General features: G+C 46.3%; 1 pseudogene; it reads right to left on the bottom strand.

Annotated features, from left to right (window-relative positions):
• Positions 1–11,840: 11,840 nt before the first annotated feature.
• LOC134346526 (zinc-binding protein A33-like) lies at positions 11,841–43,957 on the bottom strand (annotated as a pseudogene).
• Between the last annotated feature and the right edge of the window lie 28,132 nt (positions 43,958–72,089).

A 72,089-nucleotide genomic window follows, 5' to 3' on the forward strand; every position in this document is an offset into this window, starting at 1 on the left:
GAGACAGCACCGAGCAGCTCGTAAGTTGCTATGGTGACCGAAGGCAGTGTTATTTAATGGACACTCGATGTTATGATTTTCAGCAGGTTGTTGATATTTCTTCAAGGACTTGTTGGCTGCTTGTTCACTTCTTTGCAGACGAAGGAAGGAGGGACTCTTTGAATGTCAGTTGATGCTCAGCCCGGTGAAATGGGAGGTCAGATGATAGAGACCTCAGACACATGATCTGGACACTGAATGAGCATTGTTGTGCCCGCAGAGAAAGAGGGTTTTGGAGGATCGATCAGGTGGATCGATTCCAAACTGCTATTCCAGCGGTGGAAAAGGGGTTGACTGGTGGGGAGTTGTCTATGTGTCCACCCTTGCCGGGGTGATAACTCCACCACAGGAAAACCGGCCCCCCCGGTTAAAGTCACAGTCAGTGACTTGTAAAGGATTTCGGAGGACGACGAGCAGATCCGCGGCATCAGCTCACCTGAAGACTCTTCTCTCCCCCTCTCTCCCCCGAACTTTACTCAACATCGTAAGACTGTATATTTTTACCACTAGAATTCAAGAAGCTTGGTTTTCATACATATATATTCCACACTTACTTTTATTTATATATATATAATTGCTAACGTGTGTGATTTATTTACATTGATAGAAACATAGAAAATAGGTGCAGGAGTAGGCCATTCGGCCCTTCGAGCTTGCACCGCCATTCAGTATGATCATGACTGATCATCCAACTCAGAACCCTGTACCAGCCTTCCCTCCATACCCCCTGATCCCCGTAGCCAGAAGGGCCATATCTAACTCCCTCTTAAATATAGCCAGTGAACTGGCCTCAACTGTTTCCTGTGGCAGAGAATTCCACAGACTCACCACTCTCTGTGAAGAAGTTTTTCCTCATCTCGGTCCTAAAAGGCTTCCCCTTTATCCGCAAACTGTGACCCCTTGTTCTGGACTTCCCCAACATCGGGAACAATCTTCCTGCATCTAGCCTGTCCAATCCCTTTAGGATTTTACATGTTTCAATAAGATTCCCCCTCAATCGTCTAAATTCCAACGAGTATAAGCCTAGTCGATCCAGTCTTTCATCATATGAAAGTCCTGTCATCCCAGGAATCAATCTGGTGAACCTTCTTTGTACTCCCTCTATGGCAAAAATGTCTTTCCTCAAATTAGGGGACCAAAACTGCATACAGTACCCCAGGAGTGGTCTCACCAAGGCCTTGTACAACTGCAGTAGTACCTCCCTGCTCCTGTACTCGAGTCCTCTTGCTACGAATGCCAGCATACCATTCGCCTTTTTCACCGCCTGCTATACCTGAATGCCCACTTTCAATGACTGGTGTATAATGACACACAGGTCTCGTTGCACTTCCCCTTTTCCTAATCGGCCACCATTCAGATAATAATCTGTTTTCCTGTTTTTTGCCACCAAAGTGGATAACCTCACATTTATCCACATTAAATTGCATCTGCCATGAATCTGGCCACTCACCTAACCTATCCAAGTCACCCTGCATTCTCTTGGCATCCTCCTCACAGCTAACACTGCCGCCCAGCTTCGTGTCATCCGTAAACTTGGAGATGCTGCATTTATTTCCCTAATCTAGATCATTAATATATATTGTAAACAACTGGGGTCCCAGCACTCAGCCTTGCGGTATCCCACTAGTCACTGCCTGCCATTCTGAAAATGTCCTGTTTATTCCGACTCTTTGCTTCCTGTCTGCCAACCAATTCCCTATCCACATCAATACCTTACCCCCAATACCGTGTGCATTAAGTTTACACACTAATCTCCTGTGTGGGACCTTGTCAAAAGCCTTTTGAAAATCCAAATATAACACATCCACTGGTTCTCCCCTAGCCACTCTACTAGTTACATCCTCAAAAAATTCTGAGATTTGTCAGACATGATTTTCCTTTCACAAATCCATGCTGACTTAGTCTGATGATTTCACCGCTTTCCAAATGTGCTGTTATCACATCTTTGATAACTGACTCTAGCATTTTCCCCACCATCGATGTTAGGCTAACCGGTCTATAATTCCCCGGTTTCTCTCTCCTTCCTTTTTTAAAAAGTAGGGTTACATTAGCCACCCTCCAATCCTCAGGAACTAGTCCAGAATCTAAAGAGTTTTGAAAAATTATCACTAATGCATTCACTATTTCTTGGGCTACTTCCTTAAGCACTCTGAGATGCAGACCATCTGGCTCTGGGGATTTATCTGCCTTTAATCCCTTCAATTTACCTAACACCACTTCCCTACTGACATGTATTTCCTTCAGTTCCTCCATCTCACTAGACCCTCTGTCCCCCACTATTTCCGGAAGATTATTTATGTCCTCCATGGTGAAGACAGAACCAAAGTAATTATTCAATTGTTCTGCATGTCCTTGTTCCCCATAATCAATTCACCTGTTTCTGTCTGTAAGGGACCTGCATTTGTCTTAACCAATCTTTTTCTTTTCACATATCTGTAAAAGCTTTTACAGTCAGTTTTTATGTTCCCTGCCAGTTTTCTCTCATAATCTCTTTCCCTTTCCTAATTAAGCCCTTTGTCCTCCTTTGCTGGACTCTGAATTTCTCCCAGTCCTCAGGTGAGCCGCTTTTTCTGGCTAATTTATGTTTCTTCTTTGGAATTGATACTATCCCTAATTTCCCTTGTCAGCCACGGGTGCACTATCTTCCCTGATTTATTCTTTTGCCAGACTGGAATGAACAATTGTTGTAGTTCATCCATGTGATCTTTAAATGCTTGCCATTGCAAATCCACCTTTAAGTATCATTTGCCAGTCTATCTTGGCTAATTCACGTCTCATACCTTCAAAATTACCCTTCTTTAAGTTCAGAACCTTTGATTCTGAATTAACTATGTCACTCTCCATCCATGAAGAATTCCACCATATTATGGTCACTCTTACCCAAGGGGCCTCTCACAATAAGATTGCGAATTAACCCTTCCTCATTGCTCAATACCCAGTCTAGAATGGCCTGCTTTCTAGTTGGTTCCGCGACATATTGGTTCAAAAAACCATCCCATATTCATTCCAAGAAATCCTCTTCCTCAGCACCCTTACCAATTTGGTTCACCCAATCTATATGTAGATTGAAGTCACCCATTATAACTGCTGTTCCTTTATGGCACACATTTCTAATTTCCTGTTTAATGCCATCCCCAACCTCACTACTACTGTTAGGTGGCCTGTGCACCACTCCCACCAGCGTCTTCTGCCCCTTAGTGTTATGCAGCTCTACCCATATCGATTCCACATCCTCCTGGCTAATGTCCTTCCTTTCTATTGCGTTAATCTCCTCTCTAACCAGAAATGCTACCCCACCTCCTTTTCATTCATGTCTATCCCTCCTGAATATTGAATATCCCTGAATGTTGAGCTCCCATCCTTGGTCACCCTGGAGCCATGTCTCTGTGATCCCAACTATATCATATTCATTAATAACAATCTGGTCTTTTAATTTGTCCACCTTATTATGAATGCTCCTTGCATTGACACATAAAGCCTTCAGACTTGCTTTTACAACTCTCTTAGCCCTTATACAATTATGTTGAAAAGTGGCACTCTTTGATTTTTGCCCTGGATTTGCCGGCCTGCCACTTTTACTTTTCACCTTACTACTTTTTGCTTCTCTCCTCATTTTACACCCCTCTGTCTCTCTGCACTTGTTGCCATCCCCCTGTTGTGAACTAACCTCCTCTCTCCTAGTCTCTTTAATTTGATTCCCACCCCCCAACCATTCTAGTTTAACGTCACCTCAGTAGCCCTCGTAAATCTCCCCGCCAGGATATTGGTCCCCCTAGGATTCAAGTGTAACCCGTCGATTTTGTACAGGTCACACCTGCGCTAAAAGAGGTCCCAATGATCCAAAAACTTGAATCCCTGCCCCCTGCTCCAATCCCTCAGCCACGCATTTATCCTCCACCTCATCGCATTCCTACTCTCACTGGCGCGTGGCACAGGCAGTAATCCTGAGATTACTACCTTTGCGGTCCTTTTTCTCAACTCCCTTCCTAACTCCCTATATTCTCTTTTCAGGACCCCTTCCCTTTTCCGACCTATGTCATTGGTACCTATATGTACCACGACCTCTGGCTCATCACCCTCCCACTTCAGGATATCTTGGACGCAATCAGAAAATTCCCGGACCCTGGCACCAGGGAGGCAAACTACCATCCGGGTCTCTGGACTGCATCCACAGAATCGCCTATCTGACCCCCTTACTATCGAGTCCCCTATTACTACTGCCCTCCTCTTCCTTTCCCTACCCTTCTGAGCTACAGGGCCGGACTCTGTGCCGGAGGCACGGCCACTGTCGCTTCCCCCGGGTAAGCTGTTCCCCCCAACAGTACTCAAACAGGAGTACCTGTTGTCAAGGGGCACAGCCACCGGGGTACTCTCTATTACCTGACTCCTCCCCTTCCCCCTCCTAACTGTGACCCACCTGTCTGCCTCCCGTGGCCCCTGCGTGACCACCTGCCTGCAACTCCTCTCTATCAACTCCTCACTCTCCCTGACCAGACAAAGGTCATTGAGCTGCAGCTCCAGTTCCCTAACGCGGTCCCTTAGGAGCTGTATCTCGGCGCACCTGGCACAGATGTGGTTGTCCGGGAGGCTTAGAGACTCCAGGGCCTCCCACATCCGGCACCAAGAACAACAAACTGCCCTCACACTCATACTGCCCATCTCCTCAAATAACAACAAAAAATGAATACAAAACTCTCTTCACCTGGCCTATTTCTGCCTAAGCCCGTTGAGCCGAAGCCCTTAAGCCTTCACTCTGCTCCTGGCTCACTTCGCCGCCCGCAAACTACGCTGCCCGCTGTATGAGGCTCTGTTCCTTTTAAATGTTCCGTGGTGCACTGCCCGACGTCACACGCCTGCGCAGTCCCGCCTCTGTATACGCTGATGAAAAAAATATCGAAAAATTCAAAAATGGCTTCCTCCGCACTCCCGCTCCGATTCTCAGACTTCCTTCTCCGAATTAAACCCGAAGCAGGATTTCTGTCCTTTTAAATCTTCCTCGCTTCACTGCCCGATGGTTATTATCTTTACCTTTTGTTCTGACAGGCAAACAGAAGCTTTATACTTCCAAAATTTCACTTTCAAAGACTTACCACTCACCAAGTACACCATTGCCAGAAAACAGTCTGTCCCAATCCACGCTTGCCCTATCCTTTCTGATAGCATCAAAATTGGTCTTTCACCAATTTAGAATCTCAATCCGAGGACCAGGCCTATATATTTCCATAAACAACAGGAATTCTGCAGATGCTGGAAATTCAAGCAACACACATCAAAGTTGCTGGTGAACGCAGCAGGCCAGGCAGCATCTCTAGGAAGAGGCGCAGTCGACGTTTCAGGCCGAGACCCTTCGTCAGGACTAACTGAAGGAAGAGTAAGTACTTTCAAATCTCTTACTCACTCTTCCTTCAGTTAGTCCTGACTAAGGGTCTCGGCCTGAAACGTCGACTTCACCTCTTCCTAGAGATGCTGCCTGGTCTGCTGCGTTCACCAGCAACTTTGATGTGTGTTGCTATATATTTCCATATTTACTTTGAATCTAATGGCATTATGATTCGTAGATGCAGAGTCTTCCCCTGCACAAAGACCCATCACTTCCCTGTCTCATTCCCAAATAGCAGATCCAGTATTGCACACTCTCTCATTGGGACTTCCGTTCTGATAAAGGAAACTTTCCTGAACACATTTGACAAACTCTATCCCACCTAGTCCTTTAACAGTATGGGAGCCACAGTCAATATGTGGAAAATTAAAATAATCTACTCTAACAACCTTATGTTTCCTGCAACAATCTGTGATCTTTCTTATTCCTCAGTTCCACTCGTAAAGCCTCACTCGAACAGTTCTCCAGTCTGTCCTGGCTGAGCACTGGCAGGACATTTCCCCTGACTAATAACACCACTCCTCCTCCTTCAATCCATCCTGCTCTGTCATGTGTAAAACAACGGAACCCCCGTATAGTGAGCTGTCAGTCCTGTCCCCACTGCAACCAAGTCTCACTAACGGCTATAAAATCGTAATTCCATGTGCTGATCCATGCCCTGAGCTCACCTGCCTTTGAAATATACACAGCTCAGGACATTGGACACACCATGCGCAACCTTTTGATTCCTGACTTTGCCTGAGGACTTAACAACACCAGTATCCACAATCTGGTTCCCATTCCCCTGCAACTCTAATTTAAACTACCCACCCACCCCACCCCGTGCAGCATGAGATATCTTCCCTACGAGGATATTAGTCCCCTTCTAGTTCAGGAGCAAAGCGGATCTTCTGTACAGTCCCACATACCCTGTATGAGTGCCCATTGATCAAAAAATCTGATGGCCTCCCTCCTGCACAAACTCCTTAGCCACATGTTAAACTGTACAATCTTCCTGACTGCCCTCTCTAGCCCATGGCACAGGTAGCATTCCTGGGATCACAACCCTGCAGTTCCTGCCCTTTAACTCCCTGAACTCACTTGGCAGAAGCTCGTCACTCCTTGTGCCAATGTCACTGGTACCTACATGGACCACGGCCTTTGGCTGCTCGCCCTCCCACTCAATCTGAGATGTTCCAGGCCCCGGCATCCAGGAGGCAACATATCACCTGGGAACCTTGTTCTCGTCCATAGACCTCTTTCTGTTCCCCTAACTAATGATTCCCTATTACCACAGTCTGCCTCTTCTCCCCCATTCCCTTCTGAGTCAGAGCCAGACTCTGTGCCAGAGACATGACCACTGTGACGTTTCTCTGCTAGGTAATCCCCCCACCTCCGAACGATATCCAAAGTGGATACGTTGGATGTCCACAGTGATACTCTTGAGGGAGATGGCCACGGTGATACTCTTGAGGGAGATGGTCATGGTGATACTGTTGAGGGGGATGACCACAGGTGTACTCTGCACTGGCTGGCCAACCCCTTCCCTCTTCCTGACGGTCACCCAGTTTCCTATATTCTACACCCTGGGTGTAACTATCTGTCTATATGTCCAATCTGTCACCCCCTCAGCCTCCTGAATGATCCGGTGTTCATTCAGTTCCAGGTTCAACTCCTTACAGTGGATTGCTGGAAGCTGCAGCTGGATGCACTTCTGGCAGGTGAAGTTGTCAGGGACACTAAAGATCTCCCTGCCTTCCCACAAACTACCAAGAAGAGCATTGCACTATCCTGCCCAGCAATGCTAAGTGAACATATATAAAGGAAAAACAATCAATAAACTGTAAAGGGAATGAAATCTACCTACAGCTTTTCACTTTCTCTGACTAAAGCCTCACGTCACTGAACGATTTCTCATGCTTCGGATCTCCGATTGGCCGTTGCTCAATCGTTCTTTATGTTTTGTGCTTTTTCTTAGCTGAATCGGATCCGGAGTAACAATAATTTCGTTCTCGTTTCCACTTGTGTACTGGAAATGATATTACTGTACATAGTTTTCATTAATGATGGATGTTTGGAGTTCAGTTCATTGCAGTGCCATATTCAACCACAGGGTGGCGGTGACGGGCGGCCAAGAGTCCTGCGCAGTTTCACGGAGCAGGATCCCCACCTGCTGGTGGGAACCGGTACAGCAGGAGGAGCGGAAAGAAAATGAGGCAACTCTCGGTGGCGGTGGGGAACAGGGGCAAGAATTTATTGTTTACGGAATGTGGGCTCCAACAGCAGGACCAACATTTACTGCCACCGAATGCCCTTGAAAAATGAGCGACTTAAGCTACTACATTCCGTGTGGTGTCATCCATATAAATCTGTTCTTAACAAGATTGTTAAACATTGTTTATTAAGGTTAGTATTCTATTAACATAGTGGTCGCCAACCTTTTTAAGCCCAAGATCCCCTACCTCGGCCTTATTGAAAGGCAAGATCGACTTCGACTCATGGATGCGCACCGGGCAGAAAAGACTGTAAGTAAAACCCCACAACCCTTTCTTCCTTTTCTTCTCCGTCTTGTTTTACGGCGGTTGGCACCCAGCTTAATGGTGCATTCCCGCCACCTCCTGCTCTGGAGTGTACAATAGACTTACATTCGAAATCCCTTCACCCAATCACACACACATATATACCCTCAACACACATCAAAGTTGCTGGTGAACGCAGCAGGCCAGGCAGCATCTCTCGGAAGAGATACAGTCGACGTTTCAGGCCGAGACCCTTCGTCAGGACTAACTGAAGGAAGAGTTAGTAAGAGATTTGAAAGTGGGAGGGGGAGATCCAAAATGATAGGAGAAGAATGGAGCCAAGAGCTGGACAGGTGATTGGCAAAGGGGATATGAGAGGATCATGGGACAGGAGGTCCAGGGAGAAAGAAAAGGGGGAGGGGGGTAAAAAACCCAGAGGATGGGTAAGGGGCATAGTCAGAGGGACAGAGGGAGAAAGAATGTGTGTATAAAAATAAATAACGGATGGGGTACGAGGGGGAGGTGGGGCATTAGCGGAAGTTAGAGAAGTCAATGTTGAACTTCCGCTAAGGATGACATGAACATTGACTTCTCTAATTTCCGCTAATGCCCCACCTCCCCCTCGTACCCCATCCGTTATTTATTTATATACACACATTCTTTCTCTCTCTCTCCTTTTTCTCCCTCTGTCCCTCGGACTAATCTCCTTACCCATCCTCTGGGTTTTTTACCTCCCCTCCCCCTTGTCTTTCTCCCCAGACCTCCTGCCCCATGATCCTCTCATATCCCCTTTGCCAATTACCTGTCCAGCTCTTGGCTCCATCCCTCCCCCTCCTGTCTTCTCCTATCATTTTGGATCACCCCCTCCCCCTCCCACTTTCAAATCTCTTACTTGCTCTTCTTTCAGTTAGTCCTGCCGACGGGTCTCGGCCTGAACTGTCGACGGTACCTCTTCCTAGAGATGCTGCCTGGCCTGCTGCGTTCACCAGCGACTTTGATGTGTGTTGCTTGAATTTCCAGCATCTGCAGATTTCCTGTTGTTTGCACATATATACCCTGACCTCCACTTTATCCTCCCATCTTTGGCCTTCCTAGTACCCTATTCCTGCTTATCCATCATACCCTATATAAAAAAAACCGTGTCCCTTAAAAACACGAAAAATACCCTGACCTGTGCTCTCTCACCCATGCCCAGCAACCCTTTTAATGTGAATTCCTGCATCCTCAATTCCCTAAGATTAATTCTCCTCATCTCTCTCTGTATCCCATACTTCCTGCAACTCAGAACTACATGTTCTACTGACTCCTCTTCCTGACATTCCTCACACAATCCTGTCTGGTGTTTCCCTATCATCTTCAATGTTTTGTTTAATGCCCAGTGCCCCAGCCTTAACCTAGTCCACACAGTTTCCTGTCTTCTGTAACCACCCGCAACCCCGGAAACAACCTCTCTTTACAAACAGCTTTCTGTAGCAGGAGTATTGTTATATGACCATTATCCTAATTAGTATTACCTATTTTTATAATGCTCACATAACAACACCTTTAATTCAATGTTTCATTATTTAATTTTATTTCAACACGAAAAATAAAGGAATAAAAATTGACTGTTGCACTCAGTGTGATTTCTGGGGCTGAATACTTTCTGCTAGTTCCCTGAAATTTGGCTCATAACTACAGACCGCCAGTCTGAGACAGTCTGTGAGGTGTCTGTCAGTAAGACAGCTCCATACTTACAAATAGAAGATTTAATAATTTTCATCTGTTGCAGCACAGCGCCCTCGCAAACCTCCGGACAGACTGAATATTTGAATAGACAGTTTCCTTTGTTAGACTGAATGTTGAATCTGCCACATTTTTCAGGTGTTTTGTATTGGTAAACTGTTACTGAAACACCAGTATAAGTTTCAGGGATACGCAAGCTAATGACACCACTGCTTTTTGTTTCCCAGTTCTTTTACATTTGGGGAATGTTGGAATTTGAAGGGGGAGAAATGTTGTAATGGGAGCATTATAAAGATAAGTTAACACCAATGAGGATAATGGTAATATAGCAATACTCCCGCTGTTTGTAAAGAGAGGGTGTTTCTGGGGTTGCGGGGTTTTGCTTCCGGTCTTTTCTGCCCGGTGCACATTTTTCTTTTTTTTTCGGGATCTACTGGGAAAGTCTCAAAGATCGACCGGTCGATTGTGATCGACTGGTTGGCGACCATAGGATAATTAATATCTCTGTCAATTCAAACGGGTGGTCACTGGGAGATGACGGATTGGAATGGGAAGTGGAATTAAAATGGGTGACACTTCTGTTGGGGTCATTTACTGTGTTCTGTGCTCCCAGTGTGGCCACCTGTATATCTGTGAGACCCGACGTAGATTGGGAGACCACTTCACCGAGCACCTATACTCCATCCACCAGAACAAGTGGTATCTCCCAGTGGCCACTCATTTTAATTCCACTTCCCATTCCCATTCCGATACGTGCACCAATCACCTCCTCTACTGTCGTGATGAGGCCACACTTAGGTTAGAGGAACAACATTTTATATTACGTTTGGGTAGCCTCCAACCTGATGGCATGAATATCGACTTCTCCAACTTCCAGTAATGCCCCCCCACCCTTCCTCCTTCACCATTTTCCCTCCCTCAGCTGATTTCCTCGCCCACCCATCGCCTCCCTCTGGTGCTCCTCCCCCTTTTTCTTTCTTCCGTGGCCTTCTGTCTCTTTCACCAATCTCTTCCCAGCTCTTTACTTCATCCCTCTCCCTGCAGGTTTCACCTGTCACCTGGTGTTTCTCTCTCCCCTCCCCGCAAACTTTTATATCTACTCCTCAGCTTTGTTTTTTCTCCAGTCCTGCTGAAGGGTCTCGACCCAAAACCTCGACTGTGCTTTTTTCCATCTGTGCTGCCTGGACTGCTGAGTTCCTCCAGCATTTTGTGTGGGGAAGTCAGCAGGCCATGCGGTATCTATGGAAAGGATTACAGTCAGTGTTTCCGGCTGAAACCCTTCAGCAGGATTGGAGAGGGAGGGGAGAAGTCAGAGTGAGAAGGTGGGGGAATGTGAGGAAGATGTACACGGTGGCAGGTGATAGGTGGAGATTCCAGGAGAGGGAATTGGCATGGAATACGAACTCCAGGGATTCGGACTGATGTGATGCACGTTTCCTGAATTTCCTCGAACAAAAATAGGTTTGAAACCAACTAACTGATTCCTGCTGGGATCCCGGTTCTATTTGTCTCATTCATCTGGGCAGCCTGCAACCTAGCGGCACGAATATCAAATTCCCAATCTTCCCGTATTTACTCCCTCACCCTCTCTCTCACTTTTCCCTTTTAATTCTCTCTGCCCTCCTGATCCACCAACCCCCATCACCCTGTCTCTTCCCCCTCCTCCCCACACTCCCCGTCTGCCCATCCCCCAAACACTCCCCCCAACTCCTTCCCTTTATTCTGGGCTCTGCTTTCCTCTCCTAACAGATTCCATCATCTTTGTCACTGCCGCCTCTCACCTCCCAGCTTCTGACACTTGTCCACCCTCTACCCCTCCCTCATCTGACTCACATGGATCCACCCACCACCTGTCAGCTCCTACCCCACCCTTCTCTTCATCAGTCAACACTGGTCACCTCTCCTTTTCTTTTCAGCCCAACTGAAGGGCATCGAGCCAAAACGTCAATTATCCATTTCCCTCTATAGATGCTGCCCGACACGCTGAGATTCTCCAGCCTGTTACCATCACATGTCCAGGCTCCCCAAGAGTCACCGTGACCTCCCTCTCCCAGTCAGCACCACCACCACTTGTCCCACTTCATCTGTCCCGGTGCGAGTGGACTTTAGCACCCGGGGGGAGCCGGGGAGCTCAGGACCCGCCACCCGCGGCTGCTGCTGAATCCGCGGTGTTTCTGTCCCGTTGACGGATGCGGTGAACGAGTTAAAATTAACGGATCGATAATTCTCACATCGTGTTTATTTCACTCTCTGCACATTTATATTTACACTGACGCCGGTCCCGGACCCGACCCGTTTACAGACCCGGAGAGGAACCGGAGCAGATTCTCAGCCAGTGGTTTCCATACCAAGTCCCGAAGAAAGGATAAAGTTTCCCCGTGAATTTATTTCCAGTGAAGGTGTGGAGATGGGACTTGGTCTCCGCGTTGTAAAATGAAACTGTCCCGGACTGGTAACTGAGATAAACTCCCACCCTCCCGGGGATGGGACCGGCAGGGAGACGGGACTCAGGGGAGGTGTAAACCTACATCTCGTCATTAACCCGCCCGATGGTCCAGAATCCGGTCTCCGGACTCAGTCTCAACAATCTCTTCCTCTCCACAGACTCTGCGGCGACTCCCAGACACCAGCGCCGATTCCCCGTCACCTCCACCTCCCAGTAATGTCTCCCCGATGTGAATCCCTCCGATCCCAGCACACAAACCCAGTGTGTGAACCTCTTCCCGGTGTCAGGGAGACTCCTCCGGGTCTCGGTCCATCTCACACTCTTCCGATCCTCAGACACCTCGAGCCGCGGACTCGCCGTTTCCACATCCAGGGTGACAGAGACTGGGGGGAGAAGCAGAGAATTAGAGAGTCCCCGGGGATCGGGGGGAGACTCGGGCAGCGCGGCCCCGGGACCGGACCGGGGGAGAGGCCGCTGGGCCTCAGGCACCGTCGGGTGGCCGACAGGACTCTTTCCCGAGATTTTACCGAAACACAGCGGATGGACAACCAACATCTTCCCATGGTTTTTCCCCGACATGGAGAGCGGATTTTTCCCGATCAACACACACAAAATTCTGGAGGATCTCGGCGGGTAAAGCAACGTGTGTTAAGGGAGATGTACAGTCGATGTTTCAAGCCGAGACCTTTCCTCAAGGTTGGAAAGAAAGACGGGAGATAGCAGTGGAAATGGGTATGAGGAAGGGGCGCAACAACTGGATCCAGATGCGGATGGAGTGAGTGAACACTGGAGGCATTTAAAGAGGAGGTCAGGCAGAATTCATTCGTGCTGACCAACTCACTTTAATGAACTAGATCCATTTGCCTGTTTTTATCCATCATTCCTTTAACCCTTTCCCACCCCCATACCTGTCCAGACATCTTTTAAATCATTGTAACTGTATCCACCTCTACAGTTTCCTTTGGCAGCCTCCTGAGCTCCAGGAGAAAAGACCCAGAATGTCCAGCCTCTCCTTATAACCCAAACCCTCCAGTCCCAGTAACATCCTTGTAAATCCGTTTTATACCCGCTCAGGTTAATCAGATGTCCTGTAGAAAGATAACCAGACCTGTACAGAGTGATCCAAATCATAAAGACAAGAAAGTCTGACAGTGCTGGAAATCCAAAGCAACACACACAAAACCTTGGCCCAAATCATTGAGTGTTTATTCGAGGGTTGTGAGAAGGTGGAATGAGCTGCCAGTGCCAGTGGTGCATGCAAGCTCGATTTAAACATTTAAGAGAAGTCTGGACAGGTACATGGATGGTAGGAGTTGGAGGACGATGGTCCCGGTGCAGGTCGATGGGAGCAGGTAGTTTAAATGTTTTGGTACAGACCAGGTGGGCTGAAGGGCCTGTGCTGTTAGTTTCTATCACTCTGTGACGCTCGTACAAAGACATAATGGTTTGTAGGTTAAATGGTCACTTTACATTGCCCCGTGATTAGGCTAGTTTTAAATAGTTGGGGTGCTGGATGGAGCAGGTGATTGGTCTGGGATGGCCTGTTTCCCACTGTATCTAAATAAATAAATAACCCCTTCACTGTCCATGAAACCACCAATTTTAGAGTTCTCCACAAACCTACTAAACACGTCACCTACATTCTCTCCAAATCATACATATGAATGATGAAAAACAGTGGACCCAGCACCGATCCCTGCAGCACAACCGCTGGTCACAGGACTCCACCCAGACAATTCTGTATCCTATTCCAGATCGTATTGTATCCCATGTGATCTAACTCTCTGCTACCTTGTCAAATCCCTCGCTAAACTCCATGGAGACGATGTCTACTGCACTTTCATCAGCTGTAATTTATTTATTGAGATACAGCACGGAATAGGCCCTTCCGGCCCTTTGACCCCCACCACCCAGAAACCCCTGATTTAATCCGAGCCTCACCATGGGACAAGTTACAATGACCCCCACCACCCAGAAACCCGATTTAATCCGAGCCTCACCATGGGACAAGTTACAGTGACCCCACCACCCAGCAACCTCTGATTTAATCCCAGCCTGACCATGGGACAAGTTACAATGACCAATTAACCTGCCAACCAGGACAGGTTTGGACTGTGAAACCGGAGAACCCCGAGGAAATCCACACGGACACGGGGAGAACGTACAAACTCCTGACAGGCAGTGATGGGACGTGAACCCGGGTCACTGGTACTGTAAATCATTGTACTTCCCAGGCTTTTCCCAACACCTATCTTCAATAAAGTTTCAACATTAGTCTCCCTCCAGTCTTCTGGCCCCTCACCCACAGCTATCGATGACACACATATCTCCAAAAGGGCTCCACACTTTCCTCCTGAGCTTCCCACAATGTCCTGGGATACACTCGATCAGGACCTGGGGATTTATCGACCTTTCCGCATTTTAGGACCTGCAGCACATTTGCTTCTGTAATGTGGTAGAAAATGAAGTCGATCATCTTCTGTAACACGGGGGAACTGAAGGCCCCGTGGAACTGCACAGAAGAGAAGTTGAGGCCTATGACAGAGAAATGATGACAGGGAAGGTTTAGAAGGGTACGAGCTAAATGCAGGTAGATGGGCCGAGGGTTGATCTGACAGAAATATATAATGTAATGAAGGGTGTAGATTGAGCAGATGGCAGATCACATGCTCTGAGGTGAGAGGAAGGAGTTTAAAGGTGAGTATTTGAACAGTGAGTGGTTGATGTTGGAACTTGCTGCCAGAGGAGGTGATGGAATCAGATACAATCACTGTGTTTACGAGACACTCAGACAGACACTTCAATAGACAAGGCTCAGAAGGAGACTGACCTAAATAGGTCAGAACAGACGTGATGGGCTGAAGGGCCCATTTCAATACTGTACAGTGATGACCCTGTGACTTTAAATGAACTGAATGACTGAGACCCCACAGCCTCCGGTGCACAGAATTCCAGACACACCATCCTGTGAGGGTCCACCCCATCCTGAGACAGAGACCCCTGACCCTCGACTCCTCAGACAGGGGAAACATCCTCCCTGCATCCTGCCTGCTGCATTTGGAAAGACAAGGGACAGTCAGCACGGTGTTGTGCATGGAAAATCACATCTCACAAGTTCCAGTTTGTTGAAGAGGTGACAGAGAGGATTGACCAGGACAGGGTGGTAGACATTGTCTGCATGAACTTCACCAAGGCCTTTGATGTTGATCATAGACCACACATGGAGTATTGTGAGCATTTCTGGTTCCCCAACTATGGGAAGATGTCATTACACTGGTCAGGAAGCTTCAGGAGGCTGTAACAATGGCTGGAGGGCTTGGGTTAAAAGGAGAGACTGGATAAGCTGGGGATATTTCCCTGGAGCGATGGATGTTGAGGGTTGACCCCTTACCGAGGAATATAAAATCAGGGGTGGATGTAAGGTTATGGTCTTTTTCCCCAGAAAGGGGGAGTCCAAAACCAGAGGGCAGACAGGGAAGGTGAGAGGGGAAAGTTTTTTAAGGGAGCTGCAGGGCAACCAGTGACCGATCGGCATCTGGGATTGATTAGGAAGAGCAAATTAAAGGAAGACGGGCAAACACAGCAGCCATCGTCTGAGTGGACATCGTCAGAGTGGTGATCTTCAGGCTTCAGTGAAAAGAGGCTTCGCACAGATAAAGCAAAGGAAAGAAGAGCTCACATTTTTTCCTTCTCTTCTTTTTATCTGCTCAGCCAGGACGGTAGAGATGCCAGGCAGGATAGTCAAATGCTCCTCTTGCGGGATGTGGGAAGGCAGGGAGACCTCCAGTGTCCCTGATGACTACAACTGTGAGATGTACATCCAGCTGCAGCTTCTAACAAACCACGTTAAGGAGTTGTAGCTGGAACTGGGTGAACTCTGGATCATTCGGGAGGCTGAAGGCATGAGAGACAGGACGTAGAGAGAGGTAATTACACCCAAGGTGCAGGACACGGAAACTGGGTGACAGTCAGGAAGGGGAAAGGGGGTTAAGGAGCCAGTGCAGAGTACCCCTGTGGCCATCTCCCTCAACAACAGGATACTGCCCGGCGGGGGGGGGGGGGTCACCTAACAGAGGAAAGTCACAGTGGTCGAGTCCCTGGTACTGAGTCTGCCTCTGTGACTCAGAAGGGAAGTGGGAGAAGAGGGATGCTGTGGTGACAAGAATTTGTTAGTTGGGGAAAAGGTCAGGAGGCTCTGTGGGTGAGAACGAGATTCCCAGATGGGATGTTGCCTCCCGGGTGCCTGGGTCTGGGATATCTCGGATTGAGTCCTCAGCATTCTTAAGTGTGAGGGTGAACAGCCAGAAGTCGTGCTCCATATTGATACCAAAGACATGGGTAGGATGAGTGATGAGGTTCTGCAAAGGGAGTTTAAGGTGTTAGGTGCTGAGTTAAAGGTCATGACCTCCAGGGTTGTGATCTCAGGATTGTTCTCCGTGCCACATGCCGGTGAGGCCAGAACAAGCAAGATTATACAAGCAGAGACGACACAATCAGAAATCGGCACTGACCTGGGCCGACAATTACGTGTCGGGCGGCACCTAATTAATTAGCTTGTTTATTTCGGCTTTTTTCTTAAAGGTGTGAACATAGAACATAGAATAGTACAGCACAGTACAGGCCCTTTGGCCCACAATGTTGTGCCAACCCTCAAACCTTGCCTCCCATATAAGCCCCTACCTTAAATTCCTCCATATACCTGTCTAGTAGTCTCTTAAACTTCACGAGTGTATCTGCCTCCACCACTGACTCAGGCAGTGCATTCCACACACCAACCACTCTCTGAGTAAAAAACCTTCCTCTAATATCCCCCTTGTACTTCCCACCCCTTACCTTAAAGCCATGTCCTCTTGTATTGAGCAGTGGTGCCCTAGGGAAGAGGCGCTGGCTGTCCACTCTATCTATTCCTCTTATTATCTTATACACCTCTATCATGTCTCCTCTCATCCTCCTTCTCTCCAAAGAGTAAAGCCCTAGCTCCCTTAATCTCTGATCATAATGCATACTTTCTAAACCAGGGAGCATCCTGGTAAATCTCCTCTGTACCCTTTCCAATGCTTCCACATCCTTCCTATAGTGAGGTGACCAGAACTGGACACAGTACTCCAAGTGTGGCCTAAACAGAATTTTATAGAGCTGCATCATTATATCGCGACTCTTAAACTCTATCCCTCGAGTTATGAAAGCTAACACCCCATAATCTTTCTTAACTACCCTATCCACCTGTGAGGCAACTTTCAGGGATCTGTGCACACGTACCCCGAGATCCTTCTGCTCCTCCACACTACCAAGTATCCTGCCATTTACTTTGTGCTCTGCCTTGCAGTTTGTCCTTCCAAAGTGTACCACCTCACACTTCTCTGGGTTGAACTCCATCTGCCACTTCTTAGCCCACTTCTGCATCCTATTAATGTCTCTCTGCAATCTTTGACAATCCTCTACACTATCTGCAACACCACCAACCTTTGTGTCGTCTGCAAACTTACCAACCCATCCTTCTACTCCACATCCAGGTCGTTAATAAAAATCACGAGAAGTAGAGGTCCCAGAACAGATCCTTGTGGGACACCACTAGTCACAATCCTCCAATCTGAATGTACTCCCTCCACCACCACCCTCTGCCTTCTGCAGGCAAGCCAATTCTGAAACCACCTGGCCAAACTTCCCTGGATCCCATGCCTTCTAACTTTCTGAATAAGCCTACCGTGTGGAACCTTGTCAAATGCCTTACAAAAATCTATATAGATCACATCCACTGCACTACCCTCATCTATATGCCTGGTCACATCCTCAAAGAACTCTATCAGGCTTGTTAGACACGATCTGCCCTTCACAAAGCCATGCTGACTGTCCCTGATCAGACCATGATTCTCTAAATGCCCAGAGATCCTATCTCTAAGAATCTTTTCCAACAGCTTTCCCACCACAGACGTAAGGCTCACTGGTCTATAATTACCTGAACTATCCCTACTACCTTTTTTGAACAAGGGAACAACATTCACCTCCCTCCAATCCTCCGGTACCATTCCCGTGGACAACGAGGACATAAAGATCCTAGCCAGAGGCTCAGCAATCTCTTCTCTCACCTCGTGGAGCAGCCTGGGGAATATTCCGTCAGGCCCCGGGGACTTATCTGTCCTAATGTATTTTAACAATGCCAACACCTCCTCTCCCTTAATATCAACATGCTCCAGAACATCAACCTCACTCAAATTGTCCTCACCATCATCAAGTTCCCTCTCATTGGTGAATACCGAAGAGAAGTATTCATTGAGGACCTTGCTCACTTCCACAGCCTCCAGGCACATCTACCCACCTTTATCTCTAATCGGTCCTACCTTCACTCCTGTCATCCTTTTTTTCTTCACATAATTGAAGAATGCCTTGGGGTTTTCCTTTACCCTACTCGCCAAAGCCTTCTCATGCCCCCTTCTTGCTCTTCTCAGCCCCTTCTTAAGCTCCTTTCTTGCTTCCCTATATTCCTCAATAGACCCATCTGATCCTTGCTTCCTAAACCTCATGTATGCTGCCTTCTTCCACCTGACTAGATTTTCCACCTCACTTGTCACCCATGGTTCCTTCACCCTACCATTCTTTATCTTCCTCACCGGGACAAATTTATCCCTTACATCCCGCAAGAGATCTCTAAACATCGACCACATGTCCATAGTACATTTCCCTGCAAAAACATCATCCCAATTCAAACCCGCAAGTTCTAGCCTTATAGCCTCATAATTTGCCTTTCTCCAATTAAAATTTTCCTGTCCTCTCTGATTCTGTCCTTTTCCATGATAATGCTAAAGGCCAGGGAGCGGTGGTCACTGTCCCCCAGATGCTCACCCACTGAGAGATCTGTGACCTGACCCAGTTCATTACCTAGTACTAGATCTAGCATGGCATTTCCCCGGTCAGCCTGTCCACATACTGTGACAGGAATCCATCCTGGACACACTTAACAAACTCTGCCCCATCTAACCCCTTGGAACTAATCAGGTGCCAATCAATATTAGGAAAGTTAAAGTCATCCATGATAACAACCCTGTTATTTTTGCACTTTTCCAAAATCTGCCTCTCAATTTGCTCCTCTGTATCTCTGCTGCTACCAGGGGGCCTATAGAAGACCCCCATTAGAGTAACTGCTCCCTTCCTGTTCCTGACTTCCACCCATATTGACATATGTGCTGTGTACCTCCTGGCTACCGCTGGACCCCTGCGTGCCTCGCGGAATGTATCGCTCGGTGGCCTGGAGGGTGGGAACCACTACACCACCCAACCTGCGACGACCCATCATCCGTGTGCTCGGCAAGTTATCTTCCCCATTCCCGTAAGTGATACTACACTGTACATACATTATTTCTACTTTATGTTAGCTGCGTATTTTTACGTGTTATTTGGTATGATTTGGCAGATTCATAGCTTAAAGGTTACTGGAGAGTGTTCTTGCCAACAGCGCTTGCGTGAGATTTTCTGTCGATGGTGCTTGCGTGAGATTTTCGCTACGGAGAACAGTTCAGTAATGATTGTGGAAAAGTATTTCTACTTTATATAGGCTGTGTATTTATCATATCATTCCTGCTTTTACTATATGTTACTGTTATTTTAGGTTTTATGTGTTATTTGGCATGATTTGGTAGGTTATTTTTGGATCTGTGCACACTCACAAAATTTTCCCATACAAATAAATGGTAATTGCTTCTTCACTTTACGACATTTCGGCTTACAAACCGTTTCATAGGAACGCTCTACCTTCGGATGGCGGGGGAAACATGTATTAATGGTAAGACTATTGGCAGTGAGGAGGATCGGAGAGATCTTTGGATTTGAGTCCATAGGACGCTCAAAGCTGATGTGCAGGTTGACTCTGTGGTTAAGAAGGCATACGGTGCATTAGCCTTCATCAATAAAGGAATTGAGTTTAGGAGTCGAGGAGTAATATTGTAGCTATATAGGACCCTGGTCAGACCCCACTTGGAGTACTGTGCCCAGTTCTGGTTGCTTCACTACAGGAAGAATATGGAAACCATTGTAATGGTACAGAGGAGATTTACAAAGATATTGCCTGCATTGGGGAGCACGCCTTATGAGAACAGATTGAGTGAACTCGGCCTTTTCTCCTTGGAGCGACGGAGGATGAGAGGTGACCTGATAGAGGTGTATAAGATGATGAGAGGCATTGATCATGTGGATAGTCAGAGGCTTTTTCCCAGGGCTGAAATGGCTAACACGAGAGGGCAGAGTTCTAAGGTGCTTGGAAGTAGGTACAGCGGAAATGTCAGGGTTAAGTTTTTTTACGCAGGGAGTGGTGAGTGCATGGAATGGGCTGCCAGCGATGGTGGTGGAGGCGGATAAGACAGAGTTGTTTAAGGGACTCCTGGATAGGTACATGGATCTTAGAAAAATAGAGGGCTATGGGTAACTCTCGGTAAATTCTCAGGTAAGGACATGTTTGGCACAGCTTTGTGGGCTGAAGGGCCTGTATTGTACTGTAGGCCTTCTATATTTCTACATCCCAAAGAACAAGTATTCTAAAGGCAAGATGATATAACTGTGGCTAACAAGAGAAGTCAAAGCCAACATAAAAGCCAAAGAGAGGGCACATAAAAGAGCAAAAAAATTTTGTGGGAAGTTGGAGGATTGGGAAACTTTTGAAACCAACAGAAGGCAACTAAAAAGTAATTAGGAAGGTAAAGATGGAATACAAAATTAAGTTAGCCAATAATATTAAAAAGGTTAACAAATGCTTCTTCAGATACATAAAGAGTGAAAGACCATAAGACACAGGAGCAGAATTAGGCCATCTGCCCATCAATTCGTCTGCGCCATTCAATCATGGCTGATCCTTTTTTTTTATCTACCCCTCAACCCTAGTTCCCAGCCTTCTCCCTGTAACCTCTGAAACCATGTCTGTTCATGAACCTAGCAATCTCTGCCTTAAATACACCAACGACCCGGCCTCCACAGCTGCATGTGGCAACAAAGTCTACAAACTCACCACCCTTTGGCTAAAGAAATTTCTCCGCATCTCTGTTCTGAAAGGGTGCCCCTCTATCCTGAGGCTGTGCCTTCTTGTCCTAGACTCTCCCAGAGTGGGAAACATCCTTTCCATACCTACTCTGTCTAGGCCTTTCAACATTTGAAAGGTTTCAATGAGATCCACCCTCATCCTTCTGAAATTCAAACCCAGAGCCATCAAGCGTTCCTTGTATGATAACCCTTTCATTCCTGGAATCATCCTTGTGAACCTCCTCTGGACCCTCTCCAATGCCAGCACATCTTGGAGAGTCCAAAACTGTGGGAGTCCAAATGTGAGGCCTCACCAGTGCCTTATAAAGCCTCAGCATCACATCTTTGCTCTATTCTAGATCTCTTGAAATTAATGCTAACATGGCATTTGCCTTCCTCACCACTGAGTCAACTTGCAAGTTAACTTTTAGGGTGTTCTGCACAAGAACTCCCAAGTCCTTGTGCATCTCAGATTTTTGGATTTTCTCCACATTTAGAAAATAGTCTGCACATTTATTTCTACTACCAATGTGCATTACCATGCATTTTCCAACATTGTATTTCATTTGCCACTTTCTTGCCTATTCTCCTAATCTGCCCGAATCCTTCTGCATCCTACCTGTTTCCTCAACACTATCTGCCCATCCACCAATTTTCATATCATCTGCAAACTTGGCAACAAAGCCATCTATTCCATCATCTAAATCATTGATACACAGTATAAAAAGAAGTGGTCTCAACACCAACCCCCGCAGAACACCACTCGTCACTGGCAGCCAACCAGAAAAGGATCCTTTTCTTCCCACTTACTGCCAACTACCAATCAGCCAATGCTCTAACCATGTTAGTAACTTTCCTGTAATACCATCGGCTCTTAACTTGGGAAGCAGCCTCATGTGTGGCACCTTGTCAAAGGCCTTACTGAAAGTCCAAATACACAACATCCAATGCATCCCCTTTATCTATCCTTCTTGTAATCTCCTCAAAGAATTCCAACGGGTACATCAGGCAGGATTTTCCCAAAAGGAAACCATGCTGACTTTATACTATCTTGTTCTGTGTCATCACATACCCCAACACCTTATCCTTAACAATTGACTTGAACATCTTCCCAACCACTGAGGTCAGGCTAACTGGTCTATAATTTCCTTTCTGCTGCCTTCCTCCTTTCTTAAAGAGTGGAGTGACATTAGCAATTTTCCAGTCCTCTGACACCATGCCAGAGTCCAATCATTTTTGAAAGGTCATTTCTAATGCCACCACAATCTCTAACACTACCTCACTCAGAACCCTAGGGTGCAGTTCCTCTGGTCCGGGTGACTTATGTACCTTTAGGTCTTTCAGCTTTTTGAGCACCTTCTCTCTTGTAATAGTAACTGCACTCACTTCTCTTCCCTCACACACATCAACATCAGGCATACTGCTAGTGTCTTCCACAGAGAAGAGTGATGCAAAATAGTCATTCAGTTCACCAGCCATCTCCTTGTCCTCTGTTGTAATTTCTCCTGCTTCATTTTCTAGCGGTCCAATATCCACTCTGGGACCTATTTCTCTTTTATTTTTAACATGGACAAAACTTCTACCATCCACTTTGATATTATTTGCGAGCTTGCTTTCATATTTCATCTGTCCCCTTCCAATGATTTGTTTAGTTGCTCTCTGTAGGTTTTTAAAAACTTCCCAATCCACTATCATCCCACTAATTTTTGCTCTGTTGTATGCCCTCTCTTTCGCTTTTTCAATAGCTTTGACTTCCCTTGTCAGACATGGTTGGACTATTTTACCAGTTGAGTATATCTTCACTGTTGGACGAAATGAAGAAATACTCATGTCCTGCACCTTCCTCATATTTCCCAGAAACACACATCATTGCTGCTCTGCTGACATCCCTGCCAGCAGCTCCTTCCAATTTACTTTGGCCAACTCCTCTCTCATACCACTGTAATTTCCCTTACTCCACTGAAATACTGCTACATCAGACTTTACTTTCTCCCTATCAAATTTCAAGTTGAACTCAATCATACTGTGATCACTGGTTCCTAAGGGTTATTTTACCTTAAGCTCCCTAATCGCCTCTGGTTCATTACATATCAGTCAATCTAGTATAGCTGATCCCCTAGTAGGCTGAATGACATATTGCTCTAAAAAGCCATCTCTTTGGCATTGAACAAACTCACTCCCTTGTGATCCATTACCAACCTGATTTTCCCAATCGACCTGCATGTTAAAATCTCCCATGACTACAATAACATTGCCCTTTTGACACGCCTTTTCTATTTCCTGTTGTAATCTGTGGTCCACCTCCCAGCTCTGTTGGGAAGCCTGTTTATAACTTCCATCAACGTCCTTTTACCCTTGCAGTTTCTTAACCCGACCCTCAAGTATTCAACATCGTCCGATCCTGTGTCACATCCTTCTACTGATTTGAGGCCATTCTTTACTAGTAGAGACACACCACCCCCTCTGTCTACCTTCCTATCACTCCGATATAACGTGTAACCTTGGACATTCAGCATAACTACAACCATCCTTCAGCCACGATTCAGTGACGGCTTCAACATCATACCTGGCAATCTGTAATCGTGCAACAAGATCATTCACTTTATTTCTTATACTACTTGCATTTAGATACAACATCTTGAGGACCGCATTTGCTGTCCTTTCTGATTCTGCATCCCTAATGTTTTGATACTCGGCCTGTTGGCTACAACTGAGTCCCATCACCTGCCTGCCCTTCCTGACAGTCTGACTGCACGCTGTCTTTACATTTTTACCATCCATCCTATCCTGAGTCCCTTCACTCCAGTTCCCACCCCCCCCCCGCCAATTTAGCTTAAACCCTCCCCAACAGCTCTAACAAAGCTTCCCGCGAGAATATTGGTCCCCCTCGGATTCAGGTGCAACCCATCACTTTTGAACAGGTCATACCTCCCACAGAAGAGGTCCCAATGATCCAAGGACCTGAAGCCCTGTCCCTGCACCAGCTTCTCAGCCACACATTTATCTGCCAAATCATCCTGTTTGTACCCTCACTGGCACGTGGCATAGGCAGCAATCCAGAAATTAGTACCCGGGAGATGCTAATTTCTGGATTAGTGAGAGGCAAGAGTGGATATCAGACTGCGGGAAACCAATGCTGGAGAGGTAGTAATGGGGGACAATGAAAGGGTGGATGAACTGAAGACGTATTTTGCATCAGTCTTCACTGTGGAAGAGACGAGCAGGATGGTGGAAGTTCCAGATGTCAGGGGGATTGAGGTGTGTGAGGTTGCCATTACTAGACAGAAAGTTCTTTGGAAACTTGAAGATCTTAAGGTAGCTGTCACCTGGACTAGACGGTGTACATGCCAGAGTTCTGAAAGAGGTGGCTGAAGAGATCGTGGAGGCATTAGTAATGACCCTTCAAGAATCACTAGATTCTGGAATGGTTCTGGAAGTGTGGAACATTGCAAATGTCACTCCACCGTTCAAGAAGAGAGAGGCAGAATAAAGGAAACTCTGGGCCAGTTAGTCTGACCTCAGCGGCTGGGAAGATGTTGAAGTTGATTATTAAAGCGGACTTGTCAGGGTACTTGGAGGCACAGGATAAAATAGGCCGTAGTCAACATGGTTTCCTCAAGGAAAAATCTTGCCTGACAAATCTGTTGGAATTCTTTGAAGAAATAACAAGCCAGATAAACAAAGGAGAATCAGTTGATGTTGTGTACTTGGATTTTCAGAAGGCCTTTGACAAGATGCCACACATGAGGCTACTTAACAAGCTTTGAGCCCACGGTATTACAGGAAAGATCCTGGCATGGACAAAGCAGTGGCTGATTGGCAGGAGGCAAAGAGTGGGAATAAAGGGAGCCTTTTCTGGCTGGCTTCCAGTGGCTAGTGGTGTTCCACAGGGGTCTGTGCTGGGACTGATTCTTTTTACATTGTATGCCAATTATTTGGATGATAAAATTGATGGCTTTGTTGAAAAGTTTGCAGACGATCTGAAGATAGGTGGAAGGGCAGGTACTTTTGAGGAAGTAGGGAAGCTACAGAAGGACTTTGACAGTTTTGGAGAATAGGCAAAGAAATGACAGATGGAAAACAGTGTCAGGAAGTGTATGGTCATGCACTTTGGTAGAAGAAATGTAAGGCTTGACTATTTTCTAAATGGAGAGAAAATATAAAGAAAACTGAGGTGCGAAGGGACTTGGGAGTCCTTGTGCAGAATTCCATAAATGTTAATTTGCAGATTGAGTCTGTGGTGAGGAAGGTCAATGTGATGTTAGGATTCATTTCAAGAAGACTAGAACATAAAAGCAAGGATGTAATGCTGGAACTTTATAAAGCACTGGTCAGGCCTCATTTGGAGTATTGTGAGCAGGTTTGGGCCCTTTATCTCAGAAAGGATGAGCTGAAACTGGAGAGGGTTCAAACGAGGTTCATGAAAATGATTCCAGGTTTGAATGGCTTGTCATATGAAGAGCGTTTGATGGCTCTGGGACTGTATTCACCGGAATTCAGAAGAATGAGGGGTGATCTCACTGAAACCTATCGATTGGTGAAAGGCTTTGATAGAGTGGATATGGAGAGGATGTTTCCTATGGTGGGAGAGGCTAAGACCAGAGGACACAGTCTCAAAATGGGGAAGTTTCCTTTCAGGACAAAGATGTGGAGGAATTTCTTTAGCTAGAGAGTGGTAAATCTGTGGAATTCTTTGCCACAAGCTGATGTGGAGGCCAAGTCTTTATGTATATTTAAGGCAGAGGTTGATAGATTCTTGATTGGTCAGGGCATGAAGGGATATGGGGAGATGGCAGGAGATTCGGGCTGAGAGGAAAATTGGATCAGCTAAGATGAGATGGTGGAGCAGACTCGATGGGCCAAATGGCCTAATTCTGCTCCTATATCTTAGTCTTATGGTCTATAGTGTAATTAAAATATTTTCAAATACATTTAGACAGGTACACAGATAGGAAATGGTTAGAGGGATATGGGACAAACACACGGAAATGGGACTTACTCAAGAAGACATCTTAGCCCGAATGGATGGGTTGGGCCATGGGTTCAACCTCTACCAAACCCCTTCCCAGATCATCCTCCTGAGGGATCTCACCCTGGAGTCTGTCTGTCAACTGTTGGTGTGACCTCAGTTCAGAGGGCAGTTCAGTGCCACAAAAACAGGCAAATTGCATAAAGGTGGCAGATTTCATTCTTAAATGTAAGTTTGAGTCGTGTTTCTGACGCTGTGTCCCAGTCTGCTGGTGTATCTGGGTATTTATCACTGTTTTGTGTGTGTGTGTGTGTGTGTGAGTGTGTGTGTGTAATGCTGTGCACTGCTGAGGCTCTGACTACAGTCTATCAATCGTCCTTGTGCATGTGTGTGAGGGAGATTTGCCAGGCTGGTTACATGATCCTCTCCCATCGTTCACCGAGGGCAATGCTGATCGGTGTGTCCGGGCTCAGTCTGACGATGCTTCAATGTGGTGGTTTGATAACAACAGTGAGACTCGCGAGTCCAGCAGGGGGCAGAGCTGAGTCAATCAGACTGCGGTCACGGACAGGTCAGACAGGGTGAGCGGCACGAAGGACTGGTGTATTTTTCTGACAATCCCTGTCACCACAGTGATACCAGATTTTATCCCCTTTAATGTCATTCATTGAATGTTAATACCATAGCTACTGTGTTCAGATTCAAACTCATGCATTGGCATATTTGTCCAGTGTGAATGGGATCAGGATGCAGTGGTTCACATAACAGTGCCGTGTATTGGTTGTATGTTGCCCCCGTGTCGGTCTGTTCAGGGATTTGACATCTCCAGCTGACCATGTGACAGTGATGCTTCCCAACAGGTGGAGTTGGTGCCAGAATAAACTTCAATTCCAATGACCCGATTAGAGGCAGGAACAGGCCACAGTGACAAGGTTTCCAGCAGGTTGGCGACACTTGTTCAAAAGTACAGAAGGGACAAGTGGAGTGACCATTGTCGGGGCGACCATTGTTGGAAATAGGTCAGTGGTGAGAGTAGGAGTGTCAGGCTTTGGCTCAAAGGAAATTTCAGCTCCAAAGAGGCGTTGGCTCTGGGTAAGCTTCTGTTAAAGTTCCCTTTTTTTCTCTTTCTGTACCTCGTGTAGTAAATGGTTGTTGTGTGTTCTTCATGCTGGATGTTGGAGTCCTGGGAGACCCAGAGTCTCCCAGTGAACACCATCTGTGTGAAGTGCATCTGGCTCCAGCTCCCTGAAGACCATATTAGAGCACAAGACCATAAGACATTAGAGCAGAATTAGCCCATCTGGCCCATCGAGTCTGCTCCGCCATTCAATGATGACTGATCCTTTTTTTTTCTCCTCCTCAACCGCAGGTTCCAGCCTTCTCTCCGTAACCTTTGATGCCATGTGCAATCAAGAACCTATCAATATCTGTCTTAAATACACCCAACGACCTGACCTCCACTGATGCAAGTGGCAACAAATTCCACATTCACCACCCTTTGGTGAAAGAAATTTCTCCGCATTTGTGTTTTGAAAGGGTGCCCCTCTATCCTGAGGCTGTGCCCTCTTGTCTTAGACTCTCCCACTATGGGAAACATCTGTTCCACATCTCATCTGTCTAGGCCTTTCAACATTCGAAAGGTTTCAATGAGATCCACCCTCATCGTTCTGAATTCCAGCGAGTACAGACCCAGAGCCATCAAGTGTTACTCATGTGATAACCCTTTCGTTCCTGGAATGATTCATGTGAACCTTCTCTGGACCCTCTCCAATGCCAGCACAACTTTTCTAAGATGAGGGGCCCAAAACTGTTCACAATACTCAAGGTGAGGCCTCACCAGTGCCTTAGAAATCCTCAGCATCACATCCTTGCTCTTGTATTCTGGACCTTTTGAAATGAATGCTAACATTGCATTTGCCTTCCTCACCACCGACTCAACCTGCAAGTTAACCTTGAGGGTGTTCTGCACAAGGACTCTCAAGTCCTTGGGGATGTTAGGGATCTGGAGCAGCAGTGGGATGACCTTTGGGTTGTAGAGGAGAGTGAGGAGATAATTGATCAGAGTTACAAGGAGGTTGTCACCCCGAAGCTGCAGGAGGCGAGTAGCTGGGAGATTGTCAGGAGAAATAGAAATGTGAATAGGCAGTTAGCGCAGAGCAAAGAGGTCCTGAAAAGAGAATGTAGAGAGCTTGGAAGAAAGCTGAGAAGCTGGACCTCCCAGGAAGTAATTTCTTGATTGCTGCCTGTGCCACGCACCAGTGAGGGTAGAAACAGGATGAATTAGCAATTTCTGGAGGAACTCAGCAGGCCAGGCAGCATCTATGCAAAAAAAATACAGTCAACATTTCAGGCCCAAGCCCTTCAGCAGGACTGGAGAAAAAAAAGCTGAGGAGTAGATTTGGACGGTGTGGGAAGGAGAGAGAGAAATGCCAGGTGATAGGTGAAAATCGGCAGGGGAGGGATGAAGCAAAGAGCTAGGAAGTCGATTGGTGAAAGAGACAGAAGGCCATGGAAGAAAGAAGGCTGGGGATTGAGGGGGAGAGCCCCAGAGGGAGGCAGTGGGCAGGCAAGGAGATACCATGAGAGAGGGAAAAGGGATGGGAAATGGTGAAGAGTGGGGGGTGGAGGTATTACTGGAAGTTTGAGAAATCGATGTTCATGCCATCAAGTTGGAGGCTACCCAAATGGAATATAAGGTGTTCTTCCTCTGACATAAGTGTGGCCTTATCCCGACAGTGGAGGTGGCCATGGACAGACATATCGGAATGGGAAGTGGAATTAGAGACAGAGAAACACAGAAAACCTACAGCACAATACAGACAGACATATCAGAATGGGAAGTGGAATTAAAATGGGTGGCACTGGGAGATCATGCTTGTTCTGGCGGACGGTGTGTAGATGCTCGGAGAAGTGGTCTCCAGTCACCTGGAGTGTCAACTCACCTGAAAGGACTATTTGGGGCCCTGAATGTCAGCGAGGGAGGAGGTGTAGGGGCAGGTGTAGCACTTGTTCTGCTTGCAAGGATAGGAGCCAGGAGGGAAACCAGTGAGGAGGGGTGAATGGACAAGGGAATCATGTAGGGAGCGATCCCTGTGGAAAGCAGAAAGTGGGAGGCGGGGGAGGGAAAGATGTGTTTGGTGGTGGGATCCAGTTGGACATGGCGGAAGTTTCGGAAAATTATGTGCTGGACATGAAGGCTGGTGGGGTGGTAGGTGAGGACAAGAAGAACTCTATCACTCGTAGCGTGGCGGAGGATGGGGTAAGAGCAGACATGCGTGAAATGGAAGAGATGCGGCTGAGGGCAGCGTTGATGGTGGAGGAAGGGAAGCCCCTTTCTTTGGAAAAGGAGGACATCTCCTTCAATCTGGAATGAAAAGCCTCATCCTAAGAGCAGATGCAGTGAAGACAGAGGAATTGAGAGAAGGAGACGGCGTTTTTACAAGTAGCAGGGTGGGACGAGGTATAGCCCAGGTAGTTGTGAGAGTCTGTTGATTTATAATAAACATCGGTGGATATGAGCTCAGTGGGGCAGGAACAAGCTGAAACAATGGGTCTACCTGGACAAGCGGGTTTGTGGATTTTGGGTAGGAGGTAGAAACGGGAAGTGCGTGATGTGGGCTGTGAGAGTCTGTTGGTTTATAATAGACATCGGTTCCCTTCCTCCACCATCAACACTACCCTCAACCGCATCTCTTCCATTTCACACACGTATGCTCTTACCCCATCCTCCCGTCACGCTACCAGGGATAGGGTTCCTCTTGTCCTCACCTACCACCCCACCAGCATCCGTGTCCAGCACATAATTCTCTGAAACTTCCGCCACCTGCAACGGGATCCTTCGGAATTTCAGACCGAAACGTCGACTGTACTTTTTTCCATAGATTTTGCCTGCCCTGCTGAGTTCCTCCAGCATTTTGTTGTGTTGCTCGGATTTCCAGCATCTGCAGATTTTCTCTTGTTTGTGATTTGGCAAATTAATGCGTGACTGAGAAGCTGGTGCAGGGACACGGCTTCAGGTTCTTGGATCACTGGGATCTCATCTGGGGGAGATATGACCTGTTCAAAAGTGACAGGTTGCACCTGGGACCAAGGGGGATCAATATTCTCATGGGCAGGTTTGTTAGAGCTATTGGGGAGGGTTTAAACTAATTTGTCAGGAGGTGGGAACCAGAGTGAAGGGTCAGGATAGGAAGTACGGTAAAAAAGCAAAGAGAGCCGAGAGTCAGACTGTCAGGAAGGGCAGGCAGGTGGTGGGACATAGTCGCAGCCAACAGGGTGAATATCAGTACCTTAGGAACGCAGAATCAAACAGGATAGCAAATACAGTACTCAAAGTGTTCGATCTCAATGCACAGAGGGTAAGAAATAAGGTGGATGATCTTATTGCACTATTACAAATTGTTGGGTATGATGTCGTGGCCATCACTGAATCGTGACTGAAGGATGGTTGTAGTTGGGAGATGAATGTCCAAGGTTACACATTGTATCGGAGGGATAGGAAGGCAGGCAGAGGGGGTGGTGTGGCTCTGCTGGTAAAGAATGACATAATTTCTAAGGTAAGGACATGTTCGGCACAGCTTTGTGGGCTGAAGGGCCTGTATTGTGCTGTGGGTTTTCAATGTTTCTAAATCAGCAGAAAGACGTAACATAGGATTGGAAGATGTTGAATCCTTCTGGGTTGAGTCAAGAAACTGCAAAGGTATTTACAGGCCTCCCAATAGTAGCTGGAATGTGGACCATAGATTACAACAGGATATGGAAAAGGCATGTCAAAAGGGCAATGTTATGATAGTGATGGGAGATTTCAACATGCAGGTCAATTGGGAAAATCAGGTTGGAAATGGATCTCAAGTGAGTGAGTTTGCTGAATGCTTGTTAGATGGCTTTTCAGAGCAGTTTGTCGTTGAGCCTACAGGGAGATCAGCAATACCGGATTGGGTGTTATGGAATGAACCTGGAGCGATTGGGGTGTTTAAGGTAAAAGAACCGTTAGGAGGCAGTGATCACAAGATGATTGACTTCAACTTGAAATTTGATAGGGAGAAATTAAAGTCTGACAAAGCAGTAATACAGTGGAATAAGGGAATTTACAGTGATAGGTGAAAGGAGTTGGACAAAATAATTTGGAAGGAGATGCTGGCAGTGATGACGCAGAGCAGCAATGGAGTGAGTTTCTGGGGAAAAAAATGAGAAGGTGCAGGATGGGTGTATTCCAAAAACAAAGAAATACTGAATTGGAAAAATAGTACAAGGGAAGTCAAACCTAATGTAAAAACAAAGGAAAGGGCATAAAACAAAGCAAAAATTAGTGGGAAGAAAGGATTGAGAAACTTTTAAAAACTACAGAGCACAACTAAAAGAATCATGAGGAAGAAAGAGATGAAATGTGAAAGCAAGCAAGCAAACAATATCAAAGTGGATAGTAAAAGCTTTTTCAAGTATGTAAAAATAAAAAAAGAGTTTAGTGTGGACAGGAAAGGCATGGAGGGTTATGGGCTGAGTGCAGGTCAGTGGGACTAGGTGAGAGTAAGAGTTCAGCACAGACTAGAAGGGCCGAGATGGCCTGATTCCATGCTGTAATTGTTATATGGTTATATGGATGTAGGATCACTAGAAAATGAGGCCGGAGAAATAATAACGGAGGCCAGGGAGGTGGCAGATGAACTAAGTGAGTGCAGTTAATTTTACAGGGGAGAAGGTGTTCAAAAAGCTGAAATACTCAAGGGTACATAACTCACCCAGACCAGATGAACTGCACACTCGGGGTCTGAAAGAGATAGCGGTACAGATTGTGGAGGCATTAGAAATTATCTTTCTAAAATCATTGGAATCTGGCATGGTGCCAGGCGCCTTGAAAATTGCAAATGTCACTCCATTCTTTAAAAGAGGAAGGCAGCAGAAAGGGAATTATGACCAATTAGCCTGACCTCAGTGGTTGGGAAGATGTTAGAGTCAATTGTTAAGGTTGAGGTTATGGAGAACTTGGTAACACAGGACAAGATAGGACAAAGTCAGCACGGTTTCCTTCAGGGAAAATCTTGCATGACGAACCTGTTGGAATGCTTTGATGAAATTACACATGATGAAGGGGATGGTGTAAAAATGGACTTTCAGAAGGCCTTTGACAAGGTGCCACACAAAGCTGCATTCAAGTTAAGAGCCCATGGAATTACAGGAAAGTTACTGACATGTTTAGAGATTTGGCTGACTGGTAGGAGGCAGCGACTGGGAATAAAAGTACCATTTTCTAGTTGGCTGCCAGTGACTAGTGGTGTTCCGCAGGGGTCAGTGTTGGGACCACTTCTTTTTAAGCTGTATATCAATGATTTAGATGATGGAATCGATGGCTTTGTTGCCAAGTTTGCAGATAATATGAAGATTGGTGGAGGGGCAGGTGGTGTTGCGGAAGCAGGTAGGCTGCAGAAGGACTTAGACAGATTAGGAGAATGGACAAGAAAGGAGCAAATGAAATACAATGTTGGAAAAAGCACGGTCATGCACTTTGGTGGTAGAAATAAATCTGCAGACTGTATTCTAAGTGGGGAGAAAATCCAAAAATCTGAGACGCAATGAGTCTTGGGCATCCTTGTGCAGAACAACCTAAAGGTTAACTTGCTGGTTGAGTCAGTGCTGAGGAAGGAAAATGCAATGTTCGCATTCAATTCAAGAGATATAGAATACAAGAGCAGGGATGTGTTGCTGAGGCTTTATAAGGTACTGGTGAAGCTTCACCTTGAGTATTGTGAACAGTTTTGGGCTCCTGATCTGAGAAAAGATGTGATGGCATTGGAGAGGGTTCATAGATGGGCCAGATAGACCAATTCTGCTCCTATGTCTTATTGTCTCTAGTTCCCCTTCAGCCCTATTATTACAGCCATGTTTTGTGTCGAATTATAACTTAATTGTGTCTCATAAACAAGGACAAATGAATCTGTATGTTTTACCTCGCTTAATGCTGTCAAGCACTTCCTCCGATGCTATGTCGAGCAGATAAGGATGATCGAATTTTTCCGCCAGTAGGGCACCATCTGTCACTGACAATGTCAGGGTATCATCACTAACCCTGTAAATATGATACAGCTGGTTATAAACTGAGCACCAGTGATATCTGAGCTATTTTACAAATCCAACCATGTTTCAGTCAAGACCATGTCCTACCTCCTCTTCCGGCGAGCTTCCTCCTGAAATGAATAAAACACAGATCTCAATTGACTGAGACTTATAGACAATAGACAATAGGTGCAGAAGTAGACCATTCGGCCCTTCGAGCCTGCACCACCATTCTGAGATCATGGCTGATCATCTACTATCAGTACCCGGTTCCGGCCTTGTCCCCATAACCCTTGATTCCCCTATCAATAAGATACCTATCTAGCTCTTTCTTGAAAGCATCCAGAGAATTGGCCTCTACTGCCTTCTGAGGCAGCGCGTTCCACACCTCCACAACTTTCTGGAAGAAGAAGTTCCTCCTCAACTCTGTCCTAAATGACCTACCCCTTATTCTTAAACCATGCCCTCTGGTACTGGACTCTCCCAGCATCTGGAACATATTTCCTGCCTCGATCTTGTCCAATTCCTTAATAATCTTATATGTCTCAATCAGATCCCCCCTCAATCTCCTTAATTCCAGTGTGTACAAGCCCAGTCTCTCTAACCTCTCTGTGTAAGACAGTCCGGACATCCCAGGAATTAACCTAGTGAACCTACGCTGCACCTCCTCCACAGCCAGGATGTCCTTCCTTAACCCTGGAGATCAAAACTGCACACAATACTCCAGGTGTGGTCTCACCATGGCCCTGTACAAATGCAAAAGGATTTCCTTGTTTTTGTACTCAATTCCCTTTGTAATAAAGGCCAACATTCCATTAGCCTTCTTCACTGCCTGCTGCACTTCCTCATTCACCTTCAGAGACTGATGAACAAGTACTCCTAGATCTCTTTGTATTTCTCCCTTACCTAATTCCACACTGTTCAGATAATAATCTGCCTTCCTGTTCTTGCTCCCAAAGTGAATAACCTCACACTTATTCACATTAAACGCCATCTGCCAAGTTTCTGCCCACTCACCCAGCCTATCCAAGTCACCTTGAATTCTCCTAACATCCTCATCACATGTCACACTGCCACCCAGCTTAGTATCATCAGCAAACTTGCTGATGTTATTCACAATGCCTTCCTCTAAATCATTGACGTAAATCGTAAACATCTGTGGTCCCAATACCGAGCCCCGTGGCACCCCACTAGTCACCACCTGCCATTCTGAGAAACACCCATTCACTGCTACCCTTTGCTTTCTATCTGCCAACCAGTTTTCTATCCATGTCAATATCCTCCCCCCAATGCCATGAGCTCTGATTTTACCCACGAATCTCCTATGTGGTACCTTATCAAATGCCTTCTGAAAGTCAAGGTACACCACATCCACTGGATCTCCCGCGTCTATCTTCCTGGTTACATCCTCGAAAAACTCCAATAGATTAGTCAAGCATGATTTGCCCTTGGTAAATCCATGCTGGCTCGGCCCAATCCTATCACTGCTATCAAGTTATGCCGCTATTTCATCTTTAATAATGGACTCTAGCATCTTCCCCACTACTGATGTTGGGCTAACAGGGCGATAGTTCCCTGTTTTCTCCCTCCCTCCTTTCTTAAAAAGCGGGATAACAGCCATTCACCAATCCTCAGGAACTGATCCTGAATCTAAGGAACATTGGAAAATGATCACCAATGCATCTGCAATTTCCAGAGCCACCTCCTTTAGTATCCTAGGATGCAGACCATCTGGACCTGGGGATTTGTTAGCCTTCAGTCCCATCAGTCTACTCATCACCATTTCCTTCCTAATGTCAATCTGTTTCAGTTCCTCTGTTACCCTATGTCCTTGGCCCATCCATACATTTGGGAGATTGTTTGTGTCTTCCCTAGTGAAGACAGATCCAAAGTACTTATTAAATTCATCTGCCATTTCTCTGTTTCCCATAACAATTTCTCCCAATTCATTCTTCAAGGGCCCAACATTGTTCTTAACTATCTTCCTTCTCTTCACATACCTAAAAAAACTTTTGCTATCCTCCTTTATATTCCTAGCTAGCTTGTGTTCATACCTCATTTTTTCTCCCCGTATAGCCTTTTTAGTTAAGTTCTGTTGCTCCTTAAAAATTTCCCAATCATCTGTCTTCCCACTCACCTTAGCTCTGTTATACTTCTTTTTTAATGCTATGCTATCTCTGACTTCCTTTGTCAACCACTGTGGCCACTTTCCCCTCTTTGAATCCTTCCTTCTCTGGGGGATGAACTGATTTTGCACCTTGTGCATTATTCCCAAGAATACCTGCCATTGCTGTTCCACTGTCTTTTCTGCTAGGATATCCGACCAGTCAACTTTGGCCAGCAACTCCCTCACGGCTCCATAGTCTCCTTTGTTCAACAGCAATACTGACACTTCTGATCTGCCCTTATCCCTCTCAACTTGCAGATAAAAACTTATCATATTATAGTCACTACCTCCTAATGGCTCCTTTACTTCAAGATCACTTATCAAATCCTGTTCATTGCACAACACCAAATCCAGAATAGCCTTATCCCTGGTCGGCTCTCATACAAGCTGCTCCAAAAATGCATCCCGTAGGCACTCTACAAACTCCCTATCCTGGGGTCCAGTACCAACCTGATTTTCCCAGTTCACCTTCATGTTGAAATCCCCCATAACTACTGCGACATTTCCTTTGCCACATGCCATTGTTAACTCCCTATTCAACTTGCACCCAATATCCATGCTACTGTTTGGGGGCCTGTAGATAACACCTATTAGGGTCTTTCTGCCCTTACTGTTCCTCAGTTCTATCCACACTGATCTACTTCTCCTGATTCTATGTCCCCCCTTGCAAGGGACTGAATCTCATTCCTCACCAACAGGGCCACTCCACCCCCTCTGCCCACCTTTCTGTCCCTTCGATAGCACGTATACCCTTGTACATTCAATTCCCAGGTCTGATCCCCTTGCAGCCATGTCTCCGTTATCCCAACAACATCATAGTTACCCATTCGCACCTGAGCTTCAAGCTCATCCACCTTATTTCTGACACTTCGCGCATTCAGATATAGAATTTTTAACCCATTTCTCCTCTCTCTGTTTAAATCGCTACCTATTGTGCATAACCCAGCTCCCCGAACTCTCACTGGGCTATACGCCCCTTGAATTTTGTTGTCCTTCTTAAATGTACTTACTCTTTCTGCACATTTAACTCCATGCTCCGTCAGACCATCCCTCTGCACATGTATCCTCCTTATCACTCGTTCCGCCTCACCTTTATCTACATCACACTTAATATTCCGGAACCGTGTAGTCCCCACCTGTCCTTTATACTTCATCTCACTATCCTCTCTCACATTCTGGATCCCTGCCCCCTGCAAATTTAGTTTAAACCCCCCCAAACAGCACTAGCAAGTATGTTAGTACCCCTCCAGTTCAGGTGTAAATGGTCCCGTTGGAACAGATCCCACCTTCCCTGGAACAAAGCCCAATTATCTAAAAACCTGAAGCCCTCCCTCCTGCACCATCCTCTCAGCCACATATTGATCTCTATAATCCTTCTGTTCCTCGCCTCACTCGCAATTGGCACAGGTAGCAATCCTGAGATTGTTACCTTGGAGGTCCTGCCCTTCAGCTTCGCACCTAATTCCCTGAACTCACTACGCAGGTCCCCCTCACTCTTCCTACCCACGTCGTTGGTCCCTACATGGACCACAACATCTGGATTCTTGCCCTCCCTCTCGAGAATAACCTGCACCCGATCTGAGATGTCCCAGACCCTGGCACCAGGGAGGCAACATACCATCCGAGACTCCCGATCTCCCCCACAAAATCTCTTATCTGCCCCCCTGACTATAGAATCCCCTATCACTACCGCTGACCTCTCTTCCCTCCTCTCCTTCTGAGTCGAGGGTCCAACCTCAGTGCCAGAGACAGGACCACTGCAACTTGTTCCTGGTAGGTCATCCCCACCAACAGTATCCAAAATGGTATATGTTGATGGGAATGGCCACAGGGGTGCTCTGCTCTCTCTGCCTGCTCCCCCTCGATCTCCTGACAGTCACCCAGTTGCCTACCTCCCGTATTTTCGGTGTGACTACCTCCCGATAACTCTTATCTATCTCTGTCTCTGCCTCCCGAATGATCCGTAGTTCATCCAGCTCCAGCTCCAATTCCCTAACGCGCTCTGATAGGAGCTGCAGCTGGATGCACCTTCTGCAGGTGTGGTCATCAGGGACAACTGCATTGACCCTGATCTCCCACATACTGCATAGGGAGCACACCACTGCTCTAACTATCTCCCCCATTACCTGATCCCAGATTAATCAGAATAAATGAAAAAGTACCTACCGACCTTACCTTTTTTCCTCAGCAAGCACGTACTCAGGCTCACTGCTTACCTCTCACTGAAGACCCCCTTACGCCGAAGCCCACTGAGCCAAAGCCCAGCACTCTGCTCCCCCGCACTCCACTGCCCGCACCGACACTGCCCGCACCTGAAAGTGGGCCTCTTTTTAAACTCCGCGCTCGCCGCTGACGTCACCCGTGCCTGCGCAGTTTTAACTTCCTCCTCAGGTAATGCCAAGGTAGTCCCGATCTTCCTCGGCCTACCTACAATGGCTGATCCTCCGATCTCCAGTCGTCCATCGACCTCAAGTACTCCTTGCTCCTGCACCCATGCTCCCACACAGACTTATTACAAGCTGCTGAAAATTCCCACTTACTCCCACTGACGCACATGGAGAAAGAAACATAGAAAACCTACAGCACAATACAGGCCCTTCAGCCCACCAAGTTGTGCTAAACATGTCCCTTCCTTAGAAATTACTAGGCTTGCCCATAGCCCTCTATTTTTCTCAGCTCCGTGTGCCTATCCAAAAGTCTCTTAAAAGACCCTATTGTATCCGCCTCCACCACCGTTGCCAGCAGCCCATTCCACGCACTCACCACTCTCTGTGTAAAAAAACCTACCCCTGACATCTTCTCTGTACCTACTCCCCAGCACCTTAAACCTGTGTCCTCTTGTGGCAGCCATTTCAGCCCTGCGAAAAATCCTCTGACTATCCACACGATCAATGCCTCTCATCTCTATCAGGTCATCTCTCATCCTCCGTCGCTCCAAGGAGAAAAGACCGAGTTCACTCAACCTGTTTTCATAAGGCATGAAAGGGGGACACAGAACCACGGAAGAAAGTACAAGGAATGTTTATGAAAATTATACCATAACTGAGAGGATGGAACTTACAGGAGAGACTGGACAAGTTGTGCATTTTTATCTGGATATGATGTCAGGGAGGATCAGCTGGAGGAATTTAAGATTCTGAATGGAGTTAATGGGGTGGGAATGGAGAAAATATTTCTGCTTATGTGGAGACCATACGTCAAAGATAAAACATCAGTTAGTCGTTAATGAATGCCACAAGAAATGTGGTGAAGAGAACGTGGATCTCACTGCCACAGGAGTGGGTGAAGTGGAACATAGAACATAGAATAGTACAGCACAGTACAGGCCCTTTGGCCCACAATGTTGTGCTGACCCTCAAACCCTGCCTCCCATATAAGCCCCCACCTTAAACTCCTCCATAAATCTGTCCAGTAGTTCCTTAAATTTCACTAGTGAATCTGCCTCCACCATTGACTCAGGCAGTGCATTCCATGCACCAACCACTCTCTGAGTAAAAAACCTTCCTCAAAAATCCCCCTTGAAGTTCCCACCCCTTACCTTAAAGCTATGTCCTCTTGTATCGAGCAGTGGTGCCCTAGGGAAGAGGCGCTGGCTATCCACTCTATCTATTCCTCTTATTATCTTGTACACCTCTATCATGTCTCCTCTCATCCTCCTTCTCTCCAAAGAGTAAAGCCCTAGCTCCCTTAATCTCTGATCATAATGCATACTTTCTAAACCAAGCAGCATCCTGGTAAATCTCCTCTGTACCCTTTCCAATGCTTCCACATCCTTCCTATAGTGAGGTGACCAGACCTGGACACAGTACTCCAAGTGTGGCCTAACCAGAGTTTTATAGAGCTGCATCATTACATCGCGACTCTTAAACTCTATCCCTCGACTAATGAAAGCTAACACCCCATAAGCTTTCTTAACTACCCTATCCACCTATGAGGCAACTTTCAGGGATCTGTGGACATGTACCCTGAGATCCCTCTGCTCCTCCACACTACCAAGTATCCTGCCATTTACTTTGTACTCTGACTTGGAGTTTGTCCTTCCAAAGTGTACCACCTCCCACTTCTCTGGGTTGAACTCCATCTACCACTTCTCAGCCCACTTCTGCATCCTATCAATGTCTCTCTGCAATCTTTGACAATCCTCTACACTATCTACAACACCACCAATCTTTGTGTTGTCTGCAAACTTGCCAACCCACCCTTCTACCCCAACATCCAGGTCATTAATAAAAATCACGAAAAGTAGAGTTCCCAGAACAGATCCTTGTGGGACACCACTAGTCACAATCCTCCAATCTGACTGTACTCCCTCCACCACCACCCTCTGCCTTCTGCAGGCAAGCCAATTCTGAATCCACCTGGCCAAACTTCCCTGGATCCCATGCCTTCTAACTTTCTGAATAAGCCTACCATGTAGAACCTTGTCAAATGCCTTACTAAAATCCATAAAGATCACATCCACTGCACTACCCTCATCTATATGCCTGGTCACCTCCTCAAAGAACTCTATCAGGCTTGTTCGACACGATCTGCCCTTCACAAAGCCATGCTGACTGTCCCTGATCAGACCACGATTCTCTAAATGCCTATAGATCCTATCTCTAAGAATCTTTTCCAACAGCTTTCCCACCACAGACGTAAGGTTCACTGGTCTATAATTACCTGAACTATCCCTACTACCTTTTTTGAACAAGGGGACAACATTCGCCTCCCTCCAATCCTCCGGTACCATTGCGGTAGACAACGAGGACATAAAGATCCTAGCCAGAGGCTCAGCAATCTCTTCTCTCGCCTCGTGGAGCAGCCTGGGGAATATTCCGTCAGGCCCCGGGGACTTATCTGTCCTAATGTATTTTAACAACGCCAACACCTCCTCTCCCTTAATATCAACATGCTCCAGAACATCAACCTCACTCAGATTGTCCTCACCATCATCAAGTTCCCTCTCATTGGTGAATACTGAAGAGAAGTATTCATTGAGGTCCTCGCTCACTTCCACAGCCTCCAGGCACATCTTTCCACCTTTATCTCTAATCGGTCCTACCTTCACTCCTGTCATCCTTTTTTTCTTCACATAATTGAAGAATGCCTTGGGGTTTTCCTTTACCCTACTCGCCAAGGCCTTCTCATGCCCCCTTCTTGCTCTTCTCAGCCCCTTCTTAAGCTGCTTTCTTGCTTCCCTATGTTCCTCAATAAACCCATCTGATCCTTGCTTCCTAAACCTCGTGTATGCTGCCTTCTTCCACCTGACTAGATTTTCCACCTCACCTGTCACCCATGGTTCCTTCACCCTACCATTCTTTATCTTCCTCACTGGGACAAATTTATCCCCAACATCCTGCAAGAGATCTCTGAACATCGACCACATGTCCATAGTACATTTCCCTGCAAAAACATCATCCCAATTCTCACCCGCAAGTTCTAGCCTTATAGCCTCATAATTTGCCTTTCCCCAATTAAAAATTTTCCTGTCCTCTCTGATTCTATCCTTTTCCATGATAATGCTAAAGGCCAGGGAGCGGTGGTCACTGTCCCCCAGATGCTCACCCACTGAGAGATCTGTGACCTGACCCGGTTCATTACCTAGTACTAGATCTAGTATGGCAGTCCCCCGGTCGGCCTGTCCACATACTGTGACAGGAACAGCAGAGACTGAATGTAATGGGGAATCTGCATAAACACATGGGGGACCAGGGAGTTCGGGGCACTGTTGCTCTGTGTGGTGAATGTGTAGGAGGTTGCTTGTGAAGCAGGGAAATTGATAGAAGATAGGCTGAAAGACCTGTCTATGATGGAAAATGGGATATAATCCGAAAAAGAATATATCTGAAAAACAAAACAGATGGTACAAAATTCTCCAAAACAATGAACCTGATACAAACCAGATATTGATGGTAAATCTGATGTGTCGGTCACATTCTGCAATTCAACCTCAGTTCCCACTGATCAACAGACCCACCATACCAGACACACTCACAGCCAGTGACTGTAACTGGGTGTTACTCTGGGTATCAGGGGATATTATATGTGGGAATCACAGAAACGATCACCAGCTCAGTGCTCTGATCAGCGTAACTCATTCCCGAGAGGTTGCAGGCTGTTCTGTTATGTACAGATGTTGTGGGAGGCCGGTTTGGGGAACGCAACAGATCTGAACAGTGAAAACATCTGTCCAGTTTAAATCAGTTTACAACTACAGTATTTGTAAATACCACACTGATTTAAAATACCTCATTCTGAGACTGTGCATTTTTACAGATCCAAACTGAAATCTCTCACCATGAGGAATATGATATTGTCTTGTTGATCCATCCGTTCCTGTAACTTTGAGATTTCCTCCTGGATAGAATTTAAATTCTCTTGAATCTCTCGAAGATTTTTCTCCATTGGATTTAGAATCCTCTCCTCTTCTTCCCTGAGATCTCGGAGTGCGTGCTGCTCTTTCTCGCTGATAATCCGGCGCAGTTCATCAAACTGGGATGTGATGTGGGACTGAACGCTTTGTGACTGTTCCTGTTAAATGAAAGGAGAGGCTAGTTTATTATTTGGCCAGAGGACCACAACCTTGCCATTGGGTTTGGAGGCTTGTGTGCCTCAGTGACCCAAAGAACTCTGTTGGCTGGAATGTGGGCTTTATGCTTGGTAGGGTCACCCATGCCAAACAGGTCAAAGGATAGAGGCCAGAGTAAGAGTGGTCTACTGGTCCTCCAGGTTCATGGGTTCAGCTCAGGGCTAACAATACTGACTGGTAAAACAAAATTGTTACGGAAACAATGAAGAGTCTTTCTACATCTGAATGTCATGTTATTCCTGAGTCTCCACTCAGGACCTGCATGACTGACAGTAGTGAAAACCGAGAAGTAACTACTGACATGTTTAATGAAGACATGAACACGGCCAGACATGGAGGACCTTCATTGCTGTCCTAAACGCCAGTGGCATAACAGGCAGTAAGTAAGTGGCTTGCAGATCATAGTCATAGTCATACTTTATTAATCCTGGGGGAAATTGATTTTCATTACAGTTGCTCCATAAATAATAAATAGTAATAGAACCATAAATAGTTAAATAGTAATATGTAAATTATGCCAGTAAATTAGGAACTAAGTCCAAGACCAGCCTATCGGCTCAGGATGTCTGACCCTCCAAGGGAGGAGTTGTAAAGTTTGATGGCCACAGGCAGGAATGACTTCCTATGACGCTCAGTGCTGCATCTCGGTGGAATGAGTCTCTGGCTGAATGTACTCCTGAGCCCACCCAGTACATTATGTAGTGGATGGGAGACATTGACCAAGATGGCACGCAACTTGGACAGCATTCTCTTTTCAGACACCACCGTCAGAGAGTCCAGTTCCATCCCCACAACATCACTGGCCTTACGAATGAGTTTGTTGATTCTGTTGGTGTCTGCCACCGTCAGCCTGCTGCCCCAGCACACAACAGCAGACATGATAGCACTGGCCACCACAGACTCGTAGAACATCCTCAGCATCGTCCGGCAGATGTTAAAAGACCTCAGTCTCCTCAGGAAATAGAGACGGCTCTGACCCTTCTTGTAGACAGCCTCAGTGTTCTTTGACCAGTCCAGTTTATTGTCAATTCGTATCCCCAGGTATTTGTAATCCTCCACCATGTCCACGCTGACCCCCTGGATGGAAACAGGTGTCACTGGTGCCTTAGCTCTCCTCAGGTCTACCACCAGCTCCTTAGTCTTTTTCACATTAAGCTGCAGATAATTCTGCTCACACCATGTGACACCATGTGATCTTTGATCATATTTCCCTGAAACCCAGTCTTCCTCACTGACCCATTAACTCCCACCTGATTCACATACAAACCCCCTTCACGGGGTTAATTACAGTGGCCAATTTACCGTTCAACCATGGAATGTCGGCTAAAAGAAGGTACTGGTTACAGAGAGAACGTGCAAACTCTACGCAGACAGCACCTGAGGTCAGGATCGAACCCGGGCACTGGAGCTGCGATACTCTGCTATTCTGCATTAAAGGGAACAAAACTACACAACGATATTGGAAATTCTGCTCAGGAAACCTCACCCGAACTCCAGAAATCTTCTCTTTCTGTTGCTGCTCCATTTCCTGAAAGTGCGATTTCTTTTTTGTGAGAGAGTCTAAGGAAGATTTAACCCGATCCTGGGAATGAAAGAGTGAATGGATTAGACAAAAAGATGACACTTTTGGATGAGACAAAAAGACGATCGAAAACAGGTTATTTTTACCTTGTAAATTTTAACGGCTTCGTTAACCGGCATGAAGTTGTGAGACTTGTGTTCCAGTGCATCTCTACAGATCAGACAGATCAGTTTCTTGTCCGTCTCACAAAACAGCTTCAGTTCTTCCTCATGTTCCTCGCAGTGAAGTTTACTTTCCTTCTCTTTCGGATTCAGGTTTAGTTTTCGAGCTTTCTCAGACAGATTTGCTAAGGCCCGACTGACCCTGAGGGTGCGGTCTGCAATCTCCTCTCTACATTCCGGGCAGGAGTTTCTCTCCTCCCTTTCCCAATACCGTGTGATACAGGAGCGGCAGAAGTAGTGACCACACTCCAGTATAACCGGTTCGGTGAAGAAATCCAGGCAGATGGGACAAATTGCCTCCTCGGTCCAACTGTCGACCTGTCGTTTCGAAGCCATGTTAACTCCGGCACTTCCTGGTTCAGGATCCTTTCACTTTCGGGGAGCTGCTGAACGCCTGCAGTACCGCGATTGTCCTCTATGCACGCTGCAGTCTCGGGAATGAACATAACGTTGCTGCAAGTGTTCTCCGGGAAGGATTCGCGGCAATTTCCACCTCAGGATTGGATCAGAAACACATTAAAGAGGTGTCAATATAAACGAGCGCGGAACCTGATTTAGTGTAAGGCAGAACTGAAAGGGACAATTCTTGAAAAGCTAGACAGATTGTTGACCTGTTGTCCGACTCTGCTCCTGGGTGCTCCTGCCCCACTGAACTCGTGGCCTCACACATCGACCCCACTCTATCCCATTCGAGTCAGTCCCTTCCAACCTATATCCGCGACACTTCTCACGGCCTCAATCTCCTTAGCAGTTTTCAATTCCCTGGCAATCACTGCCTCATCTTCACCATGGATGTCCAGTTATAACTTCCATCCCCCATCAACAAGGCCTTAGAACTCTCTGTTTCTTTCTCAATAAGAGAACAAACCAGATCCTCTCCATCGGAAAGGACTGGTGCTCACCCTTACCAATTTTCCTTCCGCTCTTCCCACTTTCTCCAGACTCAAGGGCTATACACGGGTATCTGCATGAGCCCAGCAATGCCTGTCTCTTTGTTGGCTACATAGAACAGTCCATGCTCCAGGCCTTCCACAGTAATGCTTCCCAAATCTTCCTCAGAAACATTAATGACTGCATTGGTGCTGTTTCATGCACCCATGCTGAGTTTATCAATTTCATCAACTTTAACTTCCACCCTTCACTTGAATTCACTTGGTTCATTTCAAACACCTCCCTCCCCTTTGCCCTTCTCTCTGCCTCCATCTCTGGAAACAAACTGTCAACCGACATATTTTATAAACCTACTGATTCCCACAGGTAGCTTGACTATGCCTCTTCCCACCCTGTCTCCTGTAAAAATGCTATTAATTTTTCTAAATTCCCAGATTTCCACTGTATCTGTTCCCAGAATGCAGTTTCCCCTTCCGGAACATCAGGTATGTCCTCCTCTGCAAAGAACAGGGTTTCCTTTCCTCCATTATTGATGTTGCCCCACCTGCATCTCCTCCATTTCCCGAACATCTGTGCTCACTCAATCTTCCCTCTACCTTAACAGTATAGAGTTCCTCTTGTCCGAACCTGCCAGCATATAAGTGTCTGCATCCAACACATCATCCTCCGAAACCTCCTCCATTTCCAAAGAGATCTGACCACCAAACATATCTTTACCTCCTCCCTACTCTTCTCATGCCTGACCATTACCCCTGCAAGCAGCCAAAGTACCCATTCACCTCCTCCCTCACCTCCATTCAAGGACCCAAAAAAGTCCTTCCAGGTGAGGCAACACTTCATCTGCTGGGGTCATTTATTTGGTCTGCCGCTCCCAATACAGCCTCCTCTACATTGATGTGACCTGTTGTAAACCGGGGACTGCTTTGTCAAATACCTCTGCTCCATCTGTCAAAGATGGAACTTCCTGGTGGCCAAACATTTTAATTCCAATTCTCGTTCCCATTCCGAACTGTCAGTCCATGGCCTTCTCTTGTGCGAAAGAAAAGCACCATGTATTATGTCTGGGTAGCCTCCAATCTGATGGCATGAATTTTATTTCTGCTTCCAGAAAAAAATTCCGTCCCCCTCCCCTCTTCATCTATTCCCCACTCTGGCCTCTTATCTTCACCGAACTGACTATCATCTCCCCTGCATCCCCTCCTCCTTCCCTTTCTCCTATGGTCCATTCTGCTCTCATATCAGATTCCTTCTTCTCCAACCCATTATCTTTCCAACCTACCTGGCTTCACCTATCACTTTCCAGATATCTTCCTTTCCGTCCCGCCCCCGCCCCCCCAACCGATTTTATTCTAGGGACTTCCCCTTCCTTTCCAGTTTTGAAGTAGGATCTCGGCCTGAAACGTCATTTCCATAGATGCAGTCTGACTTGCTGATTTTATCCAGTAGAGAACTAAGAACATAGAAAATCTACAGCACATTACAGGCCCTTCGGCCCACAACGTAGTCCCGGCCATGAAACATACTCTAGAAGCTGCCTGGAATTTCCCTACTGCGTAGCACCCTATTTTTCTAAGCTCCATGTACCAATCTAAGAGATTTTTAAAAGACCTTATTGCACCTGGCTCCACCACCTTCACTGGCAATGCATTCCACGCACCCGCCACTCTCTGTGTGAAAAAATTACCCCTGACATCCCCTTGTACCAACTTCCAAGCACCTTAAAACTATACCCCCCCCCCCGCCCCGTGTTAGCCATTTCATCCCTGGGAAAAGGCCTCTGACTATCCACATGATCAATGCCCCTCATAATCTCATACACCTCTATCAGATAACCTTTCATCCTCCATCGCTCCTAGGAGAAAAGGCCAAATTTACTCAACCTATTCTCATAAGGCACACTCTCCAATCCAAGAAACATCCTTGTGAATCTCCTCAGCACTCTCTCTATAGTATCCACATCCTTCCTGTAATGAGATGACCAGAACTGACCACAGTATTCTCAGTGGGGTCTGACCAAGGTCTGATACAGCTGTAACATTACCTCACAGCTCTTGATCTCAATCCCACAGGTGATGAACCTTCTTAACCACACTGTCAACCTGCGTAGCATCTTTGAGTGTCCTATCCACACAGACCCCAAGATCTCGCTGATCCTCCAGACTACCAAGAGTATTGCCATTAATATTATATTCTGTCTTCAAATTTGACATACAGAAATGAACCACTTCACTCTTATCTGAGTTGAACTTCATCTGCTACTTCTCAACCCAGTTCTGCATCCTATCAATGTCCCCCTGTAACTTCTGACAACCTTCCAGACTATTCACAACTTCCCTAACTTTTGAGTCATCACCAAACTTACTACAGCACCCTTCTACTTCCTCATCCAGATCATTTATAAAAATCATGAAGAGAATGGGTCCAAGAACAGAACCCTGCAGAACACCACTGGTCTCCGTCCTCCATGCAGAATACGAACCATCCACAATCTCTCTTTGCCTTCTGTGCTCAAGCCAATTCAAGACCCACAAAGCAAGGTCTCCTTGGATCCCATGCCTCATTACTTTCTGAATGAGCTTCGCATGGGGAACCTTATCGAATGCCTTACTGAAATCCATATACACTACATCCACTGCTCCACCTTCATCAATGTGTTTTGTTACATCCCCAAAGAATTGAATCAGGTTCGTAGGGCACAACCTGCCCTTGACAAAACCAGACTATCCCTGATCAGATTATGTCTCTCCAAATGCTCATAAATCCCGCCTCTCAGGATCTTCTCCAACTACTTGCCCACCACTGGGAAAAGGGGATGGGATGGTGAAGGAGAAGTGGGGGGCATTACCATGGGCTCCTCCACTGTCGTGATGAGTCCACAATTAGGTTGGAGGAACAACACCTTATATTCTGTCTGGGTAGCCTCCAGCCTGATGGCATCAACATTGATTTCTCGAATTTCCGGTAATGCCCCCAATCCCCTCTCCTTCACCATTCCCCATCCCCCGTTTCCCTCTCTCATCTTATCTCCTTGCTCGCCCATCGCTCCGTCTGGTTCTCCTCCCCATAAACTTTCTTCCATGGTCTTCTGTCTCTTCTATCAAACGCCCCCTTCTCCAGCCCTGTATCTCTTTCACCGATCAACTTCCCAACTCTTTACTTCATCCCTCCCCCTTCAGGTTACTCCTATCACCGTGTGTTTTTCTCTCCCTTCCTCCACTTTTTAAATCTGCTCCTCAGTTTTTTTCCTCCAGTCCCGCCGAAGGGTCTTTGCCCGAAATGTCGACTCTACTTTTTTCCATAGATGTTGGCTGGCTTGCTGAGTTCCTCCAGCATTTTGTGTGTGTTGCACCGTGTACATCGAGTCCTTCCTGGTGACTTGTGGTCAAAGGTGTTGGTCTGGAGGAACTGTGCCCGAGTTCATTAACGCAAAGTTCACATGCACAGGCGATGAACAAAGTTACTGACAGGAGCTTCCTTTGACTCTGAGAACAAACTCGGCGCTTCCATCGGACTGAATCCGCAGCTGACGGAGGCGGTCCATCAATCGGCCGGACCGGCTCTCATCGGCCGAGGAGTGAGCCCCGCCCAGTGGGCCGTCCATTGCCACCGGGAGCGAGTGGCTCCGATCCGGGGACAGGCTGCAAATCGGCAGCGGCACTTTGGCAACCGCTGCAACACCGACCGGGGCTGCGAATCTTTTCCGTTGTGGAGGTGAGGAGATTCCTTGAGATGTTCCAGCTATACGGAGGGTGCCCGGCCTTTCCCCGCCGGGGATCGGGGCCTGTTGTCTGCAGCTGCCTCCAAAACCCGTCTCCTGCTGCTGGGAGACCGGAGCTGCGTCGCAGCGGCTGCTGATGGGTCGCTGGTGCTCTCACCTCTCTCCTGTGCAATCCGACAGACTGAGGGCGAGGGAGGACAAGCACCGATGACCCCTTCTCCGGTCTTCAACCCTCGTCCTCTCCCTGGTCACCCCGCTCGGGTCTTCTGCCTTCTCTGGATTTTTACATTGCCAACTGCCGACGGGACATCAACCATCGCCACTTCACCACTCCTCTGTCCAATTCCAACCTCACTCCTTCCGAACGCTCTGCCCTCCACTCCCTCAGCACTAATCCGAACCTCTCCCTCAAACCCGCAGATAAATGGGGTGCTGTAGTAGTCTGGCGTACTGACCTCTACCGTTCAGACCCAGTGACAATTCTCAGACATCTCCTACTTACTTACCCCTCGAACAGGACCCCGCTAAGAAGCACCAGGCCACTGTCTCCCACACCATCACCAACTTTATTAGCTCTGGGGATCTCCCATCCACTGCCTGCAACCTCATAGTTCCCGCACCTCCCCTTCCTACCTCTTACCCAAGATCCACAAACCTGCCTATCCAGGTAGACCCATTTTGTCATCTTGTTCCTACCCCACTGAACTCATATCAGCACACCTCGACTCTGTTTTATCCCTCCTGGTCCAGTCCCTTCCTCCCTACAACAGTGGCACTTCACACACTCTGGATCTTTTCAATGATTTCAAATTCCCAGGCCCCAGTCATCTGATTTTCACTCTGGTTGTCCTGTACCTGTACACCTGCATACACCACCAGGAAGGCCTCAAAGCTCTCTATTTCTTTCTGGACACCAAAACTACCCAGTTCTCCACCACCGCTCTCCTCTATCTGGCAGAACTTGTCCTCACTCTCAGTAATGTCTCCTTTCACTCCTCCCACTTCCTTCAAACAAAATGTGTAGCCATGGGCACTCACAAGGGTCCCAGCTATGTCTGCCTTTTTATCAGCTACATGGAACAGTTTATGTTACTGGTGTCTGTCCCCCACTTTTCCTACGCTACATTGATGACTGCATTGGTGTTGCTTCCTGCACCGATTCTGAGTTCTTCGACTTCATCAACTTTGCCTTCAACGTCCACCCTGCCCTCAACTTTACCTGGCCCATTTCCAACACCTCCCTCCCCTTTCTCGGCCTCACTGTCTCTGTCTCTGGAGACAGCTTACTTACTGATGCCCGTTATAAACCCACGGACTCTCACAGCTACCTGGACAGTTCCTCTTCCCACCCTGTTACTTGTGAAAACGCCATCTCTTCTCTCAGTTCCTTTGTTTCCACTGCATCTACTTTCAGGGAGAGGCTTTTCATTCCAGAATTAAGATGTCCTCCTTCAAAGAAAGGGGCATTCCTTCCTCCACCATCAAAGCTGCCCTCAACTGCATCGCTTCCATTTTGGGCATATCTGCTCTCACCCCATCCTCCTGCCACCCCACCAGAGAAAAGGCTCCTCTTGTCATCACCTGCCACCCCACCAGCTCCTGCGTCCAGCACATAATTCTCCATAACTTCCACCTTCTCCAACAGGATCCCACTGCCAAGCACATCTTTCCCTCCCCCTCACTTACTGCTTTCCACAGGGTTTTCCCCCTACATGACTCCCTTATCTATTCGCCCCTCCCCACTGATCTGCCTCTTGGCAAACAGAACATGTGGTATACCTCCTCCCTCACTACTATTCAGGGCCCCAAACAGCCCTTTTAGGTGAGGTGACGCTTTACCTGTGACTCCTGGTGTGGCGTCTTGTACATCAGTGAGACCCGGTGTAGATTGGGAGACCGCTTCACTGAGCACCGATGCTCCATTTGCCAGAAAAAGCAGGATCTCCCAGTGGCCACCCATTTTAATTGCACTTCCCATTCCCATTCCGACTTGTCAATCTATGGCCTTCTCTACTGTCATGATGAGGCCACACTCAGGTTGGAGGAGCAACACCTTATATTCTACTTGGGTATCCTCCAACCTGATGGCATGAACATCGATTTCTCACCCCCTTCTTCACCATTCCCCATTCCCTTTTCCCTCTCTTTCTTTATCTCCTTGCATGGCCACTGCCTCCCTCTGATGCTCCTCCCCCTTCCCTTTTTTCCATGGCCTTCTGTCCTCTCCTATTGGATTTCCCCATCTCCAGCCCTGTATCTCTTTCACCAATCAAATTCCCAGCTCTTTACTTCACCCCTCCCCCTTCCCAGTTTTACCTATCACCCTGTGTTTCTCCCTCCCTCCCCCAACTTTTAACCCTGACTCCTCATCTGTTTCTCTCTGTTCTTGATGAAGGGTCTCAGCCCGAAACGTTGACTGTACTCTTTTCCTTAGATGCTGCCTGGCCTGCTGAATTCCTCCAGCATTTTGTGTGTGCTGCAAAGGTAAACTTATGTTTTAAGAAATTAAACTTTATTGAAAATAAAATATCTGGAAGAGATTTAAACAGTTCAAATGATATTTGACATTCTTAATGTCATATTGTCAATACATTCAGTAGTGTTGACACTCTTTAAACCATTGTCATTCAGATGGCCTCGGGGATGTCATATGGTCAATACATTCATGTCAATACATTAATGTCATATGGTCAATAAATTCAGCAGTGTTGACACTGTTTAAACCATTGGCATTCAGATCGCCTCGGGGATGTTACAACATTTCAGAGTTCACGGGGCTTCTCCACCTGACCCAGGCCCTCCATGTGAGGTGGCAGAAGGAGTCTCGACTGTGGTCCTCTCCCAGAGACTTTGCACTGGCTGCGCCAATATCCACTGTGTCCCTCAGCACGTCCTCCTGCAGCCTGGACTGTGCCTGTCGACAGCGTTCCCTTCGGGACATCTGGCTGTGCTGGGAGACCAACAGGTTTCGGGCAGAACAAAGAGCGTCTCTCACTGAGTTGATGATCTTCCAGCAGCAATTCCCGGGCTGAATGACTCAATGGAGAACGTGGTGAGTCAGTGTGGGTGGAAGTGAGAAACAGGAAGGGAGCAAGGCCTCTGTTCGAAGCCAGAGAATTGGGAGGCCTTTATTGGGCTGTAGGTTTTCTATGTTTCTATTAAACACGCAGCAAATTCAGAAATCCAAGGTGGAGAGAGACTTGGGAATCCTGGTGCAGTATTATCCAAAGATCAACATGCAGTCTGAGTCAGTAGCCGGGAAGGCAAATGCAATGTTAGCATTAATTTTGAGGGGAGAAGAATGTAAAAGAAAAGATGTAATGCTGAGCCTTGGTAAGGCATTGGTCAGACACCATTTGGAGTATTGTGAACAGTTTTGGCTCCTTGTATCAGAAGGGATGTGGTGACATTGGAGAGGGTCCAGAGGTAGTTCAGAAAAATAATCCTGGTAAACAACGAGTTAGGTAGAAGAAGCATTTGATGGTTCTGTGCCTGCATTTGCTGGAGTTTAGAAAAATAAGGAGTTATCTCATTGTGACCAATCAAATACTGGATGGCCTACAGAGAGTGGAGTTGGAGAGGATGTCTCCAACAGTGGGAGAGTCTAGGACCAAGGGGCACAGACCCATAATACAAATACATCCCTTTTGTACAGCGGTGAAAGGGAATTTCTTTAGCCAGAAGATTGTGAAACTGGAATTCATTGTCACAGAGAGATGTGGGGGACAAGTCATTGAGTATATTTAAAGTTGAAGTTGATGGGTTCTTGATTAGTAAGAGCGTCAAATTGTCGGGAGAAGGCAGGAGAATAGGATTGAGAGGGTAAATAAGTGAGCCATGATGGATTGACAGCGTAGACTTGATGGACCGAATGGTGTGATTCTGCTCCTATGCTCTATGGTTTTCTGGTCACACTCAGTTTGGTCCTGTCTCTCAGAAATTTTCCCATCACAGATGTTAGGCTCAGCGGCCTGGAGTTCCCTGGATCGACCTTCCAGCCGTTCTCAAGTTGTGCCCTTGAGCCATCTGCCAGTCGTCCGGCCCCTCACCTGTGGCTAAGTATGAAGTAAATTTCTCTGCCAAGGTCCCCGCAATTCTGAACTGGTCCTCATGTCTTCGCATGCCCTTGATCAGACTCCGGAGATTTGTCCATCTTAATTGACATTAAGATCATCAGCACCTACTCTCTTGTAATGTGAGACTTTCCAAGATATTAATGTTCATTTTCCTTCATTCCGTGGATTCCATGATGGTTTCCCTGGGAAATAGAGATGGGAATTATTGATTTCAGACCATTCCCCTCCCGAGCTGTTCCACCTGTTGATAACCACATCAGTGCTTAAGGAAATCTGTTCTCTCACTAATTACTCTTTAAATCTCAATGTGCCTGTAGCACCTCATGAATGTCGTTCAAATTATCTGACAGAGCTGTCACGTGTTCTCCTCCTATCCTCTTGATTCCTCTCTTCACTGTACTCCTCCCTCTGTCTGATACTCCTCGGGCCAGAGAGCAGTGACCGGGGGTTTCTCACAGAGAGTTGAATCCACCCTTGTTTAATATTTGTGGTCAGAGCCTTCACAATGTATTTTCCCAGTTCCCTCAGTAACCTGGTCCCACTGTGTCTGTGCTGACCATGAGACCAAATTTAACTAACCCCACCTTTCTGCATATACTCCATATCTCGCACACCCGGCTTCCCTTTTCCTGCATCCTCACGGGCAGCCACAAAATAAAGAAACCCAATAGAACCCAAAAGAAAGAAGACCATCAAACAACCAATGCACAGAAACATACTCGGTACTCCAATGACAAAAGGAAGCTGATAGAGGAACTCAGCAGGTCGGGTGGCATCTCTACAGGAAAAGTGATAGTCGACGTTTCAGACTGAGATTCTGCATCAAAGCCCTGTCTCTGCTGCCTCTTGTGTCTCCACAACACCCCAAATGTGACCTCACCAAAGCCTCAAGCAAGAGAAGATCAGATCTTCGTCAGGACTGGAGAAAAAAAGACGAGAAGTCAGAGGAAGAAGGTGAGGGGAGGGAAAGAAGAAATACAAGGTTGTAGGTGATCGGTGAAACCGGGAGAGGGGGAGTTGTGAATAAAGAGCTGGGAAAGAGACTGGTGAAATTGATAAAGGGCTGGAGAAGGGGGAATCTGATAGGAGAGGACAGAAGGCCATGGAAGAAAGGGGAGGTGGGAGAGCACCAGAGGGAGATGGTGGGCAGGAAAGGAAAGAAGGTGAGAGTGTGAAATGGGAATGGGGAATAGTGAGGGTGTAGCCATTAGCAGAAGTTCAAGAAATCCATGTTCATGCCATCATCGATATATCGTTTTGGATACTGTTGAAGAGGCAGACCTGACAGAGGAGGACCACAGTGAAGGAGACTCTGGCATTCTGCCCAGCGCCGAAATCAAGAGAGCAAGAAGAAATGCAGTAGTTACAGGGGATTCCATCGTAAGGGGGACGGACAAGAGATTCTGCGAGCCAGACAAGGTTACCTGGACGGTGTGTTGCCTCCCTGGTGCCAAGGTACAGGACGTCTCAGATCGAGTCCAGAGTGTTCTGAGGAGAGAGGGCAAGCAGCCGGAAGTCTTGGTACATGTTGGTACCAATGACAAAGACAGAAAAAGAGAGGAGGTCCTGAAGAAAGATTACTGGGAGCAAGGAAGAAAATTGAAAAGCCGGACCTCCAGAGTAATAATATCAGGATTGCTGCCTGAGCTGCATGCTAATGATGGTAAGAATAGCAAAATTAAGCAGATGAACGTGTGGTTAAGTAACTGGTGCAGGGGGCAGGGCTTCAAATTCTTGAATCTTTGGGATCTATTTTGGGGAAGGTATGATTTATACAAAAAAGATGGATTACACCTGAACTCAAAAGGTACTAATATCCTAGCGGGATTGTTTAATATTGCTGTTAGGGAGAGTTTAAACTAAGTTGGCAAGGGGAAGGAAACCAAGGTGTTAGGGTCGAAGAAGAGGAAAATAGAAATAAGTCAAAAATACTGTGTAGCAAATATGGTAAGAAGGACAGGCCGGTGAATATACAGGATAATTTGCTGCAAAATAGAAATATAGCACAAGTGGCAACAGGTAACGATCTAAATGTACTGTACTTAAATGCACGCAGCATTAGAAATAAAGTGGATGACCTTGCTGCACAGCTGCAGGTTAAAAGCTATGACATTGTGACCATCACCGAGTCATGGCTAAATGATGGATGTGATTGGGAGCTGAATATCCCAGGATACACAGTGTACAGGAAGGATAGGAAGGTAGGTAAAGGGGGTGGCGTGGCCCTGATGGTAAGTAACGATATCAAATCAACAGAAAGAAGGGACATAGGATCAGAAGAGGTAGAATCCTTATGGGTAGAATTAAGAAATGGCAAGGGTGAAAAGACACAAAAAGCAGTTATATACAGGCCTCCAAACAGCAGCCGGGATGTGGACTACAAGTTGCAGCTGGAAATAGAAAAAGCGTGTCAGAAGGAAAATGTCAAGATAATTATGGGGGATTTTAATATGAAAGTGGATTGGGAAAGTCGGGAAGGTAATGGATCTCAGGAGAGGGAGTTTGTAGAATGCCTACAGGATGGCTTTTTGGAGCAGCTTGTCCAGAAGCCCACCAAGGGATCAGCTGTTTTGGATTGGGTGCTGTGTAACGAACCTGAGGCAATTAGGGAGCTGGAGGTAAAGGAACCCCTTGGAAGTAGTGATCATAATATGATTGAGTTCAGTTTCAAATTTGAAAAGGAGAAGCTGGTATCAGGTGTATCGATATTTCAGTGGAACAGGGGAAATTACAGTGGTATGAGAGAGGAACTGGCCCAAGTCGATTGGAAAACTAAGCTAAATGGAGGGACGGCAGAGCAGAATTGGATGAAATTCCTACAAGAAATAAGGAAAATGCAGGAAAAATATATTCCAAGAAAAAAGAAAATCATGAATAGAAAAATGGCACAAATGTGGCTAACGAGAGAGGTTAAGGCAAAAATAAAAGCAAAAGAAACGGCGTACAAGGAAGCAAAAATTAGTGGGAAAAATGAGGACTGGAAGACTTTTAAAAACTTACAGAAGGAAAGTAAGAAAGTCATTAGGAAAGAAAAGCTGAATTATGAAAGGAAGTTGGTGATTAACATAAAAAAGGATACTAAGCTCATGATAAAATGGATCAGCTCATGATAAAATGGCGGAGCGGACTCAATGGACGAATGGCCTACTTCAGGTCCTTTGTCTTATGGCCTTACGGTCTAAGAGTTTTTTAAAATATATGAAGAGTAAAAGAGTGACAAGGGTAGATAGGCGACCGATTGAAAATGATGCTGGAGAAATTATAATGGATAACAAAGAGATGGCGGAGGAACTGAATGAGTATTTTGCATCAGTCTTCACAGTGGAAGACATGAGCAATATACCTGATAGCCAGAGGTATCAGGGAATAGAATTAGGTACAGTCAAGATTACTAGAGAGAAAGTGCTTGGGAAGCTAAGTGGACTAAGAATAGATAGGTCATCCAGTCCGGATGAGGTGCACCCAAGGGTTCTGAAGGAGGTGGCTTTGGAGATTGTGGAAGCATTGGAAATGATCTTCCAGGAATCAATAGACTCTGGCATGGTTCCGGAGGACTGGAAGGTCGCAAATGTAGTTCTGCTATTTAAGAAAGGAAGGAGGCAGCAAAAAGAAAATTACAGACCTATTAGTCTGACATCGGTAGTTGGAAAGATATTGGAGTCAATCCTCAAGGATGAGGTTATGAAATACCTGGAGGTGCATGACAAGATAGGCCAAAGCCAGCATGGTTTCGTGAAGGTAAGATTCTGCCTCATCAACCTATTGGAATTTTTTGAGGTAATCTCGAATAAGATTGACAAGGGAGAGGCTGTGGATGTCGTGTATTTGGATTTTCAAAAGGTCTTCGATAAGGTGCCGCATATGAGGCTGCTTAATAAGATGAGAGCCCATGGAATTACAGGAAAGATATTGAAATGGGGGGAGCATTGGCTGATAGACAGAAATCAAAAGGTGGGAATAAAGGGGTCCTATTCTGATTGGTTGCCGGTTACTAGTGGTGTTCCGCAGGGGTTGGTGTTGGGGCCGCTTCTTTTTACGATGTATATTGATGATTTAGATTATGGATTAAATGGTTTTGTGGCTAAATTTGCAGATGACACCAAGATAGGTGGAGGAGCAGGAAATGTTGAAGAAACGGAAAGGTTGCAGAGAGATTTAGTCAGTTTAGGAGAGTGGGCCAAGAAATCGCAGATGAGATACAACGTTGACAAATGTACGGTTGTACATTTTGGAAGAAGAAATAATTGGGCAGATTATTATTTAGATGGGGAGAAAATTCAAAAATCGGAAGTGCAAAGGGACTTGGGGGTCCTCGTGCAGGATACCCTAAAGGTTAACCACCAAGTTGGATTGGCGGTAAGGATAGCGAATGCTGGGTTGGCATTCATTTCCAGAGGAATAGTGTATAAGAGTAAGGAGGTGTTGATGAGGCTCTATGGGGCATTAGTGAGGCCTCATTTGGAATACTGTGTGCAGTTTTGGGCCCCCTATCTTAGAAAGGATGTACTGATGTTGGAGAGAGTTCAGAGAAGATTTACGAGGATGATTCCTGGAATGCAGGGGCTAACGTATGAGGAGTGTTTGTCTGCTCTTGGACTGTATTCATTATAGTATAGAAGAATGAGAGGGGATCTCATAAAAAAATTTCGAATGTTGAAAGGGTTGGACAGAGTAGATGTGGAAAGGTTGTTTCCCTTGGTGGGTGAGTCCAGGACAAGAGGCCATAGTCTTAGAATTAGAGGGTACCCAGTTAAAACAGAGATGAGGAGAAATTTTTTTAGCCAGAGGAAAGTGGATTTGTGGAATTCATTGCAACATACAGCTGTGGAGGCCCGATCATTGAGAGTGTTTAAGGAGGAGATTGACAGGTATCTAATTAGTCAGGGTGTCGAAGGATATGGGGAAAAAGCCGGAAATTGGAACTAGATGGGTGAAAAGTTTAGCTCATGGGGGAGCTGCGGAGCAGACTCGATAGGGCCGAATGGCCTACTTCTGCTCCTTTGTCTTGTGATCTTGTGTTCAGGTTGGAAGGTACCCAGATGAAATATAGGGTGTTGTTCCTCCAACCTGACTATGGTCTCATTGCGGTTGGAGAGGAGGACATGGGACTGACATGTCGGAATGGGAATGTGAAGTAGAATTTAAACTGGATGGCCACCAGGATATCCGGCTTTTCCTGGCGGATGGGGCTAAGGTGCTTGACGAAGCGGACTCACAATCTAAGTCCGGTCTTCCCAATACACAGGAGGCCACACCAGGAGCACCAGCTACAGTAGATGACCCCAACAGACTCACAGGTGAAGTGTTGCTTCACCTGGAAGGACTGTTTAAGGTCCAAATAGTAGTGAGGGAGGAGGTGTAGCACTTGTTCCACTTGCAAGGATCAGTGCCAGGAGGGAGAGCAGTGGGGAGGGACGAATGGACAAAGGAGTTGCAGAGGGAGCGATCCCCGTGGAGAGTGGGAGGGAAATATGATGGGATCCCATTGAAGATGGCTGATGTTATGAAGAATTATGTAATTATGTGCTGGACACAGATCCTGGTGGGGTATGTGAGGACAAGAAAAGCCCAGGTAGCAGGAGGATGGGATGAGGGCAAGCATGCACAAAATGGAAGAGATGAGACTGAGGGCAGCATTGATGGTGGAGGAAGGGAAGGCCCTTTCTATGAAGAAGGAAGATATGTCCCCAGTTCTGGAATGAAAAGCCTCATCCTGAGAGCAGATGAGATGGAGACAGGAATTGAGAGAAGGGGATGACAATTTTACGGGTATTACGGTGGGAAGAGGTATAGTCCAGGTAGTTGTGAAAGTACGTGGGTTTATAAAATATATCAGTAGCTAAGCTGTCTCCAGAGACACAGATAGTGAGATCGAGAAAGGGGAGAGAGGTGTTGGAAATGGACCTGGTAAATTTGAGGGCAGGGTGGAGGTTGAATGCAAAGTTGATGAAATCAACAAGCTTAACATAGGTGTAGGAAGCAGCACCAATGCAGTCATCGATGTAGTGTCAGAAAAGTGGGGGAGTCACACCAGTGTAGCCTGGGAACATAAACGACAAAAGCTAGGACCCATGCGAGCGCACATGGTTACACCTTTTGTTTGAAGGAAGTAGGAGGAGCAGAACGAGAAATTATTGAGAGCGAGGACCAGTTCTGCCAGACGCAGGAAGTGGAGGGGAAGTAGTTGGATCTGGTGTCCAAAAATAAATGGAAAGTTTTGAATCTTTCCAGTTGGGAGATGAAGGTGATTTGGAACTGGACATCCATAGTGAAAATAAGATGATTGTGGCCAGGGAACCTGAAATCACTGAAAAGACCAAGAGCGTGTGAGGTGTCACGGATGTACAGTGGTATGCAAAAGTTTGGGCATCCTGTTCAAAATTTCTGTCACTGTGAATAGCTAAGCGAATAAAAGATAACCGATTTTCAAAAGGCATAAAGTTAAAGATGACAGATTTCTTTAATATTTGAAGCAAGAAAACTTTTCAATTTCCATCTTTTACAGTTTCAAAATAACAAAAAAGGAAAAGGGCCCGAAGCAAAAGTTTGGGCACCCTGCATGGAAGTACAGGTCCACAATCCCTTATCCGAAATCCATGGGGCCAGTTGCATTTCAGGACTCAGAATTTATCGGATTTCAGACCCCCTCCCCCATACCAAAAAACACGTATGCTCAAGTCCCTTATTTAACCTGTTTCAGTGCGGTGGACTTTAAGATCCAGCGGTGCACCAAACCTACACACATCCTCCCGAATACTTTAAATCAGCAGTCCCCATCCACCGGGCCGTGGACCGGTACCGGGCCGCAGAGCATGTGCTACCGGGCCGCGAGGAAACGATATGAGTCGGCTGAACCTTTCCTCATTCCCTGTCACGTACTGTTGAACTTGAACATAGGGTTGCCAACTGTCCCGTATTTGCCAGGACATCCCATATATTGGGCTAAATTGGTTTGTCCCATACAGGACCGCCCTTGTCCCGTATTTCCCCCGCCAAGGTAGAGTGTTCCTATGAAACCTTTCGTGCTGAAATGGCGTAAAGCGAAGAAGCAATTACCATTAATTTATATGGGAAAACTTCGTCAGCGTTCCCAGACCCAGAAAATAACCTACCAAATCATACCAAGTAACACATAAAACCAAAAATAACACTAACATATAGTGAAAGCAGGAATGATAGGATAAATACACAGCCTATATAAAGTAGAAATAATGTATGTACAGTATAGTCGGGAAGATTAAGGCAAAACCGATGTGTGGGAAAAAAATCGACAATCAACACGTACGCACATGTCACGCATGCGCACACAGTTGCCTGCGCAAGGTTTCATGCTCATGGTAGTCTATCATGGGGTAAAGTGTTCTTGGATTTGTCTGCTACTTTTGTCCCATATTTGGAAGTGAGAAACTTGGCAACCCTAACCGTAAAAGACATGTTGAGGTGAGTTTAACCCTACTTGAATACCGCCCCCCCGCCCGGTTGGCAGGTCCGCAAGAATATTGTCAATATTAAACCGGTCCGCCGTGCAAAAAGGGTTGGAGTCCCCTGCATTAAATCATCTCTAGATTACTTATAATACCTAATACAATGTAAATGCTATGTAAATAATTGGTGTACTGTATTGTTTAGGGAATAATGACAAGAAATTTTACTTCCAACAAAAACATTCAATAAAACATAAAAATATACAGCTTCAAATGAACCGAATCAAACACATGGTAAATGACTTATTAGAATAAAGGTAGAACGTCACTGCCACTATAAAACTTCAGTAACTTGTCTTTCTGTTTATTTAAATCATATACAGTGGTAGTTCCGACACTATTTTCTTCAGTAAGACGTCACACAGACACACTACGATCAAGCTTCTGCAATGACTCCACTTGCTGCGTTATTGATAGAGAAGATTCCTTCTCTTTTTCTCATTGTTACCCGCAGGAGTATCTGCACCTATTTTTGACATTTTCATAGTGAAATTAAACACAAGATCAACAGTGAACACAAAATATCAGCGAACAGCAAAGACACATGTAACCAGGACGAGCGCTAAGCCACAACTGACGTCTGGCGGCCTCTGCTAGTGCTGCCACGTCACACGTGAGTGACGTCGGCTTTTGGCAAAAAAAACTTCGGAGTTTGGAGCTTTTTGGATTTCAGTATTTCGGATAAAGGAATGTGCACCTCTACTTAGTAACACCCCATTTGGCAAGTATCACAGCTTGTAAACGCTTTTTGTAGCCACCTAAGAGTCCTTCACTTCTTGTTTGGAGGATTTTCGCCCATTCTTCCTTGCAAAAGGCTTCTAGTTCTGTGAGATTCTTGGGCCATCTTGCATGCACTGATCTTTTGAGGTCTATCCACAGATTCTCGATGATCTTTAGGTCAGGGGACTGTGAGGGCCATGGCAAAACCTTCAACTTGCGCCTCTTGAGGTAGTCCATTGTGGATTTTGAGGTGTGTTTAAGTTCATTATCGTGTTGTAGAAGCCATCCTCTTTTCATCTTTGGCTTTTTTACAGTGTGATGTTTGCTTCCAGAATTTGCTGGTATTTAATTGAATTCATTCTTCCCTCTACCAGTAAATGTTCTCCGTGCCATTGTCTGCAACACAAGCCAAAAGCATGATTGATCCATCCCCGTGCTGAACATTTGGAGAGGGGTTCTTTTCATGTAATTCTGCACCCTTTTTTCTCCAAACTTTGCTCATTGCGGCCGAAAAGTTCTATTCAAAAGGTTCAAAGGAACATCTAAATCAGCCGGATGCATTTTGGAAACAAGTCCTGTGGACTGATGAAGTTAAAATACAACTTCTTTTTGAGTGAAGAGCATCCTGATGTCTGCATCTTCACTGTCCAGATGTTCCATAGCTGAGTGAAGAGCCAGTGAAATGGCATCTGCTGTGGATTTGTTACAACAGTAGGCAAGCTGGACAGCAGTCGCTGCTCGGGCAGGAGTTGAGGTAGTTCAACCTCTCAAAGCATTTCATCACAGTGGATGTAAGTGCAACTGGACAATAGCAGGTCAGGCAGCACCAGTGGAGGGGAGTAACCAGTCGATGTTTCGGGGCGAGACTCCATCAACTGGAAAGGAGGAAGAAGCCAGAATAAGGTGGGGGGGGGGGGAGTACAAGCTGCAGATGATAGGTGAGGCAAGGTGAGACAAGGTGAGAGGAAAGGTGTGTGTGTGTGCGGGAGAGCGGAGGGAGTGAATTATGAAGCTGGAGGTGATAATTGGAGGAGTTAAAGGGCTGAGGAATGAGTATGACAGGAGTGGACAGAGGACTAGAGCAGAAAGGGAAGGAGGTGACTGACAGTTCAAAGCAAACTTATTATGAAAATACATAGATCTCACCATATATAACCCTGGTGTTTATTTTCTTGCGGGCATACTCAATAAATCAACAGAATAATAAGAAACATAACGGAATCAATGAAAGACTGCACGAACCTGGCCGTTTAACCAGTGTGCAAACGACAACAAACTGCAAATACAAAAAGCCAGAATGAATAATAATAAATAAATAATCAATAAATACCAAGAACATGAAATGAAGACTATTTCAAAGGGAGTCCTTGGGTAATGGGAACGATTCAGTGATGGGGTACTGTGGTTATCCCCTTTTGTTCAAGAGCCTGATGGCTGAGGGGTAGTAACTGCTCTTGAACCTGGTGGTGCTCACCCTGAGGTTCATGTACCTTCGTCCTCATGGCAGCAGTGAGAAAAGTGCATGCCCGTGGTGTTGGGGGTCGCTGATGATGAAAGCTGATTTCCTGCGACCGTGTTTCATGTCGATGTGCTCAACGGAGTGGAGGGCTTCACTCACGATGGAATGGGCTGGATCCACTACTCTTTGTTGGATTTTCCATTCAAGGGTTTTGCTGTTTCTATCCCAGGCTGTGTTGCAGCCAGTCAATATACCCTCCACCTCACATTCATAGAACTTTGTGAAAGTTTTAGATATCCTTCTGGATCTCTGCAAATTCCTAAGAATGTAGAGGCCCTGCCGTGCTTTCCTCGTAATTGTATTTACGTGCTGGGCCTGGAACAGGACATGCAAAATATTAACCCTGAGAAATTTAGAGTTGTCAGAATTTGTAATTCTCTACTGTAATTGTCCTGTGTATTGTACATCTGCCGTTGTCAGTGTCCCTTTATCTCACTTTAGGAAACGCATCTCGGTACATTCTTACTGAGAGTCTTGACTTACCGAAAGCGCTTGTCTGTTGCTGACTTCCTGCAGTGACAACACCTCACCACCCCACCCCCCACCCTTCCCACCCCACCACCCCCAGACACAGTCAGACTCGGAGGGGACTTCCCAACAGTGACTCCTCTGGGTCGCACAGTTGTCGAGCCGAATCCCACGTGACAACAATGGGCAGACGATCTCTCATCGCCCCCTTGTGGTGACTGACAGTAATTCGGAGCGTCAGATAAACCAGATTTCTGTCTCTCGAGATGGTGAACAAAGCAGGAAGCTTGAGAGAACAACAGTAACTGGTTAGATCAGTGGAAGCTATTTGCGGTAAAAGGAAAGCGGCTGAGAAATTCCTCCTCAGTAAGCCAAGGAAATTTGGCACAGAACATAAAAATCTACAACACATTACAGGCCCTTTGGCCCACAACATTTTGCCAACCATGTAACCTCAAGAAAATGCCGAGAATTTCCCTAGCGCATAGCCCTCTATTTTTCTAAGCTCCATTACATAGAACCATAGAAAATAGGTGCAGGAGTAGGCCATTCGGCCCTTCGAGCCTGCACCGCCATTTATTATGATCATGGCTGATCATCCAACTCAGAACCCCGCCCCAGTCTTCCCTCCATACCCCCCGATCCCTTTAGCCACAAGGGCCATATCTAACTCCCTCTTAAACATAGCCAATGAACTGGCCTCAACAGTTTCCTGTGGCAGAGAATTCCACAGATTCACCACTCTCTGTGTGAAGAAGTTTTTCCTAATCTCGGTCCTAAAAGGCTTCCCCTCTATCCTCAAACTGTGACCCCTCGTTCTGGACTTCCCCAACATCGGGAACAATCTTCCTGCATCTAGCCTGTCCAATCCCTTTAGGATCTTATACGTTTCAATCAGATCCCCCCTCAATCTTCTAAATTCCAACGAGTACAAGCCCAGTTCATCCAGTCTTTCTTCATATGAAAGTCCTGCCATCCCAGGAATCAATCTGGTGAACCTTCTTTGTACTCCCTCTATGGCAAAGATGTCTTTCCTCAGATTAGGGGACCAAAACTGCACACAATACTCCAGGTGTGGTCTCACCAAGGCCTTGTACAACTGCAGTAGTACCTCCCTGCTCCTGTACTCGAATCCTCTCGCTATAAATGCCAGCATACCATTCGCCTTTTTCACCACCTGCTGTACCTGCATGCCCACTTTCAATGACTGGTGTATAATGACACCCAGGTCTCGTTGCACCTCCCCTTTTCCTAATCGGCCACCATTCAGATAATAATCTGTTTTCCTATTTTTGCCACCAAAGTGGATAACTTCACATTTATCCACATTAAATTGCATCTGCCATGAGTTTGCCCACTCACCCAACCTATCCAAGTCACCCTGCATCCTCTTAGCATGCTCCTCACTGCTAACACTGCCACCCAGCTTCGTGTCATCCGCAAACTTGGAGATGCTGCATTTAATTCCCTCATCCAAGTCATTAATATATATTGTAAACAACTGGGGTCCCAGCACTGAGCCTTGCGGTACCCCACTAGTCACTGCCTGCCATTCTGAAAAGGTCCCGTTTATTCCCACTCTTTGCTTCCTGTCTGCTAACCAATTCTCCACCCACATTACCTATCTGAGAGGCTCTTAAAAGACCCTATTGTATCCACTTCCACCACTGCCACCGAAAGTGCTTTCCACGCACCCACCACTCTCTATGAAAAACGTACCCCTGACATCCCCTCGCCACTTATTTCCAAGCACCTTAAAACTATGCCCCCTCATGTTAGCCATTTCAGCCTTGGGATAAAAACCTCTGACTACCACACGATTAATGCCCCTCATCATCGTATACACCTCTATCATGTCACCTCTCATCCTCCATCGCTCCAAGGAGAAAAAGCCAAGTTCAGTCAATCTATTCACATTCGATACGCCCTCCAATCCAGACAACATCATTGTAAATCTCCACTGCACTATCTCTGTATCATCCGCATCCTTCCTGTACACAAATGAACACAGTACTGCAAGGGGGTCTGACCAAGGTCTTATATAGCTGAAACATTACCACATAGTTCTTGAACTCAGTCACTTGGTTAATGAATGCTAACACACCATACACCTTCTTAACAGTACTGTCACCCTGCTCAGCAGCTCTGAGTGTCCTATGGACATGGACCCCCAACGTCTCTCAGATCCACCGCACTGCCATCAATCTTATCATTAATATTAAATTCCGTCTTCAAATTTGACCTACCAAAATGAACCACTTCACTCTTATCTGGGTTGAAGTCATCTGCCACTTCTCAGCCAAGTTCTGCATCCTATCAATGTCCCTCTATAACCTCTGACAGCCCTCCAGACTACCCACAACATCCCCAACCTTTGTGTCATCAGCAAACTTATTAACCCACCCTTCTAATTATTCATCCAGGTCAGTCATAAAAATCACAAAGAGGAGGGGCCCCTGAACAGATTCCTGTGGAACACCATTGGTCACTAACTTCCATGCAGAATACGAACCATCTACAATCACCCTTTGCCTTCAGTGGGCAAGCCAATTCTGGATCCACAAAGCAAGGTCTCCTTGCATCTCTTGCCTCCTTACCTCCCGAAGGAGCCTTGCATGGGGAACCTTATCAAATGCCTTACTGAAATCCACATATACTACATCCACTGCTCTAGCTTCATCAATGTGCTTTGTTACTTCCTCAACTAAATCAATCAGGCTCGTAAGGCAAAGCCATGCTGACTCTCCCTAATCAGATTATGTCTCTCCAAATGCTCATAAACCCTGCCTCTCAAGATCTTCTTCAACAGCTTTCCCAACTTTCCCTTAAGAAGAGCGGTCTTGGTCTGCCAATTTTCAAACATTACTACTGGGCAGCTAACTCCAGGGCTCTTATATACTGGAAATGTGGATTGCTTTACTCCTTTGGTTTCTACAGATTTTACTAGGGAAGCCTCGGCCAGGGACTTGAACTCAGAGATATCAGCGGAACTTTGGGAGGAGGCAATGTCCCGGGTTCACTGTTGTTCTATTAATTCACACTACAGGTTAATCCAGTACAAGGTGATGCATAGATTGTATTATTCAAAAACAAAACTGAATCGCTTCTTCCCATCTGTGGCTCCTGAATGCGACAGGTGCCGCTTTGCTGAGGGCTCACGAGCACATCTTTTCTGGTTTTGGCCTACATTATACAACTGTTGGACTGCAATGTTTGACTGGCTCTCCAAAGTGTATTCCAGAGACATGCAGCCCAATCATGACCTCGCCATCTTTGGATGCTCTGCAGAGGCTCTTGAGTTGCCGCACGACATGCAGATAGCTCTCCATCTTGGAATGGTGGTGGCAAAGAAACTTATTCTTCTGACCTGGAAGTCTACTACTCCACCCACCTTCACACACTGGCTCAAGCAGATGTTGTCTATTACACAAATGGAAAGATTGTGTCTGCACAAACCCAGTACACAGAATACATTTGAGAGAATACATAGTGACCTTGACCTGTCTGGTTTCATGAGCGGGTGTGGTGCCTAACCGGATTCCTTTATTCATTTTACTTTACATTGCTTCCGTGATGTCACTATTGTATCAACTCTTTTTCTGAAAAGTTTATTTATGTAATCTTGTAAATTGTCTGGCAGCCTTTTTGTTTCTGTTTTTGATTTGTTCTGCCTGTGCTCCACCTGGAGCTGTATTTCCTGTGTATTGTTTTGTCTGTCCTCAATATATTTTGTCTTTGTAAAATTGAAAATTGTAAATGAAGTATTAAAAACAACTTTCCCAGCACTGAAGTCACACTCACTGGTTTATAATTTCCTGGGTTATCTCTACACCCTTTCTTGAATAAGGGAACCACATTTGCATCCCTGCAATCCTCCAGTACTTCTCCCGTCCCAATTAATGACACGAACATCATTGCGAGAGGCTCAGCAATCTTCTCCATCGCTTTTCACAGTAGCCTGGGGTATATCTCATCTGGTCCCGGTGACTTACCCAACCTGATAGATATACTTTATTGATTTCGAGGGATTTTGTTACAGTTGCACCAACCAGGAATAGAGTATAAATATAGCAATATAAAACCATAAATAATTAAATAATAATATGTAAATTATGCCAGATGGAAATAAGTCCAGGACCAGCCTATTGACTCAGGGTGTCTGACCCTCCAAGGGAGGAGTTGTAAAGTTTGATAGCCACAGGCAGGAATGACTTCCTATGACGCTCAGTGTTGCATCTCGTTGGAATGAGTCTCTGGCTGAATGTACTACTGTGCCCACCCAGTACATTATGTAGTGGATGGGAGATATTGACCAAGATGGCACGCAACTTGGACAGCATTCTCTTTTCAGACACCACTGTCAGAGAGTCCAGTTCCATCCCCACAACATCACTGGCCTTACGAATGAGTTTGTTGATTCTGTTGGTGTCTGCTACCCTCAGCCTGCTGCCCCAGCACACAACAGCAAACATGATAGCACTGGCCACCACAGACTTGTAGAACATCCTCAGCATCATCCGGCAGATGTTAAAGGCCGTAGTCTCCTCAGGAAATAGAGACGGCTCTGACCCTTCTTGTAGACAGCCTCAGTGTTCTTTGACCAGTCCAGTTTATTGTCAATTCATATCCCCAGGTATTTGCAATCCTCCACCATGTCCATGCTGACCCCCTGGATGGAAACAGGTGTCACCGGTGCCTTAGCTCTCCTCAGGTCTACCACCAGCTCCTTAGTCTGTTTCACATTAAGCTGCAGATAATTCTGCTCACATCATGTGACAAAGTTTCCTACCGTAGCCCTGTACTCAGCTTCATCTCCCTTGCTGATGCATCCAACTATGGCAGAGTCATCAGAAAACTTCTGAAGATGGCAAGACTCTGTGCAGTAGTTGAAGTCCGAGGTGTAGGTGGTGAAGAGAAAGGGAGACCAGATAGTCCCCTGTGGAGCACCAGTGCTGCTCTTCACTCTGTCGGACACACAGTGTTGCAAGCACATGTACTGTGGTCTGCCAGTCAGGTAATCAAGGATCCATGACACCAGGAAAGCATCCACCTGCATCGCTGTCAGCTTCTCCCCCAGCAGAGCAGGGCAGATGGTGTTGAACGCACTGGAGAAGTCAAAAAACACGACCCTCACAGTGCTCGCTGGCTTGTTCAGGTGGGCGTAGACACGGTTCAGCAGGTAAACGATGGCATCCTCAACTCCTAGTCAGGGCTTGTAGGTGAACTGGAGGGGGTCTAAGTGTGGCCTAACCAAAGGCCGGAGCTGCTTCAGAACAAGTCTCTCCAGGGTCTTCATGATGTGGGAGGTCAAAGCCACCGGTCTGTAGTCATTGAAGCCACTGGGGCTTTTCAAAAGCTCCAGCACATCCTCTTTCTTAATCTCTATATGCTCAAGCATTTCAGTCCACTGTAAGTCATCCCTACAATTGTCAAGGTCTTCTTTCCTCGTGAATACTTAAGCAAAGTATTCATTAATACCTCTCACAAAAAATGCTGGTGAACACAGCAGGCCAGGCAGCATCTATAGGAAGAGGTACAGTTGACATTTCCAGCCAGGACCCATCATCAGGACTAACTGAAAGAATAGATGGTAAGAGATTTGAAAGTGAGAGGGGGAGATCCGAAATGATAGGAGAATACGGGAGGGGAGGGGTGGATCTAAGAGCTGGAAAGTTGATTGGCAAAAGTGATACCAGGCTGGAGAAGGGAGAGGATCATGGGACGGGAAGCCTGGGGGGAGAGAGAAGGGGGGAGGGGAGCCCGGAGGGTGGAGAGCAGGCAAGGAGTTATAGTGAGAGGAACAAAGGGAGAAATAAAAGGGGAAAAGTAAAATATATATATATAAAATAAATAACTAAGGGATGGGGTGTGAAGGGGAGGAGGGGCATCAACGGAAGTTAGAGAAGTCAATGTTCATGCCATTAGGTTGGAGGCTACCCAGACGGAATATAAGGTGTTGTTCCTCCAACCTGAGTGTGGCTTCATCTTGACAGTAGAGGAGGCCGTGGATAGACACACCAGAATGGGAATGGGACGTGGAATACAAATGTGTGGCCACTGGGAGATCCCGCTTTCTCTGGCGGACAGAGTTTAGGTGTTCAGCGAAATGGTCTCCCAGCCTGCGTTGGGTCTCACCAATATATAGAAGGCCACACTGGGAGCACAGAATTGGTTTGTGGTCGGAGACAGAGGGTGGTGGTGGAGGGTTGTTTTTCACACTGGATGTCCGTGAGCAGAGCTGAACCACGGGCATCGTTGCTGACTCCATTCTGTTTGTTATTCATGTTAATGAATTTGATGAGAGTGTAGGTGCATGGTTAGTAAGTTTCTGGAAGTGAAGCAAGAGGGAAAACAATGAAAGGGGCCCTGAGGGCGATGTTTACACAGAGAAGGTGGAAACAACAGGAATTCTGCAGATGCTGGAAATTCAAGCAACACACATCAGAGTTGCTGGTGAACGCAGCAGGCCAGGCAGCATCTCTAGGAAGAGGTACAGTCGACGTTTCAGGACGAAGGGTCTCGGCCTGAAACGTCGACTGTACCTCTTCCTAGAGATGCTGCCTGGCCTGCTGCGTTCACCAGCAACTTTGATGTGTGTTACAGAGGTGGTGGTGAGTGTATCGAACGAGCTGCCACAGTAGGTGACAGCGGCAGGTAACTACACCATTTAAAAGACATTTAGATGTATATATGTACATGAAACATAAGACAATAAGACCATAATATATAGGGGCAGAAGTAGGCCATTCAGCCCATCGAGTGTGCTCTACCATTCAATCATGGGCCGATCCAATTCTTCCAGTCATCTGCACTCTCCTGCTTTCACCCCATACCCTTTGATGCCCTGCCTAATCAAGAACCTATCTATCTCTGCCTTAAATACACACAATGATTTGGCCTCCACAGCCACTCGTGGCAAAAAAATTTCACAGATTTACCACCCTCTGACTAAAGTAATTTCTCCACATCTCAGTTCTAAAAGGACGCCCTTCAATCCTGAAGTTGTGCCCCCTTGTCCTAGGATCCCCTACTGTGGGAAATAAATTTGCTATATCTAATCTGTTCAGGTCTTTTAACATTTGGAATGTTTCTATGAGATCCCCCTCATTCTCCTGAACTCCAGGGAATACAGCCCAAGAGCTGCCAGACATTCCTCATACAATAACCCTTCCATTCCTGAAATCATTCTTGTGAATCTTCTTTGGACCCTCTCCAATGTCAGTATATCCTTTCTAAAATAAGGACCCCAAAACTGCACACAATACTCCCAAGTGTGGTCTCACGAGTGCCTTATAGAGCCTCAACATCACATCCCTGCTCTTATATTCTATACATCTAGAAATGAATGCCATCATTGCATTTGCCTTCTTCACAAACGACTCAACCTGGAAGTTAACCTTCAGGGTATCCTGCACAAGGACTCCCAAGTCCCTTTGCGTCTCTGCATTTTGAATTCTCTCTCCATCTAAGTAATTGTCTGCCCATTTATTTCTTCCCCAAAAGTATATGACCATACACTTTCCAACATTATATTTCATTTACCACTTCTTTGCCTATTCCCCAAAACTATCTAAGTCTCTCTGCAGGCTCTCTGTTTCCTCAACAATACCTATTCCTCCACCTATCTTTGTATCATTTGCAAATTTAGCCACAAATCCATTAATACTGCAGTCCAAATCATTGACATACATTGTAAAAAGCAACGGTCCCAATATCAACCCCTGTGTAACTCCACTAGTAACCGGCAGCCAGCCAGATCCCTTTATTCCCACTCTCTGTTTTGTGCCAAACAGCCAATGCTCCACCCACACTAGTAACTTCCCTGCAATTCCATGGACTCTTATCTTGCTAAGCAGCCTCTTGTGCGGCACCTTCTCAAAGGCCTTCTGAAAATCCAAAAACACCATGTCTACTGCATCTGCTCTGTCTACCCTGCTTGTAATTTCATCAAAGAATTGCAGTAGATTTGTCAGGCAGGATTTTCCTTTCACCAAACCATGCTGGTTTTGTCCTATCTTGTCATGTGCCTCCAAGTACTCTGTTATCTCATCCCTAACAATCGATTCCAACAAACTCCCAACCACAGACATCAGACTAATATGTCTATAGTTTCCTTTCTGCTGCCTCCCACCCTTCTTAAATAGCGGGGTAACATTTGCAATTTTCCAGTCATCTGGTACAATGCTGGAATCTATGGATTCTTGAAAGATTATCGTTACTGTCTCTGCATTCTCTCCAGCTACTCCCTTCAGAATCCAAGGCTGATTCCATCAGGTTCAGGAGATTTATCCACCATCAGACCATTAAGCTTCCTGAGCACCTTCTCAGTCGTAACTTTCACTGCACAAACTTCACTTCCCTGACACTCTTCAATGTCCGGTATACTGCAGATGTCTTCCACTGTGAAGACTGATGCAAAATATGCATTCAGTTCCTCTGCCATCTCTGCATCTCTCATTACAATATCTCCAGCGTTATTTTGTATTGGTTCTGTAACTACCCTCGACTCTCTTTTACGCTTTATATACTTAAAAACCCTTCTGGTATCTTCTTTGATATTAGTCGCCAGCTTCCTCTCATAATTCATCTTTTTGTTCTGAATGACCTTCTTAGTTTCCTTCTGCAAGTTTTTAAAAGCTCCCCAATCCTCTATCTTCCCACACGCGGTGGCTTCCTTGTATGCCCTCTCTGAATGAATCATTCAGAGTGATATGGTCCAAACACGGACAAATGGGCAACTATACATAGTCACCTTGGTTGGCATGGGCAACTGAAGCCGGTGCTAGTAAACCTGATTCTGATTTGGGGGGGAGCCAGCAAGGTGGATTCAGGATTGGCTCGATGATCACTAACAGACAGTGATGGTGGAAGGTCGATTATCTTACTGAAGGCGTCCACCAGTGAGATGCTTGAGGGGTTACTGTTGTGATCTCCATAATTCATTAATTATGGTATGATTTGGATGTGAATGTACACAGTATGATTAACAAGTTTGCTGATGCAACAAAACTAGGGGGTCTGGTTGACAGAGAAGCAAGTTACAATGAATTATAAAGGGATCTTGATCATTTAGGGGAATGGGCTGAGGAAATCAAATGGATTTCAATCTCGATAAATGTGAGATAATGCACTTTGGACATTCAAACCAGGGTAGGAGTTGTACAGTGAATGACAGGGCACTGACGAGTGTTGTGGAACTGGGTGTACAGGTGCACAGTTCACTGAAAAGGTGAACGTAGACAGGGTGATGAAAAAAGTGTTCAGCATGCTGGCCTTCATCAATTCAGGAATAGGGACATAATGTTGCAGTTATACATGTCACTGAAGAGGCCACACTTGGAGTATTGTGTCCAGTTTTGGTCACCCTGTGACAGGAAGGGCAATGACAAGCTGAAGTGGGTTTAGAGGAGAATTTATGAGAAAACCATTGGGCCAAAAGTGTCTGATTTATACAGCGAGGTTGGCCACACTGGATATTTATTCCTGGGAGTGTTGGAAAATGAGAGGTAACCTCATAAAAGTTAACAAAGTCAGGAGGGGTAGGGATAAGGTCATGGTGTTTTCCTGAGGATTGGAGAGTTCAAAACTAGCGTACACAGATACAATACATGATGGGAGAGAC

Source organism: Mobula hypostoma, chromosome 5 (genome assembly GCF_963921235.1).
Source record: "Mobula hypostoma chromosome 5, sMobHyp1.1, whole genome shotgun sequence".
Taxonomy (NCBI): Eukaryota; Metazoa; Chordata; class Chondrichthyes; order Myliobatiformes; family Myliobatidae; genus Mobula; species Mobula hypostoma.